This window comes from Mus musculus, chromosome 16 (genome assembly GCF_000001635.26).
Source record: "Mus musculus strain C57BL/6J chromosome 16, GRCm38.p6 C57BL/6J".
NCBI lineage: Eukaryota > Metazoa > Chordata > Mammalia > Rodentia > Muridae > Mus > Mus musculus.
In genome coordinates, this window is record NC_000082.6 from 19,382,268 (window position 1) to 19,454,356 (window position 72,089).

The following is a 72,089-nucleotide window of genomic DNA, read 5'->3' on the forward strand; positions in this document are numbered from 1 at the left end:
CCGACTTCCATCCACTCTACAACTGTCCCACGTCCCACACCTCCTCCCCACACCCCTGTCTCCATGTGGATGCCCCCATCCCCCACCCCACCTGACCTCTAAACTCCCTGGGGCCTCCAGTCTCTTGAGGGTTAGATGCATCATCTCTGAGTGAACACAGACACTAAAGTTCTACTGTATGTGTTTGGGGGCCTCATATCAGCTGGTGTATGCTGTCTGTTTGGTGGTCCAGTGTTTGAGAGATCTCAGGGTTCCAGATTAATTGAGATGTCTGGTCCTCCTACAGGATCACCCTTCTCCTCTGCTTCTTTCAGCCTTCCTTAATTCAACAACAGAGGCCAGCTGCTTCTGTCCATTGTTTGGATGCAAATATCTGCATCTGACTCTTTCAGCTGCTTGTTGGGTCTTTTGGAGGGCAGTCATGATAGGTCCCTTTTGGTGAGTGCTCTATATCCTCAATAATAGTGTCAGGCCTTGGGGACATGGTAGGGTAACCTCTTTTATGACATTAACTCTTAAACTCTTTTCAGGGACTTTGTACATAATTTTGTAACTATATTGCCATGTATGGTGATGATTGCAGAGTCCAGAAGTGTGGGACTGTGATAGGCAGCCTATTTTGGTTGAATGGTGCTTGTTCCGGTGACCCATCAGAGAACTCGACAAGGGACAGAAAAGCCTGACACCACAGAGCCCCCAACTCCATAATTCTGTGACTATGTCCTAAGATTCTGGCATTCTGACTAGACTCCACCCCCACAGTTACCTGACTATAGCCAGGTATGCTCCTCCCCACAGTTACCTGGCAACAGCAAGATAGCTCAGCCCACTATAAGAGGGGCTGTTTGGCCCCTCCTTGCTCTCTTTAAGCTTTCACCTTTCTTACTCTCTTTTCTAGCTCCACCTCTTTCTCCTTTCCTCTGTCTTTCCACATGGTCATGGTCAGCCTCTCTCTTTCTACCTTCTTTCCTTTTCCCTGCCTTTCTACAATAAAGCTCTAAAACCATAGACTGTCTCTGCTTATCAAGGCCCCTGTGCTTGAATGATGGTATAGGCTTTCTCCTAATGAGCCATGTCTGACCTCCCCCCAGGTCTCCTTATGCTCCAGTCACAGATCAGACCAAGGACTCTCACCCGTGTGGGAACCATCAAGCACCCTCTCCCCCTGCCCTCTCCTCCCTTCAGCCCCGGGGCTGACTGACCCGCTCCCCCGGGGGACCCCCGATTTGTTCTCAGCTCTTCTGTGGTATCCAGCATCGGATGCCCAAGGCTGAGAACCTGGTACCTAGGGCTGTCACTTGTCCACTCCCTGCTGAGCTGGGATTCCGTGGCTTCCCACAGCCAGACACCCACCTGGGGCCGCATGGAAAGCTTGTAGCAGTCCTCCCATGTCTGCCCACACAGAGCACCGGAACTCTGGTGGGATGCGGGTTCTCTCCCATCTTTCCCCCATACCCATGGCCCCATACAGAAGTGTCAGATCTCTTGGAAATAGACATGCATGCAGCTGTGAAAGCTAGAAGTGAGTAGTGAGTGCTAGGATCCTGACTTGGTACCTCAGAGGAGAATCAAGTGGTCTCAACTTCTACTCTGCTCCTGTCCTGAAGCACATGACCACAACTGCCATGGATCCTGACATATAGTCACATAGTACACAGTTCTCCATGACAATGAGGTATCTAGATGTGCCAGCCCAGAAGGTTTAGCCAGTAAGCTTTCCTTTCTTCCTGCAAAAGGTATTTAATCTTTGGTCCACTCTGAGTAAGTGGTATGCATGCATTTTTCCATGATGAACAATGAATAAACAGGATGGACAAGCAAGGACTGTCTCTGTCATCAAGAAGAACCACTGTGAGAGGAAGTCTTCATTAAACATCCTTGCCACCTAAGTCTCCCACAGAAAGCCCCTCTATGCTCTGGGACACTCGTCTCCTGAGTGCAGTTAGAGTTCCCTTCTCCACTCACACCCCAACCTGGTTTCCAACTCCACATGGTTTTCAGCAGTGACAGGAGGCCTGGGAGTTTGGCCATATATCACCTGAGCTAGGATCCCCATCTTAGGCTGCATTGTTCTCCCAATCCTGACCAAATGGTGGCTTCAGGTGAAGTGCAGCCTAGTGCCTCCCTTTTTGTCTTCCTGAGCAGAGTTCATACACCTTAGTAGTGAGAAGGTATGTGGAAACATATTGCATGAATGAATGCCCTACATCCTCATAGAGTTCTGAAGTAAATCAGACAACAGATGAGATGAGAACAGACATGTGTACAATTAGAGTATTCACAGGTCATAACCTAGAAAGACATTTAAAAAAAACACTGTACACCAGAAACAATATTAGTTGCTTTCTATTTATTTTATTTATAAAACATGGCAAGAAAAACTGAAAGCCCAGCAATTCAGTACATGTGAAGGCAACCAAAAATATAAATGTCAGAAAAGGAGATTTTCCCAAGTAAAATGATTTGACATAAATATGGTTGTACATTTCCCAGTCCTATAAACCCAGGTTTTTCTGATCTCAAGTAGCCTTTAAACACTGTTTTCCAAATTAATGACTACACACACAGTTCCAACACTATAGTCCTGAAGAATGTAAGTAGAGGTCCATGTTGCCTGTCACAGGGGCAAAAACAAGAGTTGAATCTTTCCACAACTTGAGAATCACTGTGGAATACTGGATAGAAGGACTGTAAGAGCTAAAGGCAATGGATTATTGTCAGCAAACTGTCTTCTGAAGAGTCCAGGCTTGGTATATGTACAGAATTGTGATAAGACCTGGGCAAGTTCAAGAAAGACAAAAATCACAGAATGGAGAAAAGAGGCACACAATCTCACCCAAGCAGCTATAATCAACTGATACTTGCCGAGAAAGGGTGATTTTCCTTATGAGTGTAGCCCCTGGAAATTCAATCACATGAAAATGGACAGCTATACATCCAACAGTGTGGAGGCTGTTCCAACTATCCTTGATAGATAAAATAAAATGTAAAAAGATGCAAAGCAGGGTAGGTGTGAGTAGTGAAGGGGGTGGATCTGAGAGCAGGTAGGAAAGGGATGAGTATGATCAAAACATGTTCTAAGAAATTCTCAAAGAACTAATTTAAATAAAAAGAAAAAAATTAATGAATCTAAATGATTAAGAAATAAATAGTTAACAGAAACAAACTCCATGTTTGCTGTTGTTGTTGACTTTGTTTTATTTTGGCATTACTTTGACATTTTTGTATTTTTTATTTGTTTATTGTTATTTTGTTTTGTTTTGATTTTTTTTTGTTGTGGAATTTTTTAAAAGAGAGATAAAGATCATAAAGTTGGTTTGGTGGGAGGTAGTAAGGCTCTGGAAAGAGTTGAAGAAAGGGAACGACATGACCAAAATATATTGTATTTTAAAAATCAAATATATAAAAGATAAAACTATTAGAAGGTTAATATATTCTTTTTAAAAGATGTGCAAGTTAAAACAAGAGCAAACATGGATAAAACTTCCTTGACTGTAATGGTTCTATTGAAGTTATAAGGTCAAACTTCAGTATGCTGATGAAAACCTAAAGTCTAGTCTTGTTTATATCAATGAGGCTCTCCTAGGACATTGGTTTACTTTTTCTAACATTATGGAAGCATAGTTTGTTTATCAAAACACTATTTATTGGAATTATAAGATAATTTGTCTAAGTAATAGTTTTGATTCAACATTAATTCATGGCTAATAGATTATAACATTTCTGGCATAAAAGTACAGGATTAGATTTTAATTCATAATTTAATATGTATATATATTATAGACTTAAAGAATCCTTATGCTATTTGGGGATATCTGGATTTTAAGATATTTTACTTTTTCTGTGATTGTTTTGTCTACCAGTACCTATGCACACACATGCATGTACAGTGCCTGCAGAAACAAGAAGAGCATGGTGTGAAACCATGGAACTTTAGCTACCATATGAATGCTGAGAATTGAACCAGATCCTCTGAAAAAGTTGTAAGTTTAAATAACCATCTTTTTGACTTTTTGGCTTTTACAGCCCTCAGCTGCAACAGAGTTGGCACTGTCAGTACCTGCAGGGCCCACCGACAAATGTGAGGAAAATGAGAAGTCTGGGTGATGTTTCTTTCTCAAAATGCAAGGATGTGACTTCTCATGGTAGTGCCTGGAAAAACAAAACTAAGGACTGATCTTGTCCCTCCAAAGTGTTGCTACTCATTCATTTTCCAGATAGACAGACTTCCAGAAATTATTTAATATCCTCCTCACAGGAGATATGAGCCCCAGATAAAACCAGCAATACAGAGACAGACTGTTCTCTTTCTGATGGATACAAAACCTAATCATTTGGTAATAAAAGGGTCATTTACCAATGAATTGGAACTATACACAGAAAAAGCAAGCAAACAAACAAACCAGTTACATCCATCAGGATAACTACAAGGATGGATAGGTTGTCATTTCCATAGAAGTAATCAATGAAGCAAAATGGCTGCTGACAGGACCTCTGGGCAATAGGTACATCACACACTGGCCTGAGTTTTTGAACTATCTGCAGCAAAACAACTAAATATTTGTTCTCACTCTAGGTTTGACTTTCCGATTTTCTGTACTTGTGGCTCCATTTGGGAAGAGAAGGGACTTCTCAACTCCAACAAAAGGGACATTAAGCATTATATAAAATTATCTAGTATGCTGGGCACCACAGGTTCTTTCACATATGACAATTATGCACTTGTGACAATTATACACTGCAGCTCTAGACAATGATGATGAGTGCTCTCCTTGATTGGTATTTTAAGTTGCTCTCTTAGGTTTTGTACACATTTCTTATCTCTCTAATGCTTGTACCTCTGTCATCCTGACATTTTTTTTTCAACCTGAATTATAGATTTTTGTAATCTCTCTTCTAAAGCCTTTTCTATGTCTCAAATTTTTCATTTTGTTGTTCATTATGTTCCATAATTTCCTGTGTTCTCTGTGCAAAGTTCTGCTTCTTTTTTCCTTATATTGTAATGCTGATATTTTGTTGTCTATCTTATTTTTGTTGATTAATTTTAATAAACTATCCTCCAGGCTTTACTTCCTAACAGATTTTTTCTCCCTATGCTATTCAGTTTTGTCTATAAAATTATGCATCCTTAGTTCTAATGACTTCTCCAGGCCCTGGCTCAAATTTTCAACTTTCTCTCTCTGCTGTTCAGTCTGATCTGTAAAATTAGGTATCTTTTGTTCTAATGCCCTCTTTAGCTCCTGTCTCCTACCTTCATTTTCTTTTCTCTGCTGCTACAAAATCATATACCTTTAGTTATAGTGTTTTCTCCAGACTCTTTTGCCAAGTCTTACATTTTTCTTTCTGCTGTTCATTTTTATTTATAAAATTCTGTGTCCAGTTTTCTCAAGACTTCTCTAGGTCATGTCTCAAATTTTCAATTTTTCTCTCTAATGTTCACCTTTTTTTTTTTGAAAATTCTGTACCTTTTGCTCAACTCTTTGTATCTAAATTTTAACCTTTTCCTCTTCCTGTCTCCCAGACATCTCAACAGTCTCCATACTCTGATTTATAGTTTTATGTATTTTCCCCTTTACTGCCTTAACATTGCTCTCTTTCTTCTTCATAAAATATTTCCATGCCTTTTCTAAGGCTCTTTACCTTTTTCCTAAGGTCCTAGGTTTTGAAAAACCATAGCAATCCAATATGCTTCTTATGATAAGAATAAGGCTTAACACTGCAATAACGATAATCAGCATGGTGTCCTTTTCCTCTAAATCCATCCCTTTGAACAGTACAAAAGAGCATCATATAAAACCCAAAACGTATTTATTGTGTTTCTCATCTTCTTGTATCTACTTCTTTTCAAAATTTATCAATTTGTAACTTTTATTACCTGATCCAGAGTTTCCTGTACCTTTTTCTCCCTCTAGTGTTCAATTCAGAACATTGCCGTCCTTTCTGATTTATTCATTGTGAGACTCTGACTATAGAAAAAACACAGATTCTGTATTCCTAAGATGTTACTATCTTTGTCTGTTATGCCTGGGTGTGGAACTGGTCTTCTGCCAGTAGCACATGCCCAGATCCCAAGTGGCCCTCAGAGCAAATAGGTGGGAGACCAGGGTCTGGCTGTCCTCTGTCATGTTTAAATGTGAGAACTCAGCAATACCTCTCCTGGGCATATATCCAGAAGAAGCCCCAACTGGTAAGAAGGACACATGCTCCACTATGTTCATAGCAGCCTTATTTATAATAGCCAGAAACTGGAAAGAACCCAGATGCCCCTCAACAGAGGAATGGATACAGAAAATGTGGTACATCTACACAATGGAGTACTACTCAGCTATTAAAAAGAATGAATTTATGAAATTCCTAGCCAAATGGATGGACCTGGAGAGCATCATCCTGAGTGAGGTAACACAATCACAAAGGAACTCACACAATATGTACTCACTGATAAGTGGATACTAGCCCAAAACCTAGGATACCCACGATATAAGATACAATTTCCTAAACACATGAAACTCAAGAAAAATGAAGACTGAAGTGTGGACACTATGCCCCTCCTTAGAAGTGGGAACAAAACACCCATGGAAGGAGTTACAGAAACAAAGTTTGGAGCTGAGATGAAAGGATGGACCATGTAGAGACTGCCATATCCAGGGATCCACCCCATAATCAGCATCCAAACGCTGACACCATTGCATATACTAGCAAGATTTTATCGAAAGGACCCAGATGTAGCTGTCTCTTGTGAGACTATGCCGGGGCCTAGCAAACACAGAAGTGGATGCTCACAGTCAGCTAATGGATGGATCACAGGGCTCCCAATGGAGGAGCTAGAGAAAGTACCCAAGGAGCTAAAGGGATCTTCAACCCTATAGGTGGAACAACATTATGAACTAACCAGTACCCCTGAGCTCTTGACTCTAGCTGCATATGTATCAAAAGATGGCCTAGTCGGCCATCACTGGAAAGAGAGGCCCATTGGACACGCAGACTTTGTGTGCCCCGGTACAGGGGAACGCCAGGGCCAAAGGGGGGGAGTGGGTGGGTAGGGGAGTGGGGGTGGGTGGGTAAGGGGGACTTTTGGTATAGCATTGGAAATGTAAATGAGCTAAATACCTAATAAAAAATGGAAAAAAAAAATAAATGTGAGAACTCGGGAAAGCTAACCTGGAAAATGCTACTTGGGCAGAGATGCCCAGATCAGATTACTGTGCCAGTGAGAAGGTATTGGAAAGCTACCTGCTGTTTTTTCAGCTGTGGATCTTTATCTGTGAAGCATCTTGCTCAGCAGTACCCCCAGGGACCCTAGTCTTTTCTCTGAGACGCAGAAACCCCAACAGAGTTTTGGCATTGACTGCTTCCCAGTTCTGTGCTGGGGTGCTACCTTTAATCACAGTGGTTTCCTTGGGGCATAAGCACCGGGAAGGGTGCCTCTAAGTTAGCTTTGTGTAAACCCTTTAGACTCTAACTCAGCATTTGACAGTCACCCTGCTGCAGCTTTAGAGTGCTGTCCTAGTTGTTTATATTCAGGGAGAAGAATTTTATCTTAGGTTAATTTGCTTCTAAACTCCATTGAGTGCCAGTGTAGTAGGAATTTATAATGCTAATAAACTCATACAAAAGACACAATCCAGGCATTTTACTTATAAGACATATACCTAAATTGGACAAATCTAGAACTATACTAATTCCCCAACCATAAATCCCCTTGTTACTTGCTGTTTCTCCTGGCTACATGGTTCTGGTCCATGGTAGCTTCCTCTTTCTCTGTCTTCCTCTGCCCTCCTCTTTCAACCTGCAACCCCTCTATCAAACCCCTGACTGGTCTTTCTTCTTCCACTGTCAAATCACATGCTCTAGCCTTTTATTGGCCACTTGAATTGGAGCAAAGGTTCACAACTCATCACTTGAATACATGAGGATTTGGTAACTGGGGACAACCACATTTTGGGGAACTAGTATTTAGCATTAGACTACAAGCAGGATCAGAACAACCCACTGCAGTAAAACTAGAAAATCCCAAATATTCATTCACCAGATGACCTGTTTCACATCCTATTCATTCCTATCCCCACAGGAAACCACATAACTCACTCTATTTGACCTAGCTTGATAACCTAATTCAAGAATCAACAAATGGGACCTCATAAAATTGCAAAGCTTCTGTAAGGCAAAAGACACTGTCAATAAAACAAAACGGCCACCAACAGATTGGGAAAGGATCTTTACCAATCCTAAATCTGACATGGGACTAATATCCAATATATATAAAGAACTCAAGAAGATGGACTCCAGAAAAATCAAATAATCCCATTAAAAAATGGGGCACAGAGCTAAACAAAGAATTCTCAACTGAGGAATACCGAATGGCCTGAAAAAAATGTTCAACATCCTTAATCCTCAGGGAAATGTGAATCAAAACAACCCTGAGATTCCTCCTCACACCAGTCAGAATGGCTAAGATTCAAAATTCAGGTGACAGCAGATGCTGGCAAGGATGTGGAAAAACAGGAACATTCCTCCATTTCTGGTGGGATTGAAAGCTGGTACAACCACTCTGGAAATCAGTCTGGTAGTTTCTCAGAAAATAGGACATAGTACTACCGGAAGATCCAGAAATTCCTCTCCCGGGCATATATCCAGATGTTCCAACTGGTAATAAGAACACATGATGCACTATGTTCATAGCAGCCTTATTTATAATAGCCAGTAGCTGGAAAGAACCCAGATGTCCCTCAACAGAAGAATGAATACAGAAAATGTGGTACATTTACACAATGAAGTACTACTCAGCTATTAAAAACAACGAATTGATGAAATTCTTAGGCAAATGGATGCATCTGTAGGAGATCATCCTGTGTGAGGTAACCCAATCACAAAAGAACTCATATGATATGCACTCACTGATAAGTGGATATTAACCGAGAAACTTAGAATACCCAAGATACAATTTGCAAAACATAAGAAAGTCCAGAAGAAAGAAGAACAAACTGTGGATACTTCACTCTTTCTTAGAATGGGGAACAAAATACCTATGGAAGGAGTTACAGAGACAAAGTTCAGAGCTGAGATGGAAGGAAGGACCATCCAGAGACTGCCCCACCCAGGGATCCATCCCATATACAACTACCAAACTCAGACACTATTGCATATACTAGAAAGATTTTGCTGACAGAGCCCTGATATAGCTGTTTCTTGGGAGGCTATGCCAGTGCCTGGCAAATACAGAAGTGGATGCTCACAGTCATCTATTGGATGGAATACAGGGCTCCTAATGAAGGAGCTAGAGAAATACCCAAGAAGCTAAAGGGGTCTGCAACCCTATAGGAGGAACAACAATATGAACTAACCAGTACACCCGAGAGTTGCATATGTAGCAGAAGATGGCCTAGTCGGCCATCAATGGGAGGAAGGCCCTTGGTCTTGTGAAGATCATATGCCCCAGTACAGGGGAATGCCAGGGCCAGGAAGCAGGAGTGGGTGGGTTGGAGAGCATGGCGGTGGGGGGGGGGGGGAGTGTATAGGGAGCATAGTGGGGGGAGTGTATAGGGAGCTTTGGGGATAGCATTTGAAATGTAAATGAAGAAAATGTCTACTAAAAAAAAGAAATTCAGGTGTCCCACATGTACTCTTTCAGGTAACTTTTGAAGCTGGAAGCAAAACACATCATGCTTAGTGAAGTCTTCAAAGATCTGAGAATGCTCATTCTATCCATTCATTTCACCTATACCTTTTTCTGGGTTCTTTTACCCCATCACTCTTTTTATACCCTGTTAGGTATATTTACATCCATGGTCCTATATAAAGAACACTCCTTCTCAGGTACATGATCATTTAATATTCATTTATTTAGAGTTGTAAGTAAGCTCATTGTGAACACACAGGAAGCATAACTTTCTTTCTTCTTCCAATATTTATAGTATCACCTAACATCAAATATTTGTGATCTGGCCTGTATCATCCACTGGTACTGCTCTAGAGCTGTGTCCTCGAGGCCACCACTATGTTTGCTGGACCTAATGTAGAAATGAGCATCCAATTGATCAGCAACTACAAGTGTGGTAGTTGTTGCTTCATTCTGAGCAGAACAGTTATGTGAAGCTTGGGTGAGAAACAAAATGATGGCCCCTGTGCTTTCCACCCTTTATAGCTACTCATAATGATCGTTGACATGTTCATTGTGGCCTATACAGCACTGTGCTATCATTGATATAAATTTTCTGGAATATTTTGTGCTTCTGAAAATATCACTGTTGGGAACTAATAAGGGGACCCTGGGGAAGAGGGGGAAGGGAAAAACCCACACCCCACCTGAGTTATGTATTCTCTGGTCTGTCAGGCATGGGAGGGCTGCTATCTACCTGCTATGCTCATCCCTGGGTGGGCATCCTCTGACCCACTCTTCGGGGGTGGCAAGGGGCAGCCCTACCTGGGATTCACGGAGCTACTTTGCTAAAGCCACCCGGGGTTATGGGAGAGAGGGATGAGGGAAGAGGTTCCCAACACCTGCGAGAGTGAGCACAGCCTTGATGAGCAGAGACTGTTTATGGTTTTAGAGCTTTATTATAGAAAGACAGGGAGAAAGATAGAGAGAGACAGAGACAGAGAGAGACAGAGACAGAGACAGAGAGAGAGAGACACAGAGAGAGACAGAGAGAGAGAGGAAAATCTAGAGAGAAAGAGAGTAAGAGGGAGAGAGAAGAGAAGAAAGGAGAGGAGAGGAAGACAAAGAGAGCAGAGAGGGCGAGAGCAAGAGGGAGACAAGTCAGAGAGCAAGCAGGGGCTGAACAGCCCTGTTTAAAGTATGCTGTCTTATTTTATTGTTGTTAGGTAACTAGGGAGGAGTTTAGCCTGAAGGTCAGAAGCTTGGGCCATTGCCTACATGACTTCTAGCCATGCTTCTCTTGTGGGGGCTGTGGGGGGGGGGGCGGTAACTTAGGCAGGAGCCAGAGTTCCAGGAGCATAAGGGAACTCCTACCATGTCATGTAGGTGAATTATCACCCTTTTTGGGGTTCAGACCTCAGCTCAACTGGAGACCAGCCTGCAATTCCCTACATCTTACCTCAATATATTCTACACATCTCCCAACATGGACATGGAGACCCATATGTGATGCACTTTCATTTCTTGCCAAGGTGTCATTTTCCCTCTTGGAGGGTCATCTTTGCTAAGGGTCCTTTCCTGTGAAGGAGATAGGCTCTGGGCTCTGGAAGATCTTAGGTGCTAGAATCATAAAAAATAATAATAATAATAAAAGAATTACTGGAATTCCCATGAATACATTGGGGTTTGCATTGAATCTGGTAATTGCTTGTGCTAGGGTGGCTGGTTTAATTCCAATCCTATTGATCCAGAAGAATAGAATATCTCTCAATCTTCTAATATCTTCTTGAATTTCATCCATCAAAAATATAAAGTTTTTACTATACAAGTGTTTTACTTCCTTGATTAGAGTTACCCAAGATATTTTATATTATTTGAAGCTATTGTATCCACTTACTGTACTGAAAGTGTTTACCAACTGTAGGTGTTCTTTGATGGCACTGTTAGAATCACTTGTGTACACTATTTTATCATCTGCAAATAACAATACATTGACTTCTTCCTTTCTTATTTCTATCTTCCTGATCTCTTTCAGTTGTCTTACAGCTGTAGCTAAGACTTCAAGTTCTATATTGGATATGGAGAAAATAGACAATCTTGTTTTTTTCCTAATTTTAATGGAACTTGAGTTTGTTTCTCTCCTTTAAGTTGATGTTGGCTATCATTTTTATGTAAACTGCCTTTTTTTATTGTGGTAGGTTTCTTTTTATTCTTAATCTCTTGAAACTTTTATCATTAAAAGGCTTGAATCATATCAAATGGCTTTTACACTTCTAATGAGATGTTCACATCGTTTTTGCCTTTTATTCTGTCGATATGATGAAATACAGTCATTGATTTATGTGTTGTAACATCTCAGCATCTCTGAGATAAACACTATTTGACCACAATGAATGATATACTTTGTTTATTCTTGTTTTCAGTTCACAACAACTTCATTGAGAGATTTTGATTTTTTTTTTTTTTTTTAAGGAAAATTGGTTTTTAATTCTCTTTCTTTTGTTGGATCTTTAAGGTTTGGGTAACATGGTAACTGTGCCCTGTAAAATAAGTTGGATAATGGTCCTTCAATTTCTTAACTGTGGAATAATTTGAGAAGCATTGGCATTAACTATTATTTGAAAATCTGGTAGAACTCAGTGAAAACCACTTGATCCTGAGCTTTTATTGGTTGTGTGATGTTGTTGAGTGACTAGCTTGTTTGGTAGGGGTTATATCTTTGTTTATGTTGCTTATTGGATCTCGAATTAACTTTCGTAAGGGAAATATATTGAGAAAAGTGTCAATTTCTTTCAGATTTCTCAATATGGTGATATGCAAGTTTTTAAAATATGTCTTTAAGATTGTCTGGATTTCCTTGGTGTCTTTCCTTTTCCTTTCTGCTTTGGCTAATTTGAATATTCTTTCTCTACCTTTTAGCTGGTTTGGGTGGGGTTTGTCTATCTTGATGATTTTCTCAAAGAATCAGTTATTTGCTTCATTGAGTCTTTGTATTATATGCTGTTTCTACTGTACCAATTTCAACCCTGAGTTTGATGACATCTTGACGTCTAGTCTTGTTGGATGTCTTTTTTGTTCTAGAGTCTTATGTTTGTTGTTAAGTTGCTAGTATGAGATGAGATCTTTCCTTTAAAAAAATGTAGTCACCCAGTACTATGAACCCTTAGCAACACTTTCATTATGTCCCGTACTTTGATACCGTGTATTCATTTTCATTGAATTCTGGAAAGTATTTCATTTCCTTTTTCTTTTTTCTTTTTTGCCGAGTTGATGCACTGCAAGGGTTGTTTTTATTCACAAATCTTACTTGAGTATTTATTCCTGTCTTCACTTATTTTCATTCAATAGAGAGTTCTTCAGTTTCTGATTTGTAAGCTTTCCGTTGCTTCCGTTGTTTTTGATATCCAGCTTTAATTCATGGTGCAGTGATATGGTTCAGGGGAGTTATTTTCATTTTCTTGTGGAAACGTTCTTTGAGTGTGCAGCTTATTTTGGAAAAAAAATGTCTTTAGGTACATGTATATTCTTTTTTGTTTGCATTGCATTGTCTACAAAGATCTGTGAGATACATTTGGTTTATAATGTCTGTTAGCTTCAGCATTTCTGATTAGTTGTTGTTGTTTAGATTACCTATTCATTGGTCTCCCATATCAGTGTGTGAGCACCAATATGTAATTCAGATTATAGTAGTATTTCATTTGCCAAGGTGGGTGTGATTGTGTTTGGGGCATATATATAAAGAATTGAAATGCCTTCTTGGTAGATTTTTACCATTGATGAATATTTATTGTTCTTCCCTATTACTTTTTATTAATTTACATTTGATGTCTGTTTTGGTAGATATTAAAATGGTTATACCAGCATACATGTTAGGTGCATTTTCATGAAATATCTTTTCCCAAAACTTTATGCTGAATTGCTGTCTATTTTTTAACATATTTTTACTAGATATTTTCTTCATTAACAATTCAAATGCTATCCCAAAAGTCCCTTATAACCTGCCCCCACCACCCTGTTCTCCAACCAACTCACTCCCACTTCTTGGCCCTAGTGTTTCCCTGTACTGGAGCATATAAAGTTTGCAAGACCAAGGGGCCTCTCTTCCCAATGATGGCCTACTAGGCCATCTTCTACTACATATGCAGGTAGAGACATGAGCTCTGAGGGTACTGGTTAGTACATATTGCTGTTCGACCTATGGGGTTGCAAACCCCTTCAGCTCCTTGGGTACTTCCTCTAGCTCCTCCACTGGGGGGCCCCGTGTTCCATTCAATAGCTGTCTGTGAGCATCCACTTCTGTATTTGTCAGGCACTGGCATAGCCTCACAGGAGACAGCTATATCAGGGTCCTTTCAGCAAATTCTTGCTGGCATATGCAATAGTGTCTGCATTTGGTGGCTGATTATGGGATGGATCCACAGGTGGGATAGTCTCTGGATGGTCCTCCCTTTCATCTCAGCTCCAAATTTGTCTCTGTAATTCCTTCCAGGGGTGTTTTGTTCCCAATTCTATTAAGGGACAAAGTGTTGACACTTTGGTCTCCTTTCTTCTTGAGTTTCGTGTGATTTGCAAATTGTATCTTGACTATTCTAAGTTACAGGGCCAATATCCACTTATCAGTGAGTGCATATTATGTGAGTTCTTTTGTGATTGGGTTACCTCACTCAAGATGATACAATCCAGATCCATCCATTTGCCTACGAATTTCATAAAATCATTGTTTTTAATTGCTGGGTAGTACTCCATTGAGTAAATGTACCACATTTTCTTATCCATTCCTCTTTTGAGGGACATCTGGGCTCTTTCCAGCTTCTGGCTATTATAAATAAGGCTGCTATAAACATAGTGCATCATGTGTTCTTATTACCAGTTGGAACATCTTCTGGATATATGCCCAGGACAGGTATTGCTGGATCCTCTGGTAGTACTATGTCCAATTTTCTGAAGAACCGCTAGACTGATTTCCGGAGTGGTTGTACAAGCTTCCAATCCCACCAACAATGGAGGAGTGTTCCTCTTTCTCCACATCCTCGCCAGCATCTGCTGTCACCTGAATTTTTGATCTTAGCCATTCTGACTGGTGTGAGGTGGAATTCAGGGTTGTTTTGATTTGCATTTCCCTGATGATTAAGGATGTTGAACATTTTTTCCAGGTACTTCTCAGTCATTCGGTATTCCTCTGTTGAGAATACTTTGGTTAGCTCTGTGCCCCATTTTTTAATGGATTTATTTGATTTTCTGGGGTCCATCTTCTTGAGTTCTTTATATATATTGGATATTAGTCCCCTATCTGATTTAGGATTGGTAAATAAACTTTCCCAATCTGTTGGTGGTCTTTTTGTCTTATTGACAGTGTTTTTTGCCTTACAGAAGTTTTGCAATTTTATGAGGTCCCATTTGTCTATTCTCAGTCTTACAGCACCAGCCATTGCTGTTCTATTCAGGAATTTTTCCCCTGTGCCCATATCTTCAAGGCTTTTCCTCACTTTCTCCTCTATAACTTTCAGTGTCTCTGGTTTCATGTGGAATTCCTTGATCCACTTAAACTTGACCATAGTACAAGGAGATAAGAATGGATCAATTCACATTCTTCTACATGATAACTGCCAGTTGTGCCAGCACCATTTGTTGAAAATGCTTTTTTTTACCCCCACTGGATGGTTTTAGCTCCCTTGTCAAAGATCAAGTGACTATAGGTGTGTGGGTTCATTTCTCAGTCTTTAACTCTATTTCATTTTCTGTCACTATACCAGTACGATGCAGTTTTTATTAAAATTGCTCTGTAGCACAGCTTTAGGTCAGGCATGGTGATTCCACCAGAGGTTCTTTTATCCTTGAGAAGACTTTTTGCAATCCTAGGTTTTTTGTTATTCCAGATGAATTTGCAAATTGCTCCTTCTAATTCGTTAAAGAATTGAGTTGGAATTTTGATGGGGATTGCATTGAATCTGTAGATTGCTTTTGGCAAGATAGCCATTTTTACAATGTTTATCCTGCCAATCCTTGAGAATTGAAGTTTGTATCATACAGATCTTTCACCTCCTTAGTTAGAGTCACGCCAAGATATTTTATATTATTTGAAACTATTGAGAAGGGTGTTGTTTCCCTAATTTCTTTCTCAGCCTGTTTATTCTTTGTATAGAGAAAGGCCATTGACTTGTTTGAGTTTATTTTATATCCAGCTACTTCACCGAAGCTGTTTATTAGGTTTAGGAGTTCTCTGGTAGAATTTTTTTTTTCCATTTTTTATTAGGTATTTAACTCATTTACATTTCCAATGCTATACCAAAAGTCCCCCATATCCACCCACCCCCACTCCCCTGCCCACCCACTCCCCCTTTTTGGCCCTGGAATTCCCCTGTACTGGGGCATATAAAGTTTGCAAGTCCAATGGGCCTCTCTTTCCAGTGATGGCCGACTAGGCCATCTTTTGATATATATGCAGCTAGAGTCAAGAGCTCAGGGGTACTGGTTAGCTCATAATGTTGTTCCACCTATAGGGTTGCAGATCCCTTTAGCTCCTTGGCTACTTTCTCTAGCTCCTCCATTGGGAGCCCTATGATCCATCCATTAGCTGACTGTGAGCATCCACTTCTGTGTTTGCTGGGCCCCGGCATAGTCTCACAAGAGACAGCTACATCTGGGTCCTTTCGATAAAATCTTGCTAGTGTATGCAATGGTGTCAGCGTTTGGATGCTGATTATGGGGTGGATCCCTCGCTATGGCAGTCTCTACATGGTCCATCCTTTCATCTCAGCTCCAAACTCTGTCTCTGTAACTCCTTCCATGGGTGTTTTGTTCCCAAATCTAAGGAGGGGCATAGTGTCCACACTTCAGTCTTCATTCTCCTTGAGTTTCATGTGTTTAGCAAATTATATCTTATATCTTGGGTATCCTAGGTTTGGGGCTAATATCCACTTATCAGTGAATACATATTGTGTGAGTTTCTTTGTGAATGTGTTACCTCACTCAGGATGATGCCCTCCAGGTCCATCCATTTGGCTAGGAATTTCATAAATTCATTCTTTTTAATAGCTGAGTAGTACTCCATTGTGTAGATGTACCACATTTTCTGTATCCATTCCTCTGTTGAGGGGCATCTAGGTTCTTTCCAGCTTCTGGCTATTATAAATAAGGCTGCTATGAACATAGTGGAGCATGTGTCCTTCTTACCTGTTGGGGCATCTTCTGGATATATGCCCAGGAGAGGTATTGCTAGATCCTCCGGTAGTACTATGTCCAGTTTTCTGAGGAACCGCCAGACTGATTTCCAGAGTGGTTGTACAAGCCTGCAATCCCACCAACAATGGAGGAGTGTTCCTCTTTCTCCACATCCTCGCCAGCATCTGCTGTCACCTGAATTTTTGATCTTAGCCATTCTGACTGGTGTGAGGTGGAATCTCAGGGTTGTTTTGATTTGCATTTCCCTGATGATTAAGGATGTTGAACATTTTTTCAAGTGCTTCTCTGCCATTCGGTATTCCTCAGGTGAGAATTCTTTGTTCAGTTCTGAGCCCCATTTTTTAATGGGGTTATTTGATTTTCTGAAGTCCACCTTCTTGAGTTCTTTATATATGTTGGATATTAGTCCCCTATCTGATTTAGGATAGGTAAAGATCCTTTCCCAATCTGTTGGTGGTCTTTTTGTCTTATTGACGGTGTCTTTTGCCTTGCAGAAACTTTGGAGTTTCATTAGGTCCCATTTGTCGATTCTCGATCTTACAGCACAAGCCATTGCTGTTCTGTTCAGGAATTTTTCCCCTGTGCCCATATCTTCAAGGCTTTTCTCCACTTTCTCCTCTATAAGTTTCAGTGTCTCTGGTTTTATGTGAAGTTCCTTGATCCACTTAGATTTGACCTTAGTACAAGGAGATAAGTATGGATCGATTCGCATTCTTCTACACGATAACAACCAGTTGTGCCAGCACCAATTGTTGAAAATGCTGTCTTTCTTCCACTGGATGGTTTTAGCTCCCTTGTCGAAGATCAAGTGACCATAGGTGTGTGGGTTCATTTCTGGATCTTCAATTCTATTCCATTGGTCTACTTGTCTGTCTCTATACCAGTACCATGCAGTTTTTATTACAATTGCTCTGTAGTAAAGCTTTAGGTCTGGCATGGTGATTCCGCCAGAAGTTCTTTTATCCTTGAGAAGACTTTTTGCTATCCTAGGTTTTTTGTTATTCCAGACAAATTTGCAAATTGCTCCTTCCAATTCGTTGAAGAATTGAGTTGGAATTTTGATGGGGATTGCATTGAATCTGTAGATTGCTTTTGGCAAGATAGCCATTTTTACAATGTTGATCCTGCCAATCCATGAGCATGGGAGATCTTTCCATCTTCTGAGATCTTCTTTAATTTCTTTCTTCAGAGATTTGAAGTTTTTATCATACAGATCTTTCATCTCCTTAGTTAGAGTCACGCCAAGATATTTTATATTATTTGTGACTATTGAGAAGGGTGTTGTTTCCCTAATTTCTTTCTCAGCCTGTTTATTCTTTGTATAGAGAAAGGCCATTGACTTGTTTGAGTTTATTTTATATCCAGCTACTTCACCGAAGCTGTTTATCAGGTTTAGGAGTTCTCTGGTAGAATTTTTAGGGTCACTTATATATACTATCATATCATCTGCAAAAAGTGATATTTTGACTTCCTCTTTTCCAATTTGTATCCCCTTGATCTCCTTTTGTTGTCGAATTGCTCTGGCTAATACTTCAAGTACTATGTTGAAAAGGTAGGGAGAAAGTGGGCAGCCTTGTCTAGTCCCTGATTTTAGTGGGATTGCTTCCAGCTTCTCTCCATTTACTTTGATGTTGGCTACCTGTTTGCTGTAGATTGCTTTTATCATGTTTAGGTATGGGCCTTGAATTCCTGATCTTTCCAAAACTTTTATCATGAATGGGTGTTGGATCTTGTCAAATGCTTTTTCTGCATCTAACGAGATGATCATGTGGTTTTTGTCTTTGAGTTTGTTTATATAATGGATTACATTGATGGATTTTCGTATATTAAACCATCCCTGCATCCCTGGAATAAAACCTACTTGGTCAGGATGGATGATTGCTTTAATGTGTTCTTGGATTCGGTTAGCGAGAATTTTATTGAGGATTTTTGCATCGATATTCATAAGAGAAATTGGTCTGAAGTTCTCTATCTTTGTTGGATCTTTCTGTGGTTTAGGTATCAGAGTAATAGTGGCTTCATAAAATGAGTTGGGTAGAGTACCTTCTACTTCTATTTTGTGAAATAGTTTGTGCAGAATTGGAATTAGATCTTCTTTGAAGGTCTGATAGAACTCTGCACTAAACCCATCTGGTCCTGGGCTTTTTTTGGTTGGGAGACTATTAATAACTGCTTCTATTTCTTTAGGTGATATGGGACTGTTTAGATGGTCAACTTGATCCTGATTCAACTTTGGTACCTGGTATCTGTCCAGAAATTTGTCCATTTCGTCCAGGTTTTCCAGTTTTGTTGAGTATAGCCTTTTGTAGAAGGATCTGATGGTGTTTTGGATTTCTTCAGGATCTGTTGTTATGTCTCCCTTTTCATTTCTGATTTTGTTAATTAGGATTTTGTCCCTGTGCCCTTTAGTGAGTCTAGCTAAGGGTTTATCTATCTTGTTGATTTTCTCAAAGAACCAACTCCTCGTTTGGTTAATTCTTTGAATAGTTCTTCTTGTTTCCACTTGGTTGATTTCACCCCTGAGCTTGATTATTTCCTGCCGTCTACTCCTCTTGGGTGAATTTGCTTCCTTTTTTTCTAGGGCTTTTAGATGTGTTGTCAAGCTGCTAGTATGTGCTGTCTCCCGTTTCTTCTTGGAGGCACTCAGCGCTATGAGTTTCCCTCTTAGAAATGCTTTCATTGTGTCCCATAGGTTTGGGTACGTTGTGGCTTCATTTTCATTAAACTCTAAAAAGTCTTTAATTTCTTTCTTTATTCCTTCCTTGACCAAGGTATCATTGAGAAGAGTGTTATTCAGTTTCCACGTGAATGTTGGCTTTCCATTATTTATGTTGTTATTGAAGATCAGTCTTAGGCCATGGTGGTCTGATAGGATACATGGGACAATTTCAATATTTTTGTATCTGTTGAGGCCTGTTTTGTGACCAATTATATGGTCAATTTTGGAGAAGGTCCCGTGAGGTGCTGAGAAGAAGGTATATCCTTTTGTTTTAGGATAAAATGTTCTGTAGATATCTGTCAGGTCCATTTGTTTCATAACTTCTGTTAGTTTCACTGTGTCCCTGTTTAGTTTCTGTTTCCACGATCTATCCATTGATGAAAGTGGTGTGTTGAAGTCTCCCACTATTATTGTGTGAGGTGCAACGTGTGCTTTGAGCTTTACTAAGGTGTCTTTAATGAATGTGGCTGCCCTTGCATTTGGAGCGTAGATGTTCAGAATTGAGAGTTCCTCTTGGAGGATTTTACCTTTGATGAGTATGAAGTGTCCCTCCTTGTCTTTTTTGATAACTTTGGGTTGGAAGTCGATTTTATCCAATATTAGAATGGCTACTCCAGCTTGTTTCTTCAGACCATTTGCTTGGAAAATTGTTTTCCATCCTTTCACTCTGAGGTAGTGTCTGTCTTTTTCCCTGAGATGGGTTTCCTGTAAGCAGCAGAATGTTGGGTCCTGTTTGTGTAGCCAGTCTGTTAGTCTATGTCTTTTTATTGGGGAATTGAGTCCATTGATATTAAGAGATATTAAGGAAAAGTAATTGTTGCTTCCTTTTATTTTTGTTGTTAGAGTTGGCATTCTGTTCTTGTGGCTGTCTTCTTTTTGGTTTGTTGAGGGATCATGTTTTCTTTATTGTTTCTACTTCCCTTTTTATATCTTCAATGGTTTTGTTCAATTCCATCAGCTGTTTGGTAGTGTTTTCCTGTAACTCTCTAAGGCATTTTTGTGTTTTCTCTTTAAAGGCTTCTAGCTGTTTACCTATGTTTTCCTGTATTTCCTTCTTAAAGTCCTCCATCATCCTCATGAGAAGTGACTTTAGATCCATGTCTTGCTTTTCTGGTTTTATGGTGTATCCAGGATTGCTATAGTGGGAGAGTTTAGTTGTGATGACTCCATGTAACCTTGGTTTCTGTTTCTTCTGTTCTTATGCTTGCCTCCTGCCATCTGATTTTCTCAAGTGATAGTTGCCCTCAATATATCTGATTGGAGCCTGTCCTTCCTATAATCCCAGTTGATTCAGGACTCCTCACAGTCCAGCTTTCCCTGTGATCCTTTGATTGTAGGCTCCTGTGAACCTGAGATTCTGGGTGTATCAGAGTTCTTGGCAGTCAAGCTCCGTTGAGACTCTGAAATTCTTGTGTGACCCAGCTCCTGTTATCCTGGGATCCTGTTGTCCTAAGATCCTGGGTGTGTTACAGTACCTGAAAGTGGTGTCCCCTTTGAGGACCATGGAGCTGTCTGGTTTGTTTGAAACCAAGGTGAACCAGAACTGATCAAAAGGAACCCGAACCTCTGGTCAGAAAGGTCTTTGGTGTCCTCGTTCCTGCTGTCACAGGCCTGTCACAATTGGACTGGAACTGACGTGTTCCACTCACCAGTGATCCTAAGATCACGTGGAGAGTCCTCTGGGGACTGTGGGGGTGTCTACCGATTCCGTGCCCAAGGTGACCCAGTGCTAGTGCCGACCGGAAGGGACTTGTATCTCTGGTCAGGCTGGTGTTCTGCTTCCCTACTGCTGTCTCAGGTCCCTCGAGATTGAATTGGAGTAGATGTTGTGTTCCACTCATCAGTGATCCTAAGATCGGGTGGAGAGTCCTCTGGGAAATGTGGGGGTGTCTGCCATTTCCACGCCCCTCAAGTTCCTTTAATCAGGTAATCAAGTACCACTAATTTCCTTCTTGATAATATACCATGGACAATATCCAGCATTGTTTCCAGAAGTCAGCATTATGTGAGAATTTACTAAAATAAAAGAATTCACTTCAGATTAAGTGTTGGAGGAACCATGCTGCTTATATACAATAGGACTTGTTTATGGCCTAGGGTGCTCTACATTAGAAAAGAACTCATATTACATTGGGATGGAAAGCCTCATGTGTTAGATGGCAGTCTGAGAAGAAGCATACATCAGAAATGATACTATTCTACTACATTCTTGAGTAAAGTGAACAATACCCTAGTCCCCTCTTACTCGAAACCCACCTCTCCAAGGCAGTATTGTTGAAGTACTGTGGAACAATACTGACCTTACTCTAGGAACCATTTTGGAATTGTTAATCACAGGATAACACACATTAACAATGCCTAGTAGAGCTCTAGAAATCTTAGAAATTATCATGGCCTCAAATGTCTTCCTTATTTCATTCCATTGTTGCTTTTACTTACAAGTCCTCATTCTAACAGGTGTTCACATCATTTTGTGTTCTTTGAACACACTACAGTTGCTATTTTGAGTTATCTGTATAGCTTCTAAATAGCTTTATTTAGAGAACATTATTATATGAGTAATAATTTTTAGGGGAAACATGTTGGACTTTTGTATAATTTTGGAGAAAGGAACTTATCTTGAGTTAGGTGGTTGGTTGTACCATTTTGTATGGATACCTTTCCCACTTTTGTTCAGTAATCATTAAGATCACCACTTGTTGCTACTATAACTTTGCATGTTTTAGATGAGCTGCACAGTACTTGATTTCAGTCTTGGAGCCATTCAGCAGTGATGTGCTATTGTCATATCTAAAGGGATTCTAGCTTAGCTGCAGTCAAGTTTAACTTCTGGCCACATAATGAAACCCTCTCTACAGCTAATAATTCCTCATTGTAATTCATCATAATTCAAAGTTCAATCAACAGAGATCAGTATGTAGAGGTTGCCAGTAAGACACACAGGCATTCAGCAAAATTTTCAGTAGAATTCCACTGAATTAGAGTAAAGGAAAGCTAATTTGGAGTATACCTGGAATCATGCACAGTGCTATCTGTGAATTATACAAATTGTTCAGTTGCAGATACTCATGGTGTTGCAGGTTGAGGTGGTAGTATATGATAGATCCAAAATATGTAACAGAATATAGATCCTCAGAAGTGGGAGGTCACATGATCTTGGGGTGGTGATGGGGTACTACTTGTCAGAAGCAAAAACAGTTTTGAGCATAGATCCTCAGGTGACAAATGAAGGAAACTATGGATCACAGGGTATGAAGCCGTGGTGCTTATGAGGAATAAAAATGATTTGCATACAGATCATAGGTGGTGGTGACTTTGGGTTCTATTTTTGTAATTTTCAAGACAAAGTCTCACCTTATATTCCAAGCTGAACTAGGACTCACTATGTAGAATTGTCTTATATGTGTATATATGCAAAGTCATGGGTAATGCTACTGTTTTGGCCTAAGTGATAAGATTATAGTCATAAGCTGTATAAACTTTTAAGTTTATTTTTAAAGATAATCAGAGAAATTAGTAATGTATAATCAACCTTCAAATTATATGTTGATCCATTAAAACAAAGCATTGAAGAATTTTAAACGATTTTTAGATGATTGAGCAGTGTCAGTCATTTGTACTTTAAAGTATTTCATCACATTTGCACAAGTTGAAGTTTTCACCTACTGAAAAGGGTTTTGCTGATGTGGCTCTGTATGATGCCTTGTTAGCCTTGAAGAAAGAACACTAAAGTGTCACCCATACTTGATAGCACTATTACCATGATTATATTTTTTTGAAAAAAATCAGAACAAAATTTGGTTGATCTCAACTAATCTAAATAGAGAGGTCTCCTCATTCTGTCTGAACCTAGCTACTCTTCAAGATTTAAATGAAGACCATGGCATAACATGAGGACAAGATCAAAACCCTGCTAACCTTGAAGATATAAATACCCAAGAGCCATTTAACTGCACAGAAATTTAATTATTTCAAGAATTATGTAAGTATAGACAACCATGGGCTTCACATGAGCTGCATCCTTAGCAAATGTCTAGATTTAGCTTCCTCATATTCTGCTGGACGTAGCCAGACCCCAACAGACAGCTTTAGGTAGAACAATTGTATTTACGTTGGTTTGTAGCGATTTTTTCTCCTAGAAACATTAGAATCTTGTTACATAAATTTGCTTTCATAATAGTTAAGAAAAACAGATTTTAGTAAATATAGATTTCTCTATTAAAATATTTCACATTATGAATTACACATTTAATCAAAATGATTAATATGTAACTGCAGTTCATAACAAGACAGAGAAAATGCGTTATAAATCTTATACTCAAATGATTCTTATTAACTTTTCACTCTCATGTGTAGGATATCATTTTCTGCACAATAACAAAATAAATGAAAATTCCTCATTCTTCAGTATTGTGTAGAATAATACACATGGCATGTCTATGCTTCAATCTGGTATATTTCTTTTGTCATCTGAGTACTATTTTCATTTATTTTTATTATTAGAATTGAATACTAATCTAAGATTTTGTAGTTTCATTTAGCCAAAGGACTACAAGTCCTTACAAGTCCAAACCAAATTGGACTCAATGGAAGAAACTCTTAAAGATTGTGTATGAGTAATCACTGTGAGAGGAAAAATTGTATTACTGATAATAATACATTGAGCTGGTGACAGAAAAAATGGAATATTTGAACAAATAAGAATACCAACTTTTATGTTTCTGTGGAGAAGCTAGAGAAAGCACCCAAGGAGCTGAAGTGGTCTGCAACCCTATAGGTGGAACAACAGTATGAATTATCCAGTACCCTCAGAGCTCATGTCTCTAGCTGCATATGTAGCAGAAGATTTCTTAGTCGAACCTCACAGGGAAGAGAGGCCCCTTGGTATTGCAAACTTTATATGCCCCAGTACAGGGGAATGCCAGGGCCAAAAAGTGGGAATGGGTGGGTAGGGGAGTGGGGGAGAGGGAGGGTATAAGGAACTTTTTCATTTGAAATGTATATAAAGAAAATATGTAATAAAAATAAGTTTAAAAAAGAATGCCAATTTTTTCAGTTTTAATTTTATTGGTTGGTATAAATCTACAATAATGAAAGAATGTTATGTGTTACAATGTTTCAGTTATATATATATAAACAAACTTTACACATAAAGAATGCTTTTTAAAATATGGCTTGCTATATAGCCTAGAAAAATCATGATCATATTATGTTCATCAAGCTGGACTTTATATCATAGCACTCCTTCTGACTCAGTAATTATACCCAATTACTTAAAGCATGGCTTAAAAAGAGCATAAAAATCAACTAACTCATCCTGCTGCCTTATCCATCCTTAATACCTTCATGAATGCCCTGGCTACTTCTTTGTTGCGGAGGCTGTAAATTAGGGGGTTCAACAGTGGAGTAAGAATGGTGTAGAAAGCTGACACTAGTTTGTCTTGATTGGGAGAACGACTAGAAGAGGGCTGCATGTATATGAACATGGCTGCCCCATAGTATATTACCACCACCATGACGTGAGATGAACAGGTGGCAAAAGCTTTGTGACGACTCTCAGCTGAAGCCATTTTAATGACAGCAAGAATCACACAGATATAGGATGCAATAACAATGACTACAGGGAAGATAAGCATAATTACACAGCAGAAAAATATAATCTTTTCAAATATCAAGGTATCACTACATGAAATAGTTAGCAGGGCAGGGATATCACAGAAAAAGTGAGGTATTTCTCTGGTACCACAATATGAAAAAGATAGTACAGCTGCAACATCGATTATACCATCAAGGGAGCCAAGAATCCAAGAGAAGGCAGCCATTAGACTACAGATTTTGTGACTCATGAGAATAGGGTACCTTAATGGGTAACAAATAGCTACATAACGGTCATAGGCCATTGCAGCCAATAAAAAACACTCAGCTCCAAGTAGAGATACATAGAAAAATATCTGGACTCCACAGCCAGCCATGGAGATGGACTTGTTGCCAGAAAGGAAGTTGAAGGCCGTTTGGGGTACTGTGGTAGAGATGAGCATGAGATCCATGAGAGAAAGTTGGCTGAGAAGGATATACATGGGGGTGTGGAGTTGGGCATCCAGGTAGATGAGAATCACCATGACAGAATTTCCTATGAGGGCCATGAAGAAGATAGCCAGGATGAGAGAAAAGAAAAAAGTATGAAGAGGACTGTGATCAAAAAATCCTAGTAGGATGAAATCAGAGTTCCTGGTCCAGTTGTTCCATTGCATCATCAGTATGTTCACTGAGGAGACAAAATATATAATAAAGGTTGCATTGTGTTATACACATGTCTAATGTTTCCTTCCAAACTAGATAGACAGTGTTATGCAAATATAAGTAAAATCTATATTTGTGCATCAGCTATTTTATTTGGTAATAGGAAAGGCTAAAACTTATTTTTAAGAGCTCTGTCTTTTTGTCTCTCTCTCTCTTTGCTTCTGTCTTCCTCTCCCTCTACCCCTTGTCCCCCCCTCTCTCTCCTCTCTCTCTTTCTTGTACATGCACACGCAAACACTCCCACACACACATACTTTTTTATTCTGTAGCCATGTTTGCCTTTAAACTCATTGTCCTCTTGCCTTAACCTCTAAAGTGTTAGAATTACAGATTTGCATGCACCACCATGATTGGTTTGATATGACTTTTAAATTTATATTATTTAGCAACAGAAATGGAAGATTCCATAAAAACATATATCAAAAATTTTGTATCTACTCTGAGGAAGAAGTCAGTACCCATGTGTAGTGTCAATCATCCTTTTCATAATACCTAACATTATGAAAAAAATTTCGAGAACATGGAACTCCATGCTCCTTCTAGTACATTTTCCATGGAGGCTAGTTACCATGTCAGACAAAAAAATCTATGTGGAAAAATGATGAAATTTACTGTTTAAATTACTAAATTCAATTAATTTACTAAGATGAATCTTGATTATTTGATACCATATAAGCAGATACATTATCATTCCAACTTTAGAAGTATATTAATCAAAATGTGTTTTAAGAATATAAATGATCATCATGAAAGTAAACATTAAACAATATTTTTATTATTTAATTTTAACAGAGGTATTTTTACATGAGTCTAATATTAACAGTTTCACTGAATAGCATAGCTAGATGAATCATAAGTGTATACTTCAAACTTTTACAACACATTACTTTACCTGTGTGAACAATGATAACTATTCACCTAAAACATAATTTCACTCATTAACTTTGAGTAATTATAACATCTATATTATGTGGTTCCATAAGACTAAATAAAATTACATTTCAAATATTTCAACACTACGTTCATTTTAAATGAAACATGGTCAGGAGAGTATATTGACTATCTTTACTTTACCTCTAGAGGTATACAATTTATATTTAAAAGTCTGGGCTCGCCGGGTGGTGGTGGCACACACCTTTAATCCCAGCACTTGGGAGGCAGAGGCAGGCAGATTTCTGAGTTCGAGGCCAGTCTGGTCTACAAAGTGAGTTCCAGGACAGTCAGGGCTATACAGAGAAATCCTGTCTCAAAAAACAAAACATACACACAAAAAAATCTGGGCTCAACAGACTTATTTGTCAATTTTTAGATTTCAGATTTTCATATTAGGAATATCTAGCCTCTATTTTGTCAGTTGTATACTAGGTTAAGATGTCTTAACTAGTCCGGAGCTGTATAATTTTTTAAAGTTCATTAAGTTTCATTATTGTACAAGAGAATGGGAAAATTGGAAGTAGTACAATGAGATCTATATGGAAAGAACAAATGTCTTTAATTTTTTGAAAAAATTTTAAGATCATGACTTTGCATATCTTCATGTCCTGCTTAGTGGTTGAGGTTAAAAATAACATGTCAAATATTCTAGCCTAAATCTATAGTAGCAAAAGGATGAAAAGCAAAATATTTTGAATTTTGCTTTTATTTGATTTGTTTCTTTCCCTTGTATTTCTTCTGTAGAGCCAAAGCATTGGTTTTGTCTATTTCTTTCCTAATTCAGTGTGAACAAATTTTTGTCGACAATTTAACCTTTTCTCCCTTATCAACTATCTGTGCATTACTTAGCAGATTTATGAGTTTATCACTATTTCTATTGTTATTATGTCCTGAATTGATAACCAACTCAAAACAATATATATACTTTTATATTTATAATCTTGTCAGTAAACGTTATCATTGCTGTGTAGAAAAATATCTGTAATACATTATATCTAGTTCTTGTTTTCAAAGCTATTCTTTATATGTCAGTGTCTTTACTTATGATCATTTGAATAATTAGTAACGAAAAATTCCTGAAAATAATGAAAATCAGATTCCATGGAACTAGAGTTACAGGTAATTGTGAGCTGTCATGTAGGTCCTAGAAATGGAACCTGAGTCCACTAGAAGAGCAGGTAAGGGTCTCACCCACTAAGCCATCTCTCCAGCCCTTTTTAAAAAAATAATATTTCAATTAATTTTTCAGATTTTTGTACAATGTATTTAGAGAACATTCTAACCTCCACCTCCTTCCATAATCATCCTCCTCACATTTCCTTCCCCCTTTTCAACCCAATTTTGGGATTTCTTTGCTTTTTCTCTGACCAAGTCCAGTTGTTTTTCCCAATTAATCTTAGGAAAGGACTTGCTTTAGCATGTAGTAGCCCTATCATAATGGATTACATCATTAAAGAAACTGACTCTTCATGTAGTGGTGAGATTTTCTATGTTGATTTTTCACTTTGTGCTGAAGACTTTAAATGTCTTTACCTGGTTACAAGTCTTGTTCAAAATGTCACAAATACTGAGTTTATATGTGAAATTTCTCTGTTATTTCGAAAAAACAACAACAACAACAACAAAAACCAGTTAAACCAGTTTTCTTGATTTTATGCACCACCTCTAATTTTGAATCTTTCCACCTACTTTTCCGTGAATATTCCTGCACCTTGAGGAAACAGGGGGTATGTGTGTGTGTGTGCGCGTGCATGCGTGCGTGCGTGAGTGCGTGCATGCGTGTGTGTGTGTGTGTGTGTGTGTGTGTGTGTGTGTGTGTAAGTTCTATATGTTTTGACCAATTGAAATTCTCTCTGTTAATTACCACCTACTGGAAAAAGACGCTTCTCGAATGAGGTTTGAGGTATCATCTGATATATGATTAATGCAAGAAGTCATTGGAGTCATTTTAATATGTCAATTTAGGAACATGAAAATGTTGAATTCCCTAATGGAGTCTATACCCTACCTACCCAAATGGTTTTTTTAAATCCTAAAATTGAATGAGAATGAGAACATGTCATACAAAATATATGGAATACATCAATGAGACTCCAAAGAGAAAAAATTAAGAGACTAAGTAACTACATAACAACAAACAAAGAAACAAACAAAATACCTGCTCACCCCTAGAGGCATTGCAGGTGTGGCTACTGTGTCACATGTGCATCAGTTGGTGGCAGAGGGGAGAGAGGTTATGTCTACACTCAGTGTTCAGACCATCGAACATCTGAATGATGAGTACCCTAACAAGCTCTAAGGGGAACAAAAGAAAGAGTACTTGAGATGACTACCAGTTTGGTGCCAGGGTCCCCTACTGGGCTTCCAGGACAAAAAACAAACCAGATATTAGAAGAACCCCCTTTTGAACTGGCTAAGAGTGATCCCATAGCAGAGAACCCCTGTAAGTCATCTTTCTGGAGGGCCAATCCAAGAAGACCACTAAATCAGTGTCATGGCAGTACAACCAGGGAGCAAGCCTTGTATGACCACCTGTCTGGCACCCCTGCCCAGAAAAAAATTGCCTGAGCCAGGAATAGCACTCCTAAGGCCATTCCTGATACTCAGAGAACCTGGGCATCACTAGAAGAACAAGTAAGTGGTGGAGACATAAAAGACAATGAGAAACAGAAAGATGTGGGTATAATGAAGAGAGACTCGAGGGTAATGAGGAACAGACTGATGTGTGTATCCTGTAATGCCACCTGAGACAATGGTAGAGACCTGGCCTCTGTTGCTACTGCCTCCAGGGAATAAATATGGGTCTATGGTGGCAATCCCATGGTTAGAGTAGATGTCCATTGTCTGGGCTGCCATTTGGAGACATGTTGATGTCTAAGGGCTATGCAGAATTGTCCCCACCTCTCACTCAGTCATCTTTGGCATAAGCTGACACCAGACCATAATAGCAGGAGAGATGACCTCAACCCTAGCCAACTGTAGTATTTGGTAGAGCAATCTCTGTACACTGCAGGAATTGTGCATAAACCATATGTAGGCATGGGAGAGTTAGCCTGGTCATTTGTCTGCTGTGTAGTGATGTAGAGGAAGAAGAGTTGTCCCGTCTAGCTTCTTGTCACCTACAGCAGGCAAGAAAAAAGCATAAGTGTGGTCCCTGCCCCTTGCCTACTATAGCACTCAGGATAGTGGGCCCTGCACCTCTCCTGGGCAACAAGATAGAGCTGCCCCTAAATGTGGGAGTTGTTGCTGAGCAGTACATGAAGATATGAGCACAGTAGAATCAGCGCTGTTTCTTGTCTTCTGGGCTATAGTGAGGATGAGGGAAAGACACATCCTTTTTTCTCCCTCATTCTTCACTGTCTATGGCAGGTGGGAGAACTGGCCCCAGGGTCATGAGAGTGGGAGGACTGGCCATATCCTTCACCAGCTGCAACACTTGGGAAAGGGGCCTGGCACCATAACTGGCCATCTGGGTAGAGCTGGCCCTAGTTTGAGGGGTTGCTTGTAAGCCAATCACATGGGCAGAAGGGGAAGCACTATCAAGCTAAGATTCCTCTCAATGCAAGAACCAGGGTATTGAATTGGCTCACCCCATTATCTACCCCACTAATGAACATCTGTAGTGCCAGTCCTACAGATCCAAAGCTATATGATGTCCATGACACAGGGCAATAACAGTATGTCTGAGAAAAGTCCCAATGAGGTGCCAGTATTGGCAGTGTAGCAGAAGTCAAAGGCTTTTTCAATGACTCATTTCAGTGACTCATTTTAGTGAACATTTACAAGCAAAGAAGTGTAGGCAAAAATGTATACTGTGGTACATTCTGTTACACACTACAGCTTTAACAATAAGTTTTTTTCTCTGTTTAGGGGAAGATGTAACAATGGAGAAAAGGTATGAAGGAAGAGTATTAGAGTGCATGTCAAATTTACCAATAAAAAGTTTTAAAACTGGGGAGATTTTATATTAATGATTAATAATATACCTTAAGGCTTTGCTAAATCAATATACAGCATCCAAAAAGAGTTGAAGGAACTATACAATAAAAGTCAGGGATAAAATTAACAAAATAGGGACCCGCCGAACTTAGGAAATTAGTCTGAACAGGTGAGAGGGTGCGCCAGAGAACCTGACAGCTTCTGGAACAGGCAGAAGCACAGAGGCGCTGAGGCAGCACCCTGTGTGGGCCGGGGACAGCCGGCCACCTTCCGGACCAGAGGACAGGTGCCCGCCCGGCTGGGGAGGCGACCTAAGCCACAGCAGCAGCGGTCGCCATCTTGGTCCGGGACCCGCCGAACTTAGGAAATTAGTCTGAACAGGTGAGAGGGTGCGCCAGAGAACCTGACAGCTTCTGGAACAGGCGGAAGCACAGAGGCGCTGAGGCAGCACCCTTTGTGGGCCGGGGACAGCCAGCCACCGTCCGGACCGGAGGACAGGTGCCCGTCCGGCTGGGGAGGCGGCCTAAGCCACAGCAGCAGCGGTCGCCATCTTGGTCCGGGACCCGCCGAACTTAGGAAATTAGTCTGAACAGGTGAGAGGGTGCGCCAGAGAACCTGACAGCTTCTGGAACAGGCAGAAGCACAGAGGCGCTGAGGCAGCACCCTGTGTGGGCCGGGGACAGCCGGCCACCTTCCGGACCGGAGGACAGGTGCCCACCCGGCTGGGGAGGCGGCCTAAGCCACAGCAGCAGCGGTCGCCATCTTGGTCCCGGGACTCCAAGGAACTTAGGAATTTAGTCTGCTTAGGTGAGAGTCTGTACCACCTGGGAACTGCCAAAGCAACACACTGTCTGAGAAAGGTCCTGTTTTGGGCCTTCTTCTTCGGCCAGGAGGAGGTCCAAATACAAGATATCTGCGCACCTTCCCTGTAAGAGAGCTTGCCAGCAGAGAGTGCTCTGAGCACTGAAACTCAGAGGAGAGAATCTGTCTCCCAGGTCTGCTGATAGACGGTAACAGAATCACCAGAAGAACAATCTCTAAACAGAGTCAACTATAACTACTAACTCCAGAGATTACCAGATGGCGAAAGGTAAACGGAGGAATCTTACTAACAGGAACCAAGACCACTCACCATCACCAGAACCCAGCACACCCACTTCGCCCAGTCCAGGGAACCCCAACACACCTGAGAACCTAGACCTAGATTTAAAAGCATATCTCATGATGATGGTAGAGGACATCAAGAAGGACTTTAATAAATCACTTAAAGAAATACAGGAGAACACTGCTAAAGAGTTACAAGTCCTTAAAGAAAAACAGGAAAACACAATCAAACAGGTAGAAGTCCTTACAGAAAAAGAGGAAAAAACATACAAACAGGTGATGGAAATGAACAAAACCATACTAGACCTAAAAAGGGAAGTAGACACAATAAAGAAAACTCAAAGCGAGGCAACACTAGAGATAGAAACCCTAGGAAAGAAATCTGGAACCATAGATTTGAGCATCAGCAACAGAATACAAGAGATGGAAGAGAGAATCTCAGGTGCAGAAGATTCCATAGAGAACATCGGCACAACAATCAAAGAAAATGGAAAATGCAAAAAGATCCTAACTCAAAATATCCAGGAAATCCAGGACACAATAAGAAGACCAAACGTACGGATAATAGGAGTGGATGAGAATGAAGATTTTCAACTCAAAGGTCCAGCAAACATCTTCAACAAAATTATTGAAGAAAACTTCCCAAATCTAAAGAATGAGATGCATATGAACATACAAGAAGCCTACAGAACTCCAAATAGACTGGACCAGAAAAGAAATTCCTCCCGACACATAATAATCAGAACATCAAATGCACTAAATAAAGATAGAATACTAAAAGCAGTAAGGGAAAAAGGTCAAGTAACATATAAAGGCAAGCCTATCAGAATTACACCAGATTTTTCACCAGAGACTATGAAAGCCAGAAGAGCCTGGACAGATGTTATACAGACACTAAGAGAACACAAACTGCAGCCCAGGCTACTATACCCAGCCAAACTCTCAATTATCATAGAGGGAGAAACCAAAGTATTCCACGACAAAACCAAATTCACGCATTATCTCTCCACGAATCCAGCCCTTCAAAGGATAATAACAGAAAAAAACCAATACAAGAACGGGAACAACGCCCTAGAAAAAACAAGAAGGTAATCCCTCAACAAACCTAAAAGAAGACAGCCACAAGAACAGAATGCCACCTTTAACAACTAAAATAACAGGAAGCAACAATTACTTTTCCTTAATATCTCTTAACATCAATGGTCTCAACTCGCCAATAAAAAGACATAGATTAACAAACTGGCTACACAAACAAGACCCAACATTTTGCTGCTTACAGGAAACTCATCTCAGAGAAAAAGATAGACACTACCTCAGAATGAAAGGCTGGAAAACAATTTTCCAAGCAAATGGTATGAAGAAACAAGCAGGAGTAGCCATCCTAATATCTGATAAGATTGACTTCCAACCCAAAGTCATCAAAAAAGACAAGGAGGGACACTTCATTCTCATCAAAGGTAAAATCCTCCAAGAGGAACTCTCAATTCTGAATATCTATGCTCCAAATACAAGAGCAGCCACATTCACTAAAGAAACTTTAGTAAAGCTCAAAGCACACATTGCGCCTCACACAATAATAGTGGGAGACTTCAACACACCACTTTCACCAATGGACAGATCATGGAAACAGAAACTAAACAGGGACACACTGAAACTAACAGAAGTGATGAAACAAATGGATCTGACAGATATCTACAGAACATTTTACCCTAAAACAAAAGGATATACCTTCTTCTCAGCACCTCATGGTACCTTCTCCAAAATTGACCACATAATAGGTCACAAATCAGGCCTCAACAGATTCAAAAATATTGAAATTGTCCCATGTATCCTATCAGATCACCATGCACTAAGGCTGATCTTCAATAACAAAATAAATAACAGAAAGCCAACATTCACATGGAAACTGAACAACACTCTTCTCAATGATACCTTGGTCAAGGAAGGAATAAAGAAAGAAATTAAAGACTTTTTAGAGTTTAATGAAAATGAAGCCACAACGTACCCAAACCTTTGGGACACAATGAAAGCATTTCTAAGAGGGAAACTCATAGCTATGAGTGCCTTCAAGAAAAAACGGGAGAGAGCACATACTAGCAGCTTGACAACACATCTAAAAGCTCTAGAAAAAAAGGAAGCAAATTCACCCAAGAGGAGTAGACGGCAGGAAATAATCAAACTCAGGGGTAAAATCAACCAAGTGGAAACAAGAAGAACTATTCAAAGAATTAACCAAACGAGGAGTTGGTTCTTTGAGAAAATCAACAAGATAGATAAACCCTTAGCTAGACTCACTAAAGGGCACAGGGACAAAATCCTAATTAACAAAATCAGAAATGAAAAGGGAGACATAACAACAGATCCTGAAGAAATCCAAAACACCATCAGATCCTTCTACAAAAGGCTATACTCAACAAAACTGGAAAACCTGGACGAAATGGACAAATTTCTGGACAGATACCAGGTACCAAAGTTGAATCAGGATCAAGTTGACCTTCTAAACAGTCCCATATCCCCTAAAGAAATAGAAGCAGTTATTAATAGTCTCCCAGCCAAAAAAAGCCCAGGACCAGACGGGTTTAGTGCAGAGTTCTATCAGACCTTCAAAGAAGATCTAACTCCAGTTCTGCACAAACTTTTTCACAAGATAGAAGTAGAAGGTATTCTACCCAACTCATTTTATGAAGCCACTATTACTCTGATACCTAAACCACAGAAAGATCCAACAAAGATAGAGAACTTCAGACCAATTTCTCTTATGAACATCGATGCAAAAATCCTTAATAAAATTCTCGCTAACCGAATCCAAGAACACATTAAAGCAATCATCCATCCTGACCAAGTAGGTTTTATTCCAGGGATGCAGGGATGGTTTAATATACGAAAATCCATCAATGTAATCCATTATATAAACAAACTCAAAGACAAAAACCACATGATCATCTCGTTAGATGCAGAAAAAGCATTTGACAAGATCCAACACCCATTCATGATAAAAGTTCTGGAAAGATCAGGAATTCAAGGCCAATACCTAAACATGATAAAAGCAATCTACAGCAAACCAGTAGCCAACATCAAAGTAAATGGAGAGAAGCTGGAAGCAATCCCACTAAAATCAGGGACTAGACAAGGCTGCCCACTTTCTCCCTACCTTTTCAACATAGTACTTGAAGTATTAGCCAGAGCAACTCGACAACAAAAGGAGATCAAGGGGATACAAATTGGAAAAGAGGAAGTCAAAATATCACTTTCTGCAGATGATATGATAGTATATATAAGTGACCCTAAAAATTCCAACAGAGAACTCCTAAACCTGATAAACAGCTTCGGTGAAGTAGCTGGATATAAAATTAACTCAAACAAGTCAATGGCCTTTCTCTACACAAAGAATAAACAGGCTGAGAAAGAAATTAGGGAAACAACACCCTTCTCAATAGCCACAAATAATATAAAATATCTCGGCGTGACTCTAACGAAGGAAGTGAAAGATCTGTATGATAAAAACTTCAAGTCCCTGAAGAAAGAAATTAAAGAAGATCTCAGAAGATGGAAAGATCTCCCATGCTCATGGATTGGCAGGACCAACATTGTAAAAATGGCTATCTTGCCAAAAGCAATCTACAGATTCAATGCAATCCCCATTAAAATTCCAACTCAATTCTTCAACGAATTAGAAGGAGCAATTTGCAAATTCATCTGGAATAACAAAAAACCGAGGATAGCAAAAACTCTTCTCAAGGATAAAAGAACCTCTGGTGGAATCACCATGCCTGACCTAAAGCTTTACTACAGAGCAATTGTGATAAAAACTGCATGGTACTGGTATAGAGACAGACAAGTGGACCAATGGAATAGAATTGAAGACCCAGAAATGAACCCACACACCTATGGTCGCTTGATCTTCGACAAGGGAGCCAAAACCATCCAGTGGAAGAAAGACAGCATTTTCAACAATTGGTGCTGGCACAACTGGTTGTTATCATGTAGAAGAATGCGAATCGATCCATACTTATCTCCTTGTACTAAGGTCAAATCTAAGTGGATCAAGGAACTTCACATAAAACCAGAGACACTGAAACTTATAGAGGAGAAAGTGGGGAAAAGCCTTGAAGATATGGGCACAGGGGAAAAATTCCTGAACAGAACAGCAATGGCTTGTGCTGTAAGATCGAGAATTGACAAATGGGACCTAATGAAACTCCAAAGTTTCTGCAAGGCAAAAGACACTGTCTATAAGACAAAAAGACCACCAACAGACTGGGAAAGGATCTTTACCTATCCTAAATCAGATAGGGGACTAATATCCAACATATATAAAGAACTCAAGAAGGTGGACCTCAGAAAATCAAATAACCCCCTTAAAAAATGGGGCTCAGAACTGAACAAAGAATTCTCACCTGAGGAATACCGAATGGCAGAGAAGCACCTGAAAAAATGTTCAACATCCTTAATCATCAGGGAAATGCAAATCAAAACAACCCTGAGATTCCACCTCACACCAGTGAGAATGGCTAAGATCAAAAATTCAGGTGACAGCAGATGCTGGCGAGGATGTGGAGAAAGAGGAACACTCCTCCATTGTTGGTGGGATTGCAGGCTTGTACAACCACTCTGGAAATCAGTCTGGCGGTTCCTCACAAAATTGGACATAGTACTACCGGAGGATCCAGCAATACCTCTCCTGGGCATATATCCAGAAGAAGCCCCAACTGGTAAGAAGGACACATGCTCCACTATGTTCATAGCAGCCTTATTTATAATAGCCAGAAACTGGAAAGAACCCAGATGCCCCTCAACAGAGGAATGGATACAGAAAATGTGGTACATCTACACAATGGAGTACTACTCAGCTATTAAAAAGAATGAATTTATGAAATTCCTAGCCAAATGGATGGACCTGGAGAGCATCATCCTGAGTGAGGTAACACAATCACAAAGGAACTCACACAATATGTACTCACTGATAAGTGGATACTTGCCCAAAACCTAGGATACCCACGATATAAGATACAATTTCCTAAACACATGAAACTCAAGAAAAATGAAGACTGAAGTGTGGACACTATGCCCCTCCTTAGAAGTGGGAACAAAACACCCATGGAAGGAGTTACAGAAACAAAGTTTGGAGCTGAGATGAAAGGATGGACCATGTAGAGACTGCCATATCCAGGGATCCACCCCATAATCAGCATCCAAACGCTGACACCATTGCATATACTAGCAAGATTTTATCGAAAGGACCCAGATGTAGCTGTCTCTTGTGAGACTATGCCGGGGCCTAGCAAACACAGAAGTGGATGCTCACAGTCAGCTAATGGATGGATCACAGGGCTCCCAATGGAGGAGCTAGAGAAAGTACCCAAGGAGCTAAAGGGATCTTCAACCCTATAGGTGGAACAACATTATGAACTAACCAGTACCCCTGAGCTCTTGACTCTAGCTGCATATGTATCAAAAGATGGCCTAGTCGGCCATCACTGGAAAGAGAGGCCCATTGGACACGCAGACTTTGTGTGCCCCGGTACAGGGGAACGCCAGGGCCAAAGGGGGGGAGTGGGTGGGTAGGGGAGTGGGGGTGGGTGGGTAAGGGGGACTTTTGGTATAGCATTGGAAATGTAAATGAGCTAAATACCTAATAAAAAATGGAAAAAAAAAAATTAACAAAATAGAATTTAGGAAATGATACAAATAACCAGTGAAGCACATTATTGGTCCTTTAACAAGATTGGTAAACCTTGGACCAGATTAATCAAAATAAACAGACAGACAGACAGAATGCCCAAATTAATAAAACCAGAAAAGTACACTGAAACATAACATAATTAAGTAAATTTATAAAATCACATATATAAATTAAAAATCTATACACTGTGCACTTCAGAAACAGGGCCCAGAAACACCTGAATTGGAACGGACCTGAATTCTCCATCCCTAAGAACTAGCTTTGACGATTCCATAAGTGACTATGCAAGCTTCAAAGAAGGGAAGCAATCAACATTCCTTCCAATCTATAATGCCTTAAACCACATCAATGACTAGTATGACATAATGACCCAGCAGGTGTGGTAGTGGAACACATACCTTGACAGAAACCTTAGGTCTCTGCTAGATTTAAGACCTGACTAAAAAGTGGAAAACTATGCCTGGTTCTATAAACAAACTTAATTATTTGGTGCTAGGGAATTCATAGTTTTAGAGAATAGTATACAGTCACTAATTTATCAAACCAGTATAATTCCTAACTACAATTTGTAGAAGTTTGTCCTTAAATCCCCAGAAAAGTTTAATATTTACCATTCATCGTGAAATCTTTTTAAAACAGATGTAGGCTACTCTTTACCTACCATTGGTAATTCAGAAATATTTGTATATAACTAATTTAAAATTGTATTTAGAACATTTTCCAAAGAATACAGGCTTTGTTTCTAAAACCACAGTAAAGACATGGGAGAATATTTTACCCTGACATGAATAAAAATGAAAATCTAATACAATAGCATTTTAGTTCAAAGTCAGTATGATAATCACAAAAAGTCTCAGAATGAGATATTGGGCCCTAGTTACTTTGTTTTAAGTGTGATTTTCAAAATGAATATATGAGGGTGGACCAATAATTATATGAGCAATATTTACAATTTTAATCCAATTATTTCTGATATCATACTAAGAAAGTAATTTTTAAATAACCATTGCAACATTACCTAAACTTTATTCTAAATAATTATTAATGTATTAAAGTTAGTAAATCCTACAACCATAGAAATGACTCTAAAAGCCGAAGGGGTTTGCAACCCCATAGGAAGAACAACAATATCAACCAACTAGAGCCCCCAGAGCTCCCAGGGAATAAACCGCCAACCAAAGAGTTCACACGGAGGGACGATGGCTCCAGCTACCTATGTAGCAGAGGATGACCTTGTCAGTCGTCAATGGGAGGAGAAGCCCTTGGTCAAGTGAAGGTTCTATGCCCCAGTGTAGGGAAATGCCAGGGTGGGGAGAAGGGAGTGGGTGGGTGGGGGAACAACATCATAGAAACAGGAGGAAGGATAGGATGAGGAGGCAGGAAAGGGAATAACATTTGAAATGTAAGTAAAGAAAATATTCAATAAAAGGAAAAAAGGAGAAAGAGGACTCCAAACTATAAGAAAATTAACATACATCAACAACACTTAAAAATTTGCTTTTTTTCATTCAATCATACTAAACAGTATCTAAGCAGAATGAGCCACATCCTTGAACGATCTCAGAGTACCCAGCATACCAACTCTTTCAATTCATCTTAAGTTATGCTATTAAGTATACTATAAATTTAAAGACCAAGAACACTAAACCAACTTTGGACAAGAAAATTCATGAGTCATTCATTTCTTTAACCTTCATCTAATTGTCCTTTTTTCCCCCCTCTTTTATCTAATTAGGGCATACATTTGATTAATTCTCAATTTTGTACATATACCTGAGAAAATTGTAGGAGCTAATATGTTACCACATATGTACCACAATTCATTATATTTTTAAACCTCCAAATAAAATTCCCTTGCAGCAACTTAAAACCACATTTACAATTATTATTTAACTGAGGAAATATTTTTCTTAAGTATTGCAATGTGACAGTGTCCATTACTGACTAACAACAGACAACAAACTTGTTTGTCATTGTTTTATGTACCTCCTATTGACAAAAAACTTATACCTGCTCCCATTCTACACACATGAGAGAAATCATCAATTCATTTAGGAAATTGTAAAGCCTGCCTAGAAACCAGCAGTTTGTGAGTAGACCTGATCAAGTCTCTCCATTTTTCCTAACTCTCATTTAGAGATACCTTGATTATTTTGAGTTTAAAGAAATGTCATCACAATTACAGAACTTAGTTGTTAGTAATCAGAAAAAATATACAAAACCTATAGTATTATTAGGAACATACTTGAACATAAACATTTCTCTGTGTTCTATATTTTTTCAAAACAGGCGTGAATAAATTAAGAATTTTAATATACAATATCACTCACTTCCTCATAAACCAGCCCCAAAGTGTGATTTATTTTTCTTTGTCCTATTACAGAAAGTTAAAGTCAACATTACTTCATCTTAACTGAGGAAAGTATCTCTGAACTCTATCCAGGCTCCTAATCACAGTGTGGAAAATAAAAAGAAAACATAGCAGAAGCCAGTTTTATAACACTAAAAAATTGAAAAACGAGCTGAGTACTACTCTAGAGAGTAGTGTAATGATAGAGCATAGATGTAGATCATAGATAGAGCATTGAGATAGATCCCCAGCACAGATAATATCCTAATTTAGATTTCCTGTACTGAAGGAGAAGGAAGAGTCTAGGAAAAAAAAGGAGAAAGAGGAGAAGGAAGAAAATATCAAGGAAGAATATTTACTATAAAAAAATAAAATATTGTTATAGATTTTAGAGTAATCCATTTAAAATATGACACACTACTGCTTTACACATTTAGTAGTAATGTAGCCAGAAGGCTGGGGGAAGACACCCATAATGCCCTGGTGACCGTTTCACTATCTGAGTGGCCAGAGACCACACTAGATCAACCCTCACACCCTTGTATTGAGCTTGTTTGCTCAGATCTGGTATAGAATTTATCTGTATGGAAGATATCCATGTACTTTACAATGAGGTGTGATGGAGTCAAATCTTAAACTTTGTTGTTCTTATGAGGTTGACTTAATTATCATCAGGATTTTTTTTTCTCACCAAGTTGTGTTGCTTAAATATGCCTAAAATAAACTACTCTGTGTGAACCTCTAAGAGTTTGAACCAACACTATCTATGAGTCATGTAAAGACCCTGAAATTTTACATACCCATTTCAGGATTTTCTTCAAAATCAAATAATTTTCTTTTAAAATTCTCTTATCAAAGGACATTAATTACATGACATTTACTCTCACCATTCTTTAAGTTCTAGTAACTTGGTATAAGCTCATTTTTACCAGATAATATTTTTATAATTTTATCTTGGATAATGGAACTCTTCTCTCAGTCTTACCTTTCGTTTGTTCTCAACAAAAATTGCTGTTCACAATGTATCTGAGAAAACATTAACTTCCAGAGCAAGATCCACACAGCATTGTGTGCCAAGTCATCTGTCATATATTTTTACAATTTCTCCAGGGAATTTAGCATCTTACCTTCAATTGTAACACTGCATGGTGCCAGCTACTTTTCTTCCTAGGGATTAAGAAAATATAGGTTTAAACTTGATAAAAATGATTCACAATTTAAGAAAAAGAGAGAGTTACTTCATTTTATTATTGAATGATAAAAATATTCATTTGTTTCCTCTGTTTATCATTTATATATTGAACCCCATTTTCACTTACTTTCTATATTATATTTTTGAACTCTATATAAAGTTCATAAAAATAGGTAAAAAGCAGTAATTAAACTTCTCATTCTAGTTAGGTAAAATCCTTGAGTGTTTCATCCTATTTACTGTAAATAGAACATTGTTTAAGTTCATCAATCACTTTCTTTTTCGTTTTTTGTTAGTTATATTAATTGTTAACATTATCCCCTTTCCCATTTCCCCTCCACAAATTCCTATCCCCTCCCATTCCTCTATGAGGATGCTCCACCATCTGCTCACCCACTCCTGCCCCAGTGCAGTAGCATTCCCCTACACTGGGTCATCGAGCCTCCACAGGACCAAGGGATTCACTTTAAATCTGTTAAGTCAAGTAGACTTACAGGTACTCATGTACTCATAGGCTTTTAATATTTCTATGACTATTTTTTTATTCCAGCTAATATAATTCCCTACCATTTTTAATTTTGAGATTTCTCCATCCTTCCTGTATATCCTTTCCAACTCTTCTTTAAACTCATAGCCTTTTTTTACATCAACTGTTATTGAATTATATATATATTTATTCCTATATATAACCTGTTGAATCCATGAAATGTTAGTTGTATGTCTGTTTACAGAGCTGACTATTCAGCACCACAAAATGAATCAGTGTGATCTATCCTGGGCAGGACCATGTCTCCTGCTCTCTTTACTCAGTTCTCTACAGTTCTTTCTGTAGGAATGAGGTCTCATGGTCTTTTCCCCATCCAGCTTGGTATGTTTCACTGGTGTCATCCTTGTTCAACTCACACTGTTTCCCTTTCTAGCCTCCGTTTCTTCTTTCTTAAACTCTATGTTTGTCTAGAATGCAGTCTGAGTTTTGAATTCTCAAAATTATCTCAACTGATTCTTTGCACTTTATCATATTCTTACAAAGAAAGCTTTATGAAAATGGCTCAAGTAAAAACCAGATAAAAAGATACATAGGCACAGTTTGAAAAAAAAATGTTTGACTAATACTCTGTAAGTATGTTTTCTTAGAAATATTTTTTTTGTTTTGGGGTATTTCAATAACTCTTAAAAAATTGTGAAATTCCTCCAATCTATACGTTGGTGTGTGGGGTGGGGTGTGTGTGTGTGTGTGTGTGTGTGTGTGTGTGTGTGTGTGTGTGTGTGTGTGCTGACAGTTTTCTTTGGTGTATGGAAGTGTTTGAATTCTATATAGTTCCAGTCATTGATTCTAGGTACTATTTTCTAGGCTATTGGGGTTTTTAATTTAAAAATATCCTTGCCTACCTCTAACTTGGTGAAGTATTTGGCTTTCTTGATCATTTGTCTTTTACATGGCATTCAAAAAGATTCTATATATTCTGTTCATGTATATATTTTCAATTTTAATTTTTCTTTGAATGAATTGCCAATTTCTCTACTTTTTCTTTGAGCTCTGATATTCAATGTTCCACATGGTCTACTCTGTAACTGAGAATTTCTACTTTCTTACATTTTATTTTGACGCACTAATTTTTCCTTTCCAGCTTCATTTCAGTTTAGTATTTTTTAGCATTTCGACATCTCTATTGAATTCTATTTCCATATTCCAAATTGACTTTCTTATTTGCTTTAGCAGCAATCAATTTAGTACTGTATTCTTAATTTATCATGTGTGTGTTTGTGTCCTTTAAATTCATTAAACCCTTTAATATATACAATTATTACCTTGAATTTCATGTTTTGAATTTGATCTAAGCCATTCTTGGTAACCAATGCATATGGACTTCTTTGAAATTGGGATAAGTGCCTTTTTTTAATTAGGTATTTTCTTCATTTACATTTCAAATGCTATCCCAAAAGTTCCCCAGACCCTCCCACCCCACTCCCCTACCTACCCACTCCCACTTCTTGGCCCTGGTGTTGCCCCGTATTGAGGCATATAAAGTTTGCAAGACCAAGTGGCCTCTCTTCCCAATGATGGCTGACTAGGCCATCTTCTAATACATATGCAGCTAGAGACAAGAGCTCCAGGGGTACTGGTTAGTTCATATTGTTGTTCCACCTATAGGGTTGCAGATCCCTTTAGCTCCTTGGGTACTTTCTCTAGCTCTTCCATTGGGGGTCCTATGCTCCATCCAATAGCTGACTCTGGGCATTCACTTCTGTGTTTGCCAGGCCCCAGCATAGCCTCATAAGAGACAGCTATATCAGGATCCTTTCAGCAAAATCTTGCTACTGTATGCAATGGTATCAGCATTTGGAGGCTGATTATGGGATGGATCCCCGGGTATGGCATTCTCTAGATGGTCCATCCTTTCATCTCAGCTCCAAACTTTGTCTCTGTAACTCCTTCCATGGGTGTTTCATTCCCAATTCTAAGAAGGGGCCACAAGAACAGAATGCCAACTATTTTGTTTTGTTTCATTTTTTTCCATATGGTTTTTGTTTCTGCCATGCAATCTGAACATTCAGAGTAAGTTATTCCCTTTGTCTTGTCTTGTCTTGCCTTGCCTTGCCTTGCCTTGCCTTGCCTTGCCTTGCCTTGCCTTGCCTTACCTTGCTTTCCCTTTTCCCTTTCCTTTCCTTTCCTTTCCTTTCCTTTCCTTTCCTTTCCTTTCCTTTCCTTTCCTTTCCTTTCCTTTCCTCTCCTCTCCTCTCCTCCCCTCCCCTCCCCTCCCCTCCCTTCCCCTCCCTTCCCCTCCCCTCCCCTCCCTTCCCCTCCCTTCCCCTCCCTTCCCCTCCCCTCCCCTCCCCTTTTCTTTTCTTTTCTTTTCTTTTCTTTTCTTTTCTTTTCTTTTCTTTTCTTTTCTTTTCTTTTCTTTTCTTGAGCTCACCAAACTTCTGCCTAGAAGTAGGATGTGACAGGCAGCTGGTGGGAGGGAAATGTCTTATTTTGTCCATGCCAGTTAGGGCCATGTATAGTGGTTTGGCTCAAGGAGCTCCTGAAATAATGGACAGTTTAGAGTTGTTAATGATGGAGGTACACTTTATCTGAGTCATGCAGAGATGTATATAGTCTATTGGCTCCAGTACAATCTGGGATAGAAGGAAGGATTGCAGATAGTCTGAGTAGGAGTAAATATCCAGCTCCATATGAGGCCAGCTGCAACACCAAATGTTAGCTCACGTAGGTTAAGGGTTTAAGACCTAAAGATGGTAGAGATAGAGTGAATACCTATCCAAGGTGATAGATATGGGTCTAATTTCATTCCCCTATATATAGACATCCAAATTATTCTAAGTAACACCATTGTGCTCATCCAATGTCCTCATAAAGTATTACCAACATGGAATAAGTGCTCAAATGCAAGAGTCTGTGGAGACATATACCATTCAGGTCTATATCCATATTTTAATTGGAAAGTATGTCTTCTTGGTTTGGGGTTTTGTAAATTCTGTGTAGTTTTCTTATTAACTGTCTATAATATGTATACCTTGCAAAGATTCTTTCTCATTCTCAGGGCTTTCTTTTCACTTGATTGATTGTTATCTGCAGGGAATAAATGAAGTCCTGAATGAATGTCAATTATGCATTGATATGAACTTGGCCATATTAAGGACCCTAATACCTCAGACCTGTGAAAATAGCAAACCTTCTCTCTGTCAGGCTCAGAGGAATGAAAAAGCCTTCATGTGATTTAAGTATGAAGTTTTACATGCAGTTGGTCTTTAGCTAGAATCAGTGTATGCAGAAAATATCTGCCACAGCTTTCTCCTCCATGGTGACTTCCATTTGACACTGCCACCCTACTGAGTTTAGGTTATGCACACCTCTCTGTTCATACTGTATATAAAACATGCTGAATTTTCAGATGACTTTGACCCAGGTCCACTAGAGAACACAGCACCCAGTTCCAGCTTTTCTGTATGTATAGCTATGATTTCATTATTCCCAGTTGCCTAAGTCTGTTCATTTCAAAACTGTGCAGATTATGGAAGTTTCCGTTGTTGTACAGAAGGAATTCAGTTTTTGTCAGTTACTGGCATTAACTCTTGGACAAATGGAGTACTACCCAGGAACTCTTTTTTCACACCTATACCTCATTTTCTCCTAGCATTCTCAAAATTTTAGGCTTCACATTAAAGACATTTATCATTTCAGAGTTGATTTTTGTGCATAGTGATAGACATGGGTCTAATTTCATTCTTCTACATGAGGAGATCCAGTTTATTCTAAGCACAACTTATTAAGATATTGTCTTTTCTCGAGTGCATATTTTTTGGCAAATAAAACTGTTATTATGTATACTCATGCCTAGTTTTTTATTATGTACTATTGATCTACAAGTCTATTTCTGAATCAGTGTAATTCTTTTTAATTACTATAGATCTTTAATGTATGTTGAAGTCTGGTCTGTGATCCCTCCAGCATAGATCTTTTTCTCTCTTTGAATATTTTGGCTATTCAAAGTTTTTTTGTACTCAAACAAATTTTGGGATGATTTCTTCTATTTCCATGATGGACATCTTAGGGATTTTTATTACAAATTTATGAGATCAATAAATCAAATAAATAAATTTTCATATGACGATTATTTCCAGAAAATTAATTCTAATATTATACATTACACATTCTTTCACATCCTTGGTTAGGTTTATTTTTAGATATTTAGAGTTTTTATTTTTCTGTTGATTTTTTTTTTACAGGTTTTCATGATCCTTTTAGCTGCATGCATTCTTATTGGTATATATAAAAAGATGATTTTGTATCTTACAAATTTGCTGAAAGTGGTGTTTTTTTTTTCTAGAATGTCCCTACTCAGTTTTTAAAAGAATTTGTATGCATAATATCATTTCATCTGCAAATAGGAATGATTTTGTTTCTTTTCCTATTAGAATCCCTTTAATTTCTTTGCCTGTTCTGTTTATTTAATACTTCGGGTGTTGTGCTGAAAGAGGAATAGAATACTAGACCAGACTGGCCTCGAACTCAGAAATCTGCCTGCCTCTGTCTCCCAAGTGCTGGGATTAAAGGCATATGCCACCACTGCCTGGATTGATTGTATTAATATGAGTTTCATTTCTCTTTCTTCTGATTAATAGCATTCAGTATCTGTTGTTCTTATTTATATTTTCAAGGATTTATTGATTCTTCATATTAATTTCTGTTTCTGCTTTATTAATTTCTATTCTAATTTTATTTTCTCCATCTACTGAACTTGAGTTTAGCTTCCTTATTTCCAAATTATTTAGTTGCATCATTAAATTGCCTATTTGTACCCTTTCTGCTTATTTTATACAAAGTCTTAGAGATATAATTTCCCTTTGATAACTACTTTAATATTTTCTAGATGATTTAGTGTGGTTTGATTTTCATTAAATTTCAGGAAATTTTTCTTATTCAGTTCTTGATTCCTTCTCTGATAAATTTCCACTTCAGTAGTGTGTCTTTAATCTCCATTATTTTGTATAAATACTAGAGATTATTTTGCTGTTGCTTTTGAGTTTATTGCAATGTGGTCACATAGAATACACAGAGTTATTTCAAATTTTATGTGTTTGTTAAAACTTGTGTTATGTCTTATATGTGTTCTACTTTAGAGAATCTTCTTTAATCTACTGAGTAAAATATACATTCCTTTTATTGAAATGTCCTTTAAGATATCTGTTATGTCATTTTAACCCACTATTTCTCTTGTTTGTTGTTATTATGGTTGCTGTTGTTGTTGTCCAGGTGGCCTAGTCATTGGGAAAAAATGCTATACTAAAATCACTAACCAATACAGAGTTAGTGATAATCTGTCTTTAAGTCCAGAAGTGTGCTTTTAATGAAACTGTGGTCCAGTAGTGGGTCAATACATGTTTAGGAGTATATTGTTCCCTTGATATTTTCCCACCAGATTAATATGGGTTTTAACTCCATTTTAGATACTAGATTAGCAATGCCTGCTCTTTTTCTCATTCCATTTACTTGAAATACTTTTTCCCATTCTTTCATTCCAAGGGTGTGCTTTACTTTGCTTTGCTTTTTTTTTTTTCTTCCTTTCTTTCTTTCATTTTTGAAGGTAAAAGTTTCTTGTAGAAAATGGAAAGATGAAGTTAGACTCTTAATCTGTCAATTCATATTTGCCTTTGTATTAGCAATGTGAGACTACTAATAAATTCATTGGGGTTGTGGAGATAACTCATAGGTTCAGAGCTCTTCCACCAGAACCAGATTTAATTGCCAGTACCCACAGGCCAAATGACAATCATCAATAATTTCAGATCCAAGAAGACCAGCCACCCTCCACTGGACATTACAGGCACTATACATATGTGCAAAATACCCATGAATATAAAATAAAAATTGTAAGTAAAACTCAAATAACAAAGTTTTTATTTTAAGATGAAATGTGTGTGAGTGTGTGTCCATTTTCTATTTAGGTTCTCAATCTCATTTTGTGTTTTAGTAATTATAGCTTCTTTTATTTTTCTTTCTGAAGACTTTTGCCTTTAAGGAAGAAATTAATAAACCATTTAAAGAAATACAGAAAGATACATTCAAACAGGTGGAGACCTTTAAAGAGAAATAGAATAAATATAAAGTACAGGAAAATGCAATCAAACATATGAAGGATGTGAATAAAAGTGTCCAGGAACTGAAAAAGGAGATAAAAACAATAAAGAAAACATAAACCAAGGCAGTTCTGGAAATCACAAGCCTAGGAAGGAGAATAAGAACCATAGACACAAGCACCACCAACAAAATACAACAAATGGAAGAAAGAATATCAGACATAATATAGATGATGGAAGAAATCAATATATCAGTCAAAGAATGTGCAAAATATAGTACATTTTTAATAACTATTAGTTAATATGGGAGGGCCCTCTTACTATGGGTCGTGAAAACTCTGGCCTGTTTTTCCTATGCTATAAGAAAGCATGTTGACTATGCCAGTAAGCTGCAAAGTTCTATTCCTTCTGAGACAAGTTCCTGCATTGAACTCTTGCCTTGACTTCACTCAGCCATGGACTTATAAGATGAAATACTTTCCTCTCTATGTTGCTTTTGGTCATGCTTTTTATCAGAACAAGATAAACCTTAGCTAACATACACCACATACTCACACACACACACACACACACACAAGATCACATGCACACACACACACAAGATCACATGCACACACACACACATGATCACATGCACAAACACACACACAGGAAGAGAGAGAGAGAGAGAGAGAGAGAGAGAGAGAGAGAGAGAGAGAGAGAGAGAAAGAGAGCTCAGTCCGTGTTACTTACCTCTATGATTTCAGTGTTAATGGCATACTACTAGAAAAGCAGTTGCAGTAGCACAGGAAGATCTTCCCTACAGATGACTGTTTCTGGGCACAGAACACAGGCAACTTTTTTTTTCTTATTTGGACTCTGTCCTTGATAAGATCTGGAAGTCCTTTTATATGCCTTTTAAAATAAAGATAAGCTCTCATATGCATTTTGCTCATAAATTCAGAACACCTAGTTATTAGGCACCAGTTGAGTATGTAACCCCAATTTTAATTCATTAAATAGACCCTTGGATATCCAAAGATTCTTGTATACTCAAAGCTAAACACAATATATAGTAAACTGAAAGTAATATACTCAAAATAAAACATAAACAGCCCTACAACTTCAAACAAAGACATAAATAGGTAACTCAGATACTTTCTCTCATTCTTCAAAATAACCCTCACTTTTTTTCTTGTTTGTCCTCTATGTGGAGCAGCCCTTATACCACAAAACAGAGGATGGAAATATCCCTGTATGGAGTTTTCAAATAAAAAAACCTCATCATAAGAAACCATAATGTAAATTATAGTTGCTAACACAGAGGCTTGTGCAAGAAATATCTAGAATGACAGGGGTGAAATGAATAATCCCCAAGAGGAAAACTTCCACCTTCTCAGTCAGGTCCATGTGAAGCACAGCCAGCTGAGACATGAGCCTAGCATAGCTGTCCTCTGAGAGGCTCCACCCAGAAGCTGACCAAAACAGGTTTAGAGACCCACAACCAAACATTAGACTGAGCTACTTTTGGGATAGCCTTGGAAATGTAAATGAAGAAAATACCTAATAAATAAAAATATATATAAAAAATAAAAAAGAAGTAAACTATAAAGAAAAAAAAAGTCTTGTGAAAGAATTGGGGGAAGGACTGAGGAACCAGGGAAGAATCGGGGCTCTAAATGACCAGTAGATTAAACTAACCTGGACACTTTGGAACTCCCGAAGACTGAACAGCTACAGAATGTATAAAAGAGCTGGAGCTAGCTGCCCCCTACACATAGGTAGCAGATTTGCCGCGTGTTTTTCATGTGGATCTCCCAACAACTGAAAAGGGGGCTTACCCTGCTTCTTGATGCCTGTGGATCCTGCTTTCTTAACTGCAGCGTCTTGCCAGGCCTCAGTGGGTGAAGATGTAGCTAGTCCTGAAATGACTTCAGGTGCCAGCCTGGGTTGATTACCAAGAAGGGACCTCCCCCTTCTCAGAGGTGAAGAGGACAGGAGAGAGGGGATGGGGCAGTGTGATGAGGGCTATGAGGGGTGTATGATCAGGATTAAAGTGAATAAATTATTTAATAAGAAAAATTTCAAAAATGTTATTTAGTCACTTCCTTTGTGAAACAGCTCAGTGTTATGGTAGAGTCCCCAGTGCAGTGACAAAAAAATACTACCAGGGAAAAGATAGTAAAATTGGAACTAGGGAGGTCTAGAATTGAAATAGGTAGAAGTATATATAGAAAGAATATATGAAAATTGTTTACTTCTTTTGCACGTGTTCCATGAAAGTAAAACTAAATGATCAAGAAAACAAAATGACTCTTCTTTTCAATGTCTGTCATTGGGTATTTGGCTTTGCCTATTTTAATATGATGATAGCCAAAGGAATAACAAGCTATTCTGAAAAAAATATATAGGATAGGGATGCGCCCAACAATATACATTCTTTCTCTAAAATGCAACAATGACACAGCTATGAAAACTCAAAGCACACAATATCATAATTCAGTGGTGTGTAGTCATACCAGGAAGTCAAATAGTATGATGAATTGACTGTGCTATACATTTTCAGCTCTGCAAGAGGTGGTAATTCATTCTAAAAAGGAAAGGCATGCATTCTGAGTTTATATTGGTATTACTTTGTTCCTGAATAATTGGACACATTAGTGTGTCAAGCTAGGAGACCCGATCTATGTGATTTGAAATTGATGCAGAATTACAAGATTTGAGAGATATGGTAAAAGTTGACTCACCCAGAACCCAGTATATAAAATTTATTGGAAGATGCTGATAACAGCAAAATAAAAGCAATAGCTTAAAGTCTGTGAATAAAGCCATTATCTAGAATACAAAACATCTTACAAATTCTGATCTTATTATTGTGTAGTGTATTGAAAAGGAATAACAAATAGGTATAAACTGCCATGATCTCATTATTTTCATCTTTCCCATTATGTCTTAAGGAGTCAGAGATTTATGCTTATATCAGCCAATTTTTAGTTATTAACAAGATCTATACAAAATTATTATACTCTTCACTACTCCTATGAATTCAACTTCTATTGATCCACAGTATTTCAAATTCTCAAATTTCACCTGTAAGTGAACTATTTTAACAACAGTTCAGAGTATCCACGTGCAATAGACATCAGAAACAATCACCGTTAATAATAGCATTCCTAGTTAAATACTTTATATTATAATTCTCAGAATCAAAACATGGAGAAAAAAACTGAACAATCGGGCCTTCATTAAGAAAGAAGAACCACGCTAAGGTAAAAAGAGAGGAGAGAGGGAGAGAGGGGAGAGAGAGAGAGAGAGAGAGAGAGAGAGAGAGAGAGAGAGAGAGAGGGAGAGGGAGAGGGAGAGGGAGAGGGAGAGGGAGAGGGAGAGGGGAGAGGGGAGAGGGAGACAGAGAGGGAGGGAGACAGAGAGACAGAGAGACAGAGAGATAGAGAGACAGAGAGACAGAGAGAGAGAAGCAAGGGGATGCTCTGTCTAAACCTCACTAGAGATTATTCGGGATTTGATTTTAGGTGACTGGCTCGTGTTAAAGGACCTTCCTGTCAGAAGAAATTGAAAATTGTTGCTCATGGATTTCTGTGGGATATATGTTCTCAATTCATTATAAGTAACTACCAAATGGGACAATTTTTTTTTGCTCAATACTATAAGAGAGGTCAAAAGGGGGAACAGAAAAGTGGTGAAGATATGAGATGAGACATTGCTGAGATAAGGGGGTATGAATATCTAGTCTTCTGAATACACAAATAGCCTTGACAAATAAGTAAATGCAGATAAGCCACTGAAAGATATATGAAAAAAACTTTTAAGTATTTTGGAAAGAACATTAAACTCTCATATAAGTAGATTTGTTTAAAGTTGGTTAAGGGGACTGGACAAATGGCTTAGTAGTAAACGAGTAATAAAACTTTCTACTTTAGCAGTAGAGTTGAGTTCAGTTTCCAGGATTCTTGGCAGCTTACACTTTCCTGTAAGTCCATTTATAAGGTATCCTAAGACCTGCCTTCCAGATTACATAGGCACTACACACATGTAGTACAGAGACAGACAAAGAGGCACATGGACACACACACATAGAGAAATTAATGAAAAGAAAAGATTGCTCAAATTCATTACTGAGGGAAATATGAAATGCAAATTATGGTATGTTTACAGATGTTTCTAGTTTTGTTTCTTTAATTCATATAAATTAGTCTAACTGGGACTTCCTAACACTTTTTAACTTTCTTTGCAAACATGATTTTAATAGCATAAAATATTAGGTTCCATTATGGAAGCTTTCCCTCCTCCTTCCTCTTCCCTGTCCTCTTGACTCATTTTGTACCCTTCCATGCCCATAACTTTTATTTCCCCTTTCATATCAAATATGTCCATTGGCCCTTGTTTTCCATTCTCTTTGTGTGTTTTCTTATAGACTTTCAAACCAGTATACACTGTTGTACCACTGTGTGTACATTCATATAGACATTCAAAATCTGCTTAGAAAAGAACTTGTGATTTTTGTGTTTCTAAGAATAAGCTACCTAACTTAATATAGTACTTTCCAGTTGTATTTATTTTCTTTCAATATTTCTAACTTCATTTTCTTTACTGCTGAACTATGTGTGTGTGTGTGTGTGTGTATGAATGATGCAGCTATAAACATAAGTATACCAATATAATTAAAAATTATTTCCAAAAAGTATTATCTAATGGGTTAGTATTTGATTTCTTTTATGCTCACATATTGCTTCAGAAGCAAAAGGTGATAGGAAGTAAGACTATCTTTCTAATTTAACAATTTGCTGGACAGTCTCAAATACTACCGAAGCTTTGTTCTCATAATTTCCTTCACAGATGAGCATTTAAAGTTATATCCATCCTAAAATGGTTGTGATTATTTTGTTCCTCAAGAGGTACTCACTAGTAAATTTGGTAAACACAAGCTGAAACATATATATGGCTGTCTGGAAACATAGATAACCAGAAATTTCAATCCATTTTTTAACCTCAAACCATTGGGATGAAGTTGTTCATTAGCAAAGACACTTTGGAATTAATCCAATGATAAAAGAATGTTCTTGAGAAGATCTTAATTGGAAGAGTGATATTCAGGGATTTGTTAAATTGCACTTATGGGATTGCAGTGGAAAAGGTTTTAATTTGTTTGGCAAAGGTGAGCTTTCAGAGAGCTTTATTTAATGGCTGCCACATTAACAGGAGTTACAAACTTTATTTTATCCTCTTGCAACTTGTTAATTGGAGGCCTAATAAATTGGTGCAATGGAAATAATGTTATTGTTACGGAATGATATGAACCCTTTGTTATTCTGCTTTATGGTTGCTATGGTAACAGCAGAAAATTAATTATATAACAATAAATTTGCCTTTCTGGAAAACATACCAAACTAATTACCCAATTGTAGCCTCTGCTTGATACTTAGTAATTACTAATTATACAGCAAGCTTGTAAAATTTAAATTATTCCAAATTTCCAAGATTTATGTTTATACATAGTTTGTTTATCTGATATTGCTGACATACTATCCAACTGAGGATCATAATTCAGATGAATTGTCTCAAGATTGACTCTTTGTCTCAAAGAATTTCCTAATCAACATACATGATGTTGAGATGGGATATATTGAGTCACAAAGGAAAGATTATTACATCCATCTCCAATATTACATACAAACTTCACATTAAAATATCTTTCTCTATCATTTTGTCTGAAGGACATATTGCAAAAAATTGTAAGCTTCCTATAAATATGCCAAAAGAATGTAACCAATAATTTTACTTCATAGTGATCATTATACATTTAGGTAACGATTTTTCATATTCTTTAAGAAAAAAATAATTTCTTGATTTATTTCCAACTATTTAAACTACACAGACAAATTTTTACAACCTCATTCACTTTGCCACAATTTGGTGACTCTCTACTGACCCACCAGGCTCTAATTGAGAGGTGCAAACAAACTGTGGCCCTTTAGAGTAATCTCTATGTTAAAAGAAGCTTCTTTGTGTTAGGCATGTGGTGATGTGATAGAGAAATGTCCACCATAGGTTACAATGTGTTAACACTTTTCACCAGTGAGTGGTGCTGTTGAGTTCTTGCTATCACCACCAGTTTTTTTTATATGGAAAAAAATGATTTTTGTATCCACAGTTGTAATTACAGGTTAGTATGTATAGATTCTTGTCTCTCTGTGTCATATCTACTTTGTACACATACAAACTAATATAACTAGCTATTTCTTTGTCAAAAAACATAGGATGCCTGTAATCTTGTCCAGCTCTTATTGAAATGTAACATTCATACTCTCAGATATTTGGAAATAAAGAAAAATATGCTGCTATGTGTGCATGTACATGAAAATGTGTGTGTATAGATAGAGAGAGAGAGAGAGAGAGAGAGAGAGAGAGACTCCTGAATAAAATTGCTCTCTTTGTTTGAGGATGAGGGAAACTTAAATAAACTGTGCTCTTTTCCTTTTTTCTACTTTTTTTTAATTCTATGGAATATTCTTTCTTGCAGCAAAGAAAAGAATTAGGATCCAAAGTAATCTTCTTCTTCTTCTTCTTCTTCTTCTTCTTCTTCTTCTTCTTCTTCTTCTTCTTCTTCTTCTTCTTCTTCTTCTTCTTCTTCTTCTTCTTCTTCTACTTCTTCTTCTTCTTCTTCTTCTTCTTCTACTTCTTCTTCTTCTTCTTCTTCTTCTTCTTCTTCTTCTTCTTCTTCTACTTCTTCTTCTTTTTTTGTCTGTGATTAACGTGTATCAAACAGGCTCTTCTGCCAAAAAGCTCTTAACCCTGGCTAAAATTAAAACAAAGAATAAACAAACAGCAGTTTAAGGAGTCTTGGATCAGGCAAAGAAGTTGGCATTCGAAGTGCCAGGTTCCTAAAGAGAATGGAAAAAAAGGTGCTAAAATTTTTAAATTTGCCATGCTTTTGGTTTTTTGTTTTGTTTTGATTTGGTTTTTCCATTCTAGACATGTAAAGTTCCCAGGTTAGGACAAAGAAGCTGAACAAAATGTACTGTAACGTAAATATTTTCCAGATTCACTAGGATAGAAATGGCAAACTATTAACTGACATGGGTACCAAGGCAATAAGATACTTAAGGTGCCAACTTGAGTAAGAAAAGGGTCAGAGAAATCAAGTAATGAAGTTACACCTAATATACATTGAACCTCTGCATTTTTCCAACTCCTATCACTTGCCTGAATTGAAAATTAATTAATAAAAAACATTCAGGCAATTTGGAAAGAAATTTAAAATCAACAAAACTAAATGTTGGTTTTATAGATCTAAGTTAAAGGAATAAAAATCAATTCCTTCTATCCACCAAAATGAAAAATATTTAAAGGACTTCTCATTTAAGGCCACTGAAAACATATCCTGTAACTATAAGAACCAAGTCAGAAGAGATCATCTATGCCAAAGCCTAAAGCCATCCAAAAGATTTGAACCAAATTGGATCAAGGCAATCTGTTTATAAAACATATACTTAATAGTTGAATAAATTACCTCTGGGCAAAGGCAAAATTACTAAAACTATATTTTTATCATTGCCCACAATAATTGACATTCAGTTGATATCAGTCTCAGAACGGAATACATATCACAGAATGAAGCAGTGTTAATCTGCATTTCCCTGACTGCTAAGGATGTTGAACATTTGTTAAAGTGTTTATCAGCCAATTGTATTTCCTTCTTTAGTAACTTTCTGTTCATTTCCTAAGCCTATTTTTATTTATAATAAACTACTTTAATATTTATGATTCTACTCCATGAAGGAAGTTATAAAAGTACCAACAGGTGTACAATTTGCTCCAATGACACTGTCAGAAAATTCACAGAGTTGTAAAGTCCTACCAGGATATCACAGAACTGTCTAACATCTTATCAGTGCGCTTCTAGTATAACGAAGCCAAACAGTCAGTTAAATGCATTCTTCTTGTGTTGTACAGGATCTGTAGATTCTCCTAGGCAACCCTCATCTGGAATTTTTGTGGCCTGAATCACAATGAGCTATTTTCTTTTCTTTTTTTTTTTTTCCATTTCTTATAAAGGACAACATTTAATTGAGGCTGGCTTACAAGTTCAGAGGTTCAGTCCAGTATCATCAAGGCAGGATCATGGCAGCCTACAGGCAGGCCTGGTGCAGAAAGAACTGAGAATTCAACATCTTCATCTGAAGGCTGCTAGCAGAATACTTGCTTCTAGACAGCTAGGATGAGGACTTTTTTATTGCATAGTTTTTTATTTACATATCAAGTGTTATGTCTTTTCCCAATCAATCCCCCAACATATACCCCATCCCTCCTCCTCCTGCTTCTGTGAGGGAATTCCCTTACCCACACACCCAGTCCTGCTTCCTGGCCCTGGAATTCTTCTACAATGGGGCATAGAGCATTCACAGGACCAAGGGCCTCTCCTCCTATTCGTGCCTGACAAGGATGTCCTCTGCTACATATGTGGCTGGAGCCATGGGTCTCTCATGTGTACTCTCTGGTTGGTGGTTTAGTTCATGGGAGGTCTGAGGGGTCTGGTTGATTGATATTATTGTTCTTCCTATGGGGTTGCAAACCCCTTCAGCTCCTTCAGTCCTTTCTCTAATTCCTCCACTAGGGACCCCATGTTGGCTGCCAGATTCTGCCTCTGTGTTTGTCAGGCTCTGGTAGAACCTTTCCTGAGACAGTTGTATCAGGCTCCTGTCAGCAAGCACTTCTTCGCATCCACAACAATGTCTGGGTTTGGTGATGGTATATGGGATGGATCCCCAGTGGGGGAAATCTCTAGATGACTTTTCCTTCAGTTTCTTCTCCACACTTTGTCTCTGTATTATCTCCCATGAGTATTTTGTTACCCCTTCTAAGAAGGATTGAAGCATCCACACTTTGGTCTTCCATGATCTTGAGCTTCAGATGGTTTGTAAATTGTATCTTGCATATTCAGTGACTGCATACCGTGTATGTTCTTTTGTAACTGGGAGATCTCACTCAGAATGATGTTTTCTAGTCCCAACCATTTGCCTAAAATTTCATAAAGTCATTATTTTTTAAAAGCTGAGTAGTATTCCATTGTGTAAATGTATCACATTTTCTGTATCCATTTCTCTGTTGAAGGACATATGTGTGGTTTTTCTTCTGCTTATTATAAATAAGGCTGCTTCTTGAGTTGTTTGTATATGTTCAGATATAGGGTTGATAAAGATCTTTTCCCAATCTTTTGGTTGTTGTTTTTTCCTGTTGACAGGGTCCTTTGCCTTACAGAAGCTTTGCAATTTTATGACATTTGTCAATTCTTGATCTCAGAACATAAGCCATTGGTGTTTTATTCAGGAGCCTTTCCCTGTGCCCATGTATTTGAGGCTCTTCCCCACTTTCCCTTCTAGAAATTGAACAAAACCATCCAGGATCTAAACAATAAAGTAATCACAAAGGGAGACAAGTCTGGAGATAGGAATCCTAGGAAAGAAATAAGAAATCATATATGTGAGCATCAGCAACATAATACAAGAAATGGAAGAGAGAATCTCAAGTGCAGAAGATTCCATCAAAAACATGGAAACAATAATCAAAGAAAATGCAAAATGCAAAAAGATCCTAACTCAAAACATCCAGGAAATCCAGAACACAATGAGAAGACAAAACCTAAAGATAATAAGTATAAATGAGAATGAAGACTTTCAAGTTAAAGGGCCAGTAAATATCTTCAACAAAATTATAGAAGAAAACTTCCCTAACCTAAAGAGAGAGGTGGCCATGAACATACAAGAGGCCTACAGAACTCCAGATAGACTGGACCAGAAAAGAAATTCCTCCTAACACATAATAATCAGAACAACAAATGCACTACATAAGGATAGAATATTAAAAGCAGTAAGGGAAAAAGGTCAAGTAACATATAAAGGCAAACCTATTAGAATTACAACAGACTTCTCACCAAAGACTATGAAAGCCAGAAGGTCATGGACAGATGTTATACAGAACCTAAGAGAAAACAAATGCCATGAGTATAGGCTACTATACTCAGCAAAACTCTCATTTATCATAGATGGAAAAACTAAAGTATTCCATGACAAAACCAAATTCACACAATATCTTTCCATGGATCCAGCCCTTCAAGATTAATAAAGGAAAAACTCCAACATAAGGAGGGACAAGATGCCCTAGAAAAGGTAAGAAACTAATTGTTCAACAAAACTAAAAGAAGATAGCTGCAAGAACAGAATCCCAACTATAACAACAACAAAAAAATTAACAGGATTGCCTCTTAATATCTCTTAATGTCAATGGACTCAAATCCCCAATAAAAAGAAATAGACTAAAAAGTTGGCTACATAAACAGGACCCAACATTTTGCTGCATACGGGAAATGCACCTCAGGGACAAAGACAGACACTACCTCAGAGTAAAAGGCTGGAAAACAATTTTCAAAGCAAATGGTCTGAAGAAACAAGCTGGTGTAGCCATTCTAATATCAAATAAAATCGACATTCAACACAAAGTTATGAAAAAAGACAAGGAAGGGCACTTTATACTGGTAAAAATCTACCAAGATAAACTCTCATTTAAGAATATCTATGCTCCAAATGCAAGTGAATCCATATTCATTAAAGAAACTTTAGTAAAGCTCAAAGGACACATTGCAAAACACACTAATAGGAGAACACAGCAGAGACGAGAACACCCCACTCTCATCAATGGACAGATCCTGGAAACAGAAACTAAACAGAGACACAGTGAAACTAGCAAAAGTTATGAAACAAGTGGATTTAATAGATAACTACAGAATATTTTAGCCTAAAACAAAAGGATATAACTTCTTCTCAGCACCTCATGCTACCTTCTCCAAAACTGACCATATAATTGGTCACAAAACAGGCATCAACAGATACAAAAATATTGAAATTATCCCATGCATCCTATCAGATCACCAAGGACTAATGCTGATCTTCAATAACAATATAAATAATAGAAATCTAACATTCACATGGAAGCTGGACAACACTCTACTCAATGATTCTTTGGTCAATGATGAAATAAAGAAAAATAAACAGATTAAAGACTTCTTAGAGTTTAATGAAAATGAAGCCACTACACAACCAAACTTATGGAACACAATGAAAGCATTTCTAAGAGGAAAACTCATAGCTTTGAGTGCCTCCAAAAGGAAACTAGAGAGAACACACACTAGCAGCCTGACAGCACACCTTGAAGCTCTAGAACTAAAGGAAGCAAATTCACCAAAGAGGAGAACACAGCGGGAAATAATCAAACTCAGGGCTGAAATCAACCAAGTGAAAACAAAAAGAACTATTCAAAGAATCAACCAAAACAGGAGCTGGTTCTTTGAGAAAATCAACAAGATAGATAAACCCTTAGCCAGACTAACTAGAGGGCACAGGGACAGTATCCTAATTAATAAAATCAGAAATAAAAAGGAAGACATAACAACAGAAACTGAGGAAATCTAAAACATCATCACATTCTACTACAGAAGCCTATACTCAACAAAACTGGAAAACCTGGATGAAATTGACAATTTCCTAGATAGATACCAGGTATCAAAGTTAAATCAGGATCAAATTAATAATCTAAACAATCCCATTTCTCCTAAAGAAATAGAAGCAGTCATTAATAGTCTCCCCCCGCCCAAGGAAAGCCCATGACCAGATGGGTTTAGTGCAGAGTTCCTTCAGAACTTCAAATAGACCTAATCCCAGTTCTTCACAAACTATTCAACAAAATAGAAACAGAAGGTACTCTACCCAATTCATTCTATGAAACGACAATTACTCTGATACCTAAACCACATAAAGACTCAACAAAGAAAGAGAACTTCAGACCAATTTCTCTTATGAATATCGATGCAAAAAGATCAATAAAATTCTAGCAAACAAAATCCAAGAACACATCAAAATGATCATGTATCTTTCCAAGCAAATGGTCTGAAGAAACAAGCTAGAGTAGCCATTCTAATATCAAATAAAATTGACTTTTAACCCAAAGTTATCAAAAAAGACAAGGAGGGACACTTCATACTCATCAAAGGTAAAATCCTCCAAGAGGAACTCTCAATTCTGAATTTCTATGCTCCAAATGCAAGGGCAGCCACATTCATTAAAGAAACTTTAGTAAAGCTCAAAGCACAAATTGCACCTCACACAATAATAGTGGGAGACTTCAACAACCCACTTTCATCAATGGACAGATCATGGAAACAGAAACTAAACAGGGACACATTGAAACTAACAGAAGTTATGACACAAATGGACTTAACAGATATCTACAGAACATCCTAAAACAAAAGGATATACCTTCTTATCAGCACCTCATGGTAACTTCTCCAAAATTGACCATATAATTTGTAACAACACAGGCCTCAACAGATACAAAAATACTGAAATTGTCCCATGCATACTATCAGGCTACTATGGACTGAGGCTGATCTTCAATAACAACATAAATAATGGAAAGCCAACATTCACGTGGAGACTGAACAGCACTCTTCTCGATAATATCTTGGTAAAGGAAGGAATGAAGAAAGAAATTAAAGACTTTTTAGAGTTTAATGAAAATGAAGTCACAACATACCCAAACTTAGGGGACACAATGAAAGCATTTTTAAGAGGGAAACTCATAGCTCTGAGTGCCTCCAAAAAGAAACTAGAGAGAGCACACACTAGCAGCTTGACAACACACCTAAAAGCTCTAGAAAAAAAGGAAGCAAATTCACCCAAGAGGAGTAGAAGGCAGGAAATAATCAAACTCAGGGGCGAAATCAACCAAGTGGAAACAAGAAGAACTATTCAAAGAATCAACCAAACCAGAAGCTGGTTCTTTGAGAAAATCAACAAGATAGATAAACCCTTAGCCAGACTCACTAGAGGGCACAGGGACAGCATCCTAATTAACAAAATCAGAAATGAAAAGGGAGACATAGCAACAGATCCTGAAGAAATCCAAAACACCATCAGATCCTTCTACAAAAGGCTATACTCAACAAAACTGGAAAACCTGGATGAAATGAACAAACTTCTCGACAGATACCAAGTACCAAAGTTAAATCAGGATCAAGTTAACAATCTAAACAGTCCCATATTCCCTAAAGAAATAGAAGCAGTCATTAATAATCTCCCAACCAAAAAAAGCCCAGGACCAGATGGGTTTAGTGCAGAGTTCTATCAGACCTTCAAAGAAGATCTAATTCCAGTTCTTCACAAACTATTCCACAAAATAGAAATAGAAGGTACTCTACCCAACTCATTCTATGAAGCCACAATTATTCTGATACCTAAACCACAGAAAGATCCAACAAAGATAGAGAACTTCATACCAATTTCCCTTATGAATATCAATGCAAAAATACTCAATAAAATTCTCGCTAACCGAATCCAAGAACACATTAAAGCAATCATCCATCCTGACCAAGTAGGTTTTATTCCAGGGATGCAGGGATGGTTTAATATACAGAAATCCATCAATGTAATCCAGTATATAAACAAACTCAAAGACAAAAACCACATGATCATCTCCTTAGACGCGGAAAAAGCATTTGACAAAATCCAACACCCATTCATGATAAAAGTCTTAGAAAGACCAGGAATTCCAGGCCCATACCTAAACATGATAAAAGCAATCTACAGCAAACCAGTAGCAAACATCAAAGTAAATGGTGAGAAGCTGGAAGCAATCCCACTAAAATCAGGGACTAGAGAAGGCTGCCCACTTTCTCCCTAACTGTTGAACATTTTAATTGAAGTCCTAGCCAGAGCAATTCAACAACAAAAGGACATCAAGAGGATAGAAATTGGAAAGGAAGAATTCAAAATATCACTTTTTGCAGGTGATATGATAGTATATATAAGTGACCCTAAAAATTCCACCAGAGAACTCCTAAACCTGATAAACCGCTTCGGTGAAGTAGCTGGATATAAAATTAACTCAAACAAGTCAATGTCCTTTCTCTACACAAAGAATAAACAGGCTGAGAAAGAAATTAGGGAAACAACATCCTTCTCAATAGTCACAAATAATATAAAATACCTTGGCGTGACTCTAACTAAGGAAGTGAAAGATCTGTATGATAAGAACGTCAAGTCTCTGAAGAAAGAAATTAAAGAAGATCTCAGAAGATGGAAAGATCTCCCATGCTCATGATTGGCAGGATCAACATTGTAAAAATGGCTATCTTGCCAAAAGCAATCTACAGACTCAATGCAATCCCCATCAAAATTCCAAATCAATTCTTCAACGAATTAGAAAGAGCAATCTGCAAATTCATTTGGAATAACAAAAAACCTAGGATAGCAAAAACTCTTCTCAAGGATAAAAGAACCTCTGGTGGCATCATTATCAAGTAGGCTTCATCCCAGGGATGCAGGGATTGTTTAATATATAGAAATCCATCAACATAATTAACTATATAAATAAAATCAATGACAAAACCACATGATCATCTCGTTAAATGCTAAGAAAGCATTTGACAAAATCCAATACCCCTTCATGATAATAGTCTTGGAAAGATTAATAATTCATGGCCCATACTAAACATAATAAAAGCAATATACAGCAATCCAGTAACCAATGTCAAACTAAATGGAGAGAAACTTGAAGCAATCCCATTAAAATCAAGAATTAGACCAGGCTGCTCACTTTCTTCCTACCTACTCAATATAATACTTGAAGTCCTAGCCAGAGCAATTCGACAACAAAAGGAGATCAAGGGGATACAAATTGTGAAAGGAAGAAGTCAAAATATCACTATTTGCAGAGGTTATGATAGTATATATAAGTGACCGTAAAATTCCACCAGAGAATGCCTAAACCCGATAAACAGCTTCAGTGCAGTAGCTTGATAAAAAATTAACTCAAACAAATCATTGTTTTGTTTATACAAAGGTAAACAGGATGAGAAAGAAATTAGGGAAACAACACCTTTCACAATAGTCACAAATAATATAAAATACAGTTGTGTGACTCTAACTAAGGAAGTGAAAGATCTTCAAGTGATAAGAACTTCAAGTCTCTGAAGAAAGAAATAAAAGATCTCAGAACATGGAAAGATCTCCCACGCTTATGGATTGGCAGGATTAATATAATAAAAATGGCTATCCAGCCGAAAGCAATCTACAGATTCAATGCAAACCCCATCAAAATCCCAGCTCAGTTCTTAGCAGAGTTAGGAAGGGCAATTTGCAAATTCATCTGGAATAACAAAAAACCTAGGATAGCAAAAACTCTTCTCAACAATAAAAGAACCTCTGGTGGAATCACCATGCCTGACCTCAAGCTGTACTACAAAGCAGTTGTGAGAAAAACTGCATGGTAATGGTACAGCAACAGACAGGTAAATCAATGGAATAGAATTGAAGACCCAGAAATGATCCCACATACCTATTGTCACGGGACTCCGGTGGAGTCAGCTTGACAGATGAAAGTCTGAAAGCTTTCTCATGAGGAAAGTGTTTCAAGAAAACTTACTCCCAGATCTTTGGCTATTCCCCTGACCCATAAAATTAATTTTCCAAATCCACATTAGTCTAGTGTATGGATCCACGTGCACTCCATATATTATTACCTTATATTAAATGCCTTTTAAGATTGTATTCTAACATAGCTAAAGCCTTTTCCCAGTGTTCTTAGAATCCAGATAGCAGCAAGGAGTTTAACCTATTCAGTAACTAATTAAGCACTACCATAAAACAATAAAGCACTAGCCATTAACTCAGCTGTCTGCAGAAAGAGACTAAAAGTCTCACTGAGATAGAAATCTTTTACTACAGGCTACATTCCATGTCAAGAGTAAGTTGATATACTACCCTGATAAGGGGGAACTCTCCAGACAGGATAAGTTTTACTAGACCTAAAAATTTAGAGCTCCGTGATAACACATTACTCTTAAGGCCTGTCAAGAGTTAACAACCCCCTGATGCTATTAACCCTAAAGTGTGAAATTCTTGCCTGGCATTAGGCTGATCCTAGGCAGGGATTGTTATCCCTAATGTAAACATTTAATTAGTCCCTGCAAATTCCTTTCTGCTGTAACTGGTGAATCTCAGTGTATCTTGTCTTTTTGTGATTTGTATCTTCTGATAATTCGTTGTAATATAAGTCTGAAGCTCAACCAGAACATTACATTCAGACCCAAGACCACTCTTGCATGTTTGGCTGTCTGTCACTACATCCTACTCTTTGCCCATCTGCCTAAGTGATCTCGTTCCACACAGACCAGGGACCCAGAGGGTCTGTGGCAACCTATGGTTACTTGATTTTTGACAAGGGAGGTAAAACCATCCAGTGGAAACATGACAGCATTTTCAACAAATGGTGCTGACACAACTGGCAATTAGCATGTAGAAGAATGTGAATTGATCCATTCTTATCTCCTTGTACAAAGATCAAAGTCTAAGTTGATCAAGGAACTCCATATAAAACCAGAGACATTAAACTTATAGAGGAGAAAGTGGCAAAAACCCTTGACGATATGGGTACAGGGGAAAAATTCCTGAACAGAACAACAATGGCTTGTGCTGTAAGATCGAGAATTGATAAATGGAACCTAATAAAATTGCAAAGCTTCTGTAAGTCAAAAGACACTGCTAATAAGACAAAAAGGCCACCAACAGATTGGGAAAGGATCTTTACCAATCCTAAATCTGATAGAGGACTAATATCCAAGATATACAGAGAACTCAAGAAGCTGGACTCCAGAAAATCAAGTAACCCTATTAAAAATGGGGTACAGAGCTAAACAAAGAATTCTCAACTGAGGAATACCAAATGGTTGAAAAACACCTGAAAAAAATGTTCATCATATTTAATCATAAGGGAAATGCAAATCAAAACAACCCTGAGATTCCACCTCACACCAGTCTGAATGGCTAAGATAAAAAATTCAGGTGACAGCAGATGTTGGCAAGGATGTAGATTTGCTCGTGGGCTTGCAAGCTGGTACAACAACTCTGGAAATCAGTCTTGCAGTTACTGAGAAAAGTAGACATAATACTACTGGAAGATTCAGCAGTACCTCTCCTGGGCATATACCCAGAAGATGTTCCAACTTGTTATAAAGGACACATGCTCTACTATGTTCATAGCAGCCTTATTTATAATAGCCACTAGCTGGAAAGAACCCAGATGTCCCTCAACAGAGGAATGGATACAGAAAATGTGGTACATTTACACAATGGAGTACTACTCAGCTATTCAAAACAATGAATTTATGAAATTCTTAGGCAAATGAACAGATTTGGAGGACATCATCCTGAGTTAAGTAACCCATTCACAAAAGAACACACATGATATGCATTCATTGATAAGTAGATATTAGCCCAGAAACTTTAGAAGACCCAAGATACAATTTGCAAAACACATGAAACTCAAGAAGAATGAAGAGCAAAGTGTGGATACTTCATTCCTTCTTAGAATGGGGAACAAAATACCCAAGGAAGGAGTTACAGAGACAAAGTTCAGAGCAGAGTGTAAAGGAACAACCATCCACAGACTACCCCACTTGGGGATCCATCCCATAAACAACCACCATACCCATATAGTAGGCAGTTGCCAACAAGAGACTGCTGACAGGAGCCTGATATAGCTGTCTCCTGTGAAGCTTTGCCAGTGGCTGGCAAATACAGAAGTGGATGCTCACAGTCATCCATTGGATGAAGCACAAGGTCCCTAATGAAGGAGCCAGAGAAATACCCAGGGAGCTGAAGGGGACTGAAGCCCCATAGGAGGAACATCAATATGTACTAACTAGTACTCCCAGAGCTCCTTGGAACTATACCACCAATCAAAGAAAGCACATGGTGGAACTTGTGCCTCTAGCTATATATGTAGCAGAGGATGGCCTAATCAGTCATCAATGGGAGGAAAGGCCCTAGGTTCTGTGAAGGTTCTATGCCCCAGTATAGAGGAATATCAGGACCAGGAATGGGAGTGGGTGGGTTGGAGAGCAGAGGGAAGGGGGTAGAAAACTTTTGGAGGGTATACTAGGAAAGGGGATAACATTTGAAATGTAATTAAAGAAAATATCTAATAAAAAAGGTACAAATAAATAAATAAATGTTGTATTTTTCTCCCCCCAAAAAAATTTTGATTGTATTTTTTAAAAAAATTTAGTAGATATTTTCTTCATTTACACTTTAAATGTAATCCCCTTACCTGGTTCCCCCTGCAGCCCCCCCATACCCTCCCCTCTCCACCTGCTCACAAACCTACCCACTCCCACTTCCTGCTCTTTTCATTCGCCTATACTGGGGCATAGAATCTTCGCAAGACTAATGGCCTCTCTTCCCATTGATGGCCGACTAGGACATAGTCTGCTACATATGCAGCTAGAGACACAAGTCCCACCATGTGCTTTCTTTGATTGGTGGTTTAGTCCCAGGGAGCTCTGGGGGTACTGGTTAGTTCATACTGTTTTTTCTCCTATGGGGCTACAAACCCCTTCAGCTCCTTGTTTACTTTCTCTAAGTTCTTCACTGGGGGACCTTGTGCTCTGTCCAATGGATGACTAGGAGCAATCACTTCTGTATTTTTCAGGCACTGGCAGAGCCTCTCAGGAGACAGCTATATCAGGCTCCTGATAGCCAAAGCTTCTTGGCATCCACAATAGTGTCTGGGTTTGGTGGATGGATATGAGATGGATCCTCAGGTAGAGCAGTCTCTGGACGGTCATTCCTTCAGTCTCTCCTCCACTCTTTGTCTCTGTAACTCCTTCCATTGATATTTTGTTCCCCCTTCTAAGACGGATAGAAGCATCCACACTTTGGTCTTCCTTTTTCTTGAGTTTAATATGTTTTGCGAATTGTATCTTGGATATTCTGAGCTTCTGGGCTAATATTCACTTATCAGTGAGTGTATATCATGTGTGTTCTTTTATGATTGGGTTACCTTACTCAGGATGATGTCCTCCAGATCTATCCTTTTGCCTAAGAATTTCATAAATTCGTTGTTTTTAATAGCTGAGGAGTACTCAACTGTGTGAATATACCACATTTTCTTTATCCATTCCTCTGTTGAAGGGCATCTGGTTTGTTTCTGGCTTCTGGCTATTATAAATATGGATGCTATGAAAATAGTGGAGCATGTGCCCTTTTAATATGTTAGAGCATTTTGGGGGTATAAATCCAAGAGTGGTATACTTGCATCCTCAGGTAATACTTTGTCCAATTTTCTGAGGTACTGCCAAACTGATTTCCAGAATGTTTGTACCAACTTGCAATCCCACCAGTAATGGAGGAGTTTTCCACTTTCTCCACACCCTTGCCAGCATCTGCTGTCACCTGAATTTTTTATCTTAGCTATTCTGACTGGTATGATGTGGAATATCTGGGTTGTTTTGATTCCACAATGACTAATTCTATTCCACTGGTCTACCTGCTTGTAACCTCATCAATACCATACAGTTTTTATCACTATTGCTCTGTACTACAGCTTGAGCTCAGGGATGGTGATTCCCCCAGTTCTTTTATTGTTGAGAATGATTTTTGCTATCCTGGGTTTTGTTTTGTTTTTTCATTCCAAATAAACTCAATAATTGCTCTTTCTAACTCTATGAAGAATTGAGTTGTAATTTTGATGGGGATTGCATTGAATCTGTAGATTGCTTTCAGCAAGGTGAGGCAATTTTACTTTTTAAAATTTATTGGAGTTTTTAAAAGTGAATCTCATTATGCATCTCCTTTGTCTGAGGTTACTCTTCCCCAGAGGAGAATTCCAAGCTCTAGGTGCTGTTAATTCCAGACATTCTCATAATATTACATTTGTCTAAGATCAAAGCAGCTGCTGAAGGTTAGATATTGTTATTAAAAATTACATTTTTCTTATCAAGTTTTAATACTTTATTAATTCTTTCATAATTTATACAATGTGCTTTGATCATAGTCACCCCTTCAGAACTCTTCCCAGTTCTACCTTCATGGCTTCACTTTCTCACCTTCCAGTATTCCTTTTTTATAAATCAATGGGCCCAATTTGTTTTGCCCAACTAATATTACAAGTAGAGTAATGCATGGTTGTCTCTACCAGCATTAAAGAATACTAACTTTTTCTGTTCAATAGTTTCTTTACTAGGGGCTAAATTTTCTGCTGACCATCTCCACTCCATACAGGGATTTTGTCTGGCTTGAGCTCACTAGTCCTCTGTTTTGCTGATACAATCACTACAAAACCACATGTGCAACTGCAAAGTTATGCTCAGAAAACATTGTCTTTGAAGCTGTCTGTGACCTCTGACTCTTACCGGAATCTGTGAAGATTCTTGGACCTTTAGGAATATTATATGCATCTTCTACTTAGGATTGAGTGATACACAGTTTTATAATTGTCTGCACATTGCATAATTAATTTGTTTTTCTATTAATTTCCATCAACTACAAGAAGACACTTCTCTAAAGACACTTGAGCAATGCACACACTGTTCTATGTCCATAATAATAAGTCAATAGAAATTATTTTGATAGTATGTCCATTTAGCAAAATAATACTAGTAGGTTTTCTCATAGGGCCTATAACCTATCTAGTCACATTTTTGCTCCATCTAACAAAGCTTGTATGGGTTCCATTTTATGGAGATTACCTGATATACAATCAGAAAATGGAGCTATAACATTGTGGTTCCAGTGGGTATATATGCTCTCAAGCCATTAATTACTATAACCTGCAGGGATTGTAGACAGGTGACACTGATGGTTACACTTTTCCTCTAGTAGGCTAAGTAGCATCTTAGAGTATTATGAAATCATTTTCAATAACCTATAATATTGAGATCTATGGAACTTCATTGGCCAACAACTCAAAAAGTGGTAATGCTTCATGTTGGGGTTTTTGTATCCTAAAATGTTGTGTCTTCTTGGAGTAGTATGCTACTGTTATAACTTCATTTAAGCTGTTTAATACTATGCAAAAGTATATATTTTAGAAACCTTCTATAGGCATAAGTTTTCATATTACATTTTCCAAATGCTTTCAATGTTAATTTTTTCTTGAACGATCCTTCTATTCTCTGTGTCACCTTACTAGCTTCCTACCCTGTGTAGGAATTCCAAATGAAACACACATCTAGAATTCATAAACTAATGTCCACACGTGAGTTAAAATGTGCAATGTTTTGAATTCTGTGTCTGAATTATTTCACTTAGAATGATTGTTTCCAAATCCAACCATTTACTTGTGAATTTCTTAATGTTATTTTTAACAGTTGAATACCATTCTGTTGTACAAATATGCCATATTTTCATTAACCAGTCATCAATTGTTCATCTAGTTTATTTTTAGTTTCTGGCTAGTGTGAGTAGAGAAACAATGAACATGTAAAAATATAGAGAGGTTGTGTTATAATCCCAAAGTAAGTATAAGTAGTTCATGTAGTAGATTTATTTCCAGGTTTTAGAGAAACATCCTCCCCAAATTCCATAGTGAATTTCAATAGTTGCAACAGTTTTTACTCATACCAGCAGTGAATATACATTCCCTTTTCACATAAACTGTTGAATTAATTACTTATTTAATAAAATCCTGGTGGCAAATTTGCTACTGCCCTCAATGGTTCATATTCCTCAATGAAAGACACACATACAGCCTTTAGATTTTAACATCTTTAAACAGCACAATAGCTGGTCCACTTTATAACCTCCACGTGGTTAATCCTACATTATTACTTACTAATTATATATCCTATCTTGGCTGCTCTGGGCCTCACACACCTAGCTCCTTCACAGGGTGGCCGTGCCTGTCTGTCCTGCACTCTTCTCAGGCATAATAGATCTCTTCTTGCCCATACTCCCCTGGCATGGAATTGCGTATTTCCTTTCTTTTTCCTCCTCATGGTTCCAAGCCTGGGAAATCCTAATAGTCCCACCTCTGTTTGCCCTGCTCTGCCATTGGCTGTTGACATCTTTATTCACCAATCAGAACCAACTTATGTGTAGACATGCAGACTCATGCAAATATTTTTGTAGTAAATAGGAATTATCAGACGGAGATAGATTCTAGCAGCATGGAGGCTAGGCAGTTGCTCAGGTATTATGCTGCTTAATGCATATTAATATATAAAGGCTGTGTGTATATTTTTCATTCAGGGCCATAAAGCACTGAGCTGAGTAGCAACCCCATATCGAATTTATTAAAATAATTTAAACTGTAGCACCCTATCATCAATAGACAGATTATGAAAACAAATATTAATATAGATACTGCAGATAAATGGCATCATAAATCAGAGAGACCTAAAAGAAATTTATAGAACATTATACCCAAACATTAAAAAATAAACTTCTTCCTCAGAAACCCATGAAACTTTTTACCAAAATTGACAATATGATGTAACACAAAGCAAGTCTCAAAGTCTCAACTATTTTATTCATTGGAATAACAGCCTATCCCTGTTATTCTATCACTAAAGGAATCAACCTGAATATCAAAAATAAAAACCGTAGAAAGTAAGAAAGTAACACAAATTCATGCAAACTGAGCAACTCAATACTGAATAAAAATTGGGTGAAGAGGAAAATCAAGAAGGAAATATAAAACTGAGTGGAATTGAATTTAATTAAATAAAAATAAAATTCAGCATGCCAAAAATCTATCAGACACAATGAAGGCAGTACAAAAATCATAACACTAGATGTCTATAACAAGCAACCAGAACAATATCATATTAATGAGAACACTGCATGTGAAGGCGTTGAGAAAATATGAGCAGTAGATGCGGAGAGAAAATAAAAGTCAGGACTGAAATTGATTAAATAAGTTACTCAGAGTCAGTTAAATAAATAATTTGTTCTTTGAAATCATTAATAAGTTAACACATAGTTAAGCAAAGTAACTAAATGAAAGAGGAAATCTAGAAAATAATAACATACTTTTAAAATCTATATTTCTACCAACACTGACCAAGAGACTCCCAAAACATACAGCTTATTTCTATTTCTATTCTGGTTATCCCCCAGAGGTGGGAGGAAAGTTCCCTTTAATAGAGGCATAAAAGTACCCTGATATAGCTATCTCTTGTGAGGCTATGCCAGTGCCTGGAAAACACAGAAGGATGCTCACAGTCAGCTATTGGATGGAACACAGAGCCCCCAATGGAGGAGCTAGAGAAAGTACCTGTGATGGTTTGTATATTCTTGGACCAGGGAGTGGCACCATTTGGAGGTGTGGCCTTGTTTGAATAGGTGTGACCTGGTTGGAGTAGGTGTGTCACTGTGGGTGTGTGCTTAAGACTCTCACCCCAGTTGCCTGGAAGTCAGTCTTCCACTAGCAGCATTTGGATGAAGACATAGAACTCTCAGCTCTGCCTGTGTCATGCCTGCCTGGATGCTGCCATGCATCCTTGATGATAATGGACTGAACCTCTGAACCTGTAAGCCAGCCCCAATTAAATGTTGTTTTTTATAAGATTTGCCTTGGTCATGGTGTCTTTTCACAGCAGTAAAACCCTAACTAAGACAGTACCCAAGGAGCTGAAGGGGTCTGCAACCCTATAGGTGGAACAACAATATGAACTAATCAGTATCCCCAGAGCTCATGTCTCTAGCTGCATATGCAGCAGAAGATGGCCTAGAAGGCCATCATTGAGAAGAGAAGCCCCTTGGTCTTGCAAACTTTATATGCCCCAGTACAGGGGAATGCCAGGGCCAAGAAGTGGGAGTGTGTGGGTAGGGGAGCAGGACAGAGGGAGGGTATAGGGAACTTTCAGGATAGCATTTGAAATGTAAATAAAGAAAATATCTAATAAAAAATTTTAAAAGGCACAAAGGACTTCAGAAACAGGGTTCAGAGATCACTGAGTAGGTGCTGGTTTGAATGCCTCGTCCCTGAGTACTAACTTTTATGTGACCAGAGGATACAATAAAACCTTCCAAAGGAGGGAGGCAATCACCAGTTCTACCCAGCTATGATACCTATGAACCATATCAATTACCAGCATGGCATGAAAACTCTAAGCATGCAATAGTGGCATGCATAGTAGTAACTAACAGCTTTCTCATTGGACTTAACACACTCTTAACTGTAGCCTCCTTCCAGCCTAGCCAGGCTGGTTCAGACCATCTGCCACTGAGGCAGAGCCACCTGCTGTGCTGCTTCTCATCACTCTCCTTTGATGTTACACTGCCTGCTACCTGCCTGAGGCCAAACCAGTTCTCCAAGATTTTCCAGAGTTAACAGTGAACTGAGATTTTCATGAGTTCCTGCTAAAAGTTCTGACAACTTCACAAGGAACTTGGTGTGACTGGGGATAGGTTTCCCTCTTTACAAAGTACAGATTATCATTAAACATTGGAGTCTTGACCAGAATACTGTCTTGACTCCATTTCTCTCTCTACCTGCCTAGATTCTCTCTTTTCTTTCAGTTCCAAGATGCCTCCCAGGCTCGAAACCAGACATGAGAGATGCAGGTCAGCTCCAACACTTAACAAAAATAAAATCATGGCCATCACTGGAAAGCTAGCTAATTATTTAGTACTATTGAAGTTACAGATAGTGAATAGCCTACAATGAATAACTTACTAA

General features: G+C 38.1%; 1 protein-coding gene and 1 non-coding gene across 3 annotated transcripts; one reads left to right on the plus strand and one right to left on the minus strand.

Annotated features, from left to right (window-relative positions):
• Positions 1–24,723: 24,723 nt before the first annotated feature.
• Positions 24,724–48,437, minus strand: Olfr165 (olfactory receptor 165). 2 transcript variants are annotated; one of them, XM_017316984.1, is made up of 3 exons: positions 48,312–48,437; positions 40,933–40,972; positions 24,724–25,761 (listed from the first exon to the last, which is right to left on the minus strand). In XM_017316984.1, exon 3 carries the CDS (start codon positions 25,748–25,750, stop codon positions 24,809–24,811), a length of 942 nt encoding a protein of 313 aa, XP_017172473.1. In that variant the 5' UTR covers positions 25,751–25,761; positions 40,933–40,972; positions 48,312–48,437; the 3' UTR covers positions 24,724–24,808. The 2 variants fall into 2 exon arrangements, with proteins under 2 accessions (XP_017172473.1, NP_666677.1); NM_146466.1 differs by lacking the exons at positions 40,933–40,972; positions 48,312–48,437 and having other exon boundaries at positions 24,809–25,750.
• On the plus strand, positions 28,891–29,022 carry Gm25762. Its single transcript, XR_003952010.1, has one exon. It is a non-coding gene; the product is annotated as a small nucleolar RNA SNORA17 (small nucleolar RNA).
• Positions 48,438–72,089: the final 23,652 nt, after the last annotated feature.

What these genes read in the sequence shown, in the direction of transcription:
- Olfr165 (XM_017316984.1), bottom strand. Translation starts at nt 25,750, where the DNA reads ATGATGCAATGGAACAACTGGACCAGGAACTCTGATTTCATCCTACTA.